The sequence below is a fragment of the Papaver somniferum genome, chromosome 7 (genome assembly GCF_003573695.1).
Source record: "Papaver somniferum cultivar HN1 chromosome 7, ASM357369v1, whole genome shotgun sequence".
Classification (NCBI taxonomy): Eukaryota; Viridiplantae; Streptophyta; class Magnoliopsida; order Ranunculales; family Papaveraceae; genus Papaver; species Papaver somniferum.
In genome coordinates, this window is record NC_039364.1 from 81,110,816 (window position 1) to 81,182,904 (window position 72,089).

The 72,089-nt window shown below is 38.4% G+C and overlaps 1 protein-coding gene across 1 annotated transcript; it reads right to left on the reverse strand.

Annotated features, from left to right (window-relative positions):
• Nucleotides 1-3,601: 3,601 nt before the first annotated feature.
• On the reverse strand, nucleotides 3,602-37,945 carry LOC113294825 (amino acid permease 2-like). The gene is made up of 6 exons (XM_026543201.1): nucleotides 37,642-37,945; nucleotides 37,058-37,385; nucleotides 36,747-36,961; nucleotides 36,511-36,650; nucleotides 36,358-36,399; nucleotides 3,602-3,976 (listed from the first exon to the last, which is right to left on the reverse strand). Exons 1-6 carry the CDS (start codon nucleotides 37,778-37,780, stop codon nucleotides 3,602-3,604), a joined length of 1,239 nt encoding a protein of 412 aa, XP_026398986.1. The 5' UTR covers nucleotides 37,781-37,945.
• Between the last annotated feature and the right edge of the window lie 34,144 nt (nucleotides 37,946-72,089).

Genomic DNA, 72,089 nt, shown 5'->3' on the forward strand with positions numbered 1-72,089 from the left:
GACATGATAATAGACGCTACCAGCGGACATGGCATGTTCTCCTTCATGGATGGGTACATCGGCTACAACCAGATAAAGATGTATGAGCATGACGCAAGTAAGACAGCTTTTTGAACCCCTCTCAGAAACTTTTATTATACTATGATGTCTTTTGGTTTGAAAAATGTTGGTGCCTACCTACCAACGCGCCATGACTGCGATTTTCCATGACATGATGCACAAACAAGTTGAAGATTATGCAGATGACATAGTAGTCAAATCAAAGACTCGAGCGGCCCACTCATACGTTTTGCGACAAGTGTTCGAAAGATGTCGTGAATACAAACTAAAGAACCCTTTGAAATGTTCTTTTGGGGTCTCTTCTGGCAAATTTCTGGGATTTCAAGTAACTGTTGAAGGAATCAAGGTAGATCCGGCCAAGACTCAAGCTATCCTCACGATGCCTCCTCCGCGAACTGTGAAAGAACTCCAGAGCTTCATGGGCAAGGCAAACTACATTCGGCATTTTATACCTGGTTTGGATCAGCTTGTCGCTTCATTCACCCCTTGCTGAAAAAGGGAGCAAGATTCATTTGGACTACGAAGCAACAAGAAGCGTTTCAGAAGATCCAACAAATATTGTTATCACCATCTGTTATGAAATATCCAATACAAGGAAGACCGGTATGCCTCTACACTGCTTCTAACGATGTTGTAGTTGGGGCCCTCCTTGCTCAAGAATATGATGAAGGGATTGAACACCCTATATACTACTTCAGTCGTACTTTGAGGGATGCTGAACTCAGGTATCCTAAGGCAGAAAATGCATGTCTAGCCCTAGTTCACGCTATTCAGAAATTCAGACATTATATGATGTTGAACAAAGTGGTGTTAATAGCTAGAGATGATCCTGTCAAATTCTTACTCTCAAAGTCGGCCTTGATAGGCAGGCCGACCAAATGGATACTCCAAATGTCAGAGCTCGACATAACGTGCACTCCTCCGAGAGCTATTAAAGGACAAGCAGTAGCAGATCCACTAGCAGCATTCCCAGGGGAAGGTACCACCACGCTACATGAAGACCTTCCTGGGGAATTTCCAGAAATATCTTTTGTCGAATAAGAAACGTGGCTATTGTATTGCTACCCCTAGCAGTAATACTAGAGGGGAAGGCGTAGTTCTAGTGTCTCCAACTGGTGAAGTCTTTTCGCATTCTTTCAAGCTGGACTTTCAGTGCACCAACAATTCAGCAGAATACGAAGCTTTCCTCATAAGGTTGTCATTAGCCAAGCAAGTAGAAGCCACACACCTAGAAGTAAGGGGAGACTCTAAGCTATTGGTCAATCATATGAATGGAGTATACTGACTCAAAGAGGTAACACTAGCCCCTTATAGATCTGAGGAGCAAAAGCTATTGAACTACTTTGCTGATGCGACCATAATCCATATTGACTGCAATAACAACAAACACGCTGATTGCCTAGCTACGTTATCCTCGAAGCTGCAATTCGAAGGTTTGGAAGAGACCTTGATCGTGAGGAGGCGGACTGTGGCGTCAACATTGCTTTCGCAGTCCAAAGATACTGAAGCCAACGGTTGGAGAACTCCGATTATTCAAGAGCTTAACAGTTCGCTTTCCCAAGGGAAGGTTAGTCTCGAAACCCTGCAATACTTCATCATGCTTTATGGAGTATTATACCATCGGAATCCAGATGGGTCTCTGTCAAGATGTCTCGGAGACGAAGAAGCACAACTTCAACTTAACCGCATTCATGGTGAGGTATGTGGACAAATGTTAGTGGTGACTCTTTACCGATGTCTTCAACGCCTTGGATACTACTGGCCGGATATGGAGACCCAATCCAGAGCGCTCCAAGGGTCCTGCTCAAATTGTCAAGCGCCACCACATCAATTGGAAGTTCTTAACGCTGGATATGCTGGGGACTGGCGAGAGACATACTTCTACTATCTCCGCGACGATGTTTGATGACGGAATCCTATACCGCAAAAGCTTTGGAGGTTATCTTCTACGATGTTTGGCGAAGTCTGAAATCCCGACTATGCTGAAAGAAACACATGAAGGTGAACATCAAGGGAAGAATAAGTTATTCCTTGAAGTGCAAGAAAAGTATTATTGGCCAACTATGGAGGATGATGCAGCGACATTTGTTCAGAAATGCCATGAATGTCAGATTCACGGGAATCTCATCCACACGCCTTGTACTCCCCTTCATTCGGTAAGTAGCATGTGGCCTTTCTACAACTGGGGACTTGATATTATTGGGAAAATCAATCCTCCATCATCGAAACAGCACGAGTACATCATAACTGCGACAAAATACTTTACCAAATTAATTGAAGATATTCCTTTTCGAGGAACTATTGGAGCAAGAATCGCAACATTCATTAAGCAATACATCATTTGCCGGTTTGGTGTACCTAAGCACATCATTACTGATAACGGTAATCCTTTCGCTAACAAACAAGTACAAGAATTGCTTGAAGAATATGGAGTTAAGCAGGTCTTCTCCACTCCTTACTACCCTCATGGGAATGGGCAAGCCGAAAGCACCAACAAGACTCTGATTCGAATTCTCAGTCGAACAGTGCATGACAATCCCATGACGTGGCACGAACAACTGCCTATGGAACTATGGGCATCTCGGACGACACCTAGGAGCTCTACTGGCGTTTCTCCCTATTCACTTGTTTATGGCGCAAATGCAATTATCCCAGCAGAGATTAAAATCCCGTCGGCTAGGATTGCAGCATCAAGTGGAGTTCAATGGAATGAGGCCGATGCATCGAGTTCCAGAATAGCAGAGTTAGATACTCTGGACTCCAGGAGAATTAAAGCGAAAGAGCATGCTCAAGCATACATAAAAAGGATCTCCAAAGCATATGATAAAGCCGTAAAAACTCGAGTTATTCAAATAGACGATCTGGTATTAAAGAATGCTAAGAACATTCAGCAAAACATGTCCGAGCCAAAGTTTTCTCCAAAATGGGAAGGTCCTTACGTGATCACCAAAGCATATAGCAGTTGTTACTACAAGATTGTCAAAGAGGATGGAGGCAAATTGGAAGCAGTCATCAATGGAAAATGGCTCAAGGCATACTACGCCTGACCATTATTCCATCCCTCGCCATCTCATGACACGATCAATCAGGCACTCTTCATTCCTCTCATATCTGAATTATCGAAGTTTTCATTAGTTAAAGCATGTTAATGTAAACTCTATTTTCCAAAATAGTGTTCAAAACCCAAGACAAAATAAGAACGATCAAATATTCTCACACCCACTTATTCAAAATAATAAAAAACAAGTACGGCTCAGAAAAGGCCGTCCAACAAGTTGTAGTCCCTTGAAAGCACCATTTTCAGCCTATCTTGATACCTTTCAGTCCTACTCTTCATGTCTTGGATCGCCTGCTCCATTTTCTCGGATTCCACGGCCAAAGCCTTCTCCTCCTCCAAGATACCTTTCGTAGCTGGAACGACATTGGCGATGATGCTAGCTCGATCAACTTTGATGATGTCGAGGCGCTGCCGTAACCAGCTCACGTTGAACTCCATGGATTTGCAGGTAGATAACATGTTTTCCCACTTTTCAACAGTGGATTAAGCAACATCACGAATGGATGTATCTTCCACATCTACAACCATGGGCAGAAGGCAGTTCACCGTAATGACCAAAGCAGACGAACAATGTCGCACCACATTCCTGGTTGCAGTGTGGCCGTATCTTCTCCATATTTTTGTGTATAAAGGCACAAACTCCTTCCTTACTAATAACTTACCAACAGGTCGGCAACTAGAAGATAAACACTTCATGTGAATATCAAATGGCAAGCCTGCATTGGGGTATTCATACGAGGAGATACCCAAATCAGCGTCTTCCAGGTCTGCAGCAGTAGGTGTGTCTGAGCTTGAAGGAAGAGGAGTGGCCAAATCATCATCATCAACCACCGTTACACATGTTCCATCAGGGTACCTCTACAACAACAAGGATTTTTTTCACCTACAATCATGACAAATAAAAGCTTATTCACCAATGAAAGGCATGTCGATATGATCTTCTTGACTTGGAGGATCCGGACAGGGGACTCGTCACGGGACCCAGGGATTCGTCCACTCTGAAAAATGATGTTAGACGTCAAAAAAAAAAAAGAAAAGGAAGAATTACCACTTCAAAATCAGGAGATAATAAAAGTCATACTCTGGATACAAGCCACCTGCGTTTGGTAGAAGAGTCTGGATGAGTCGAAGAGGATCCACTCCTATCTGATATGATGATAAAATATGGATTCAGCAGGGGAGTCTCTATTCCGAAACAAGAAGAACGTTTTAGCTTCACCTGTATATGTATATACGCTGCAGAAACCCTAAGAGGAAGCATATGCTGAACGGCTACAACAACATTTATCCGATATACGAGAATTCAACGCCGACGAAATCGTATTGAAACCCTAATTAAAGCCGGGAGAAGACTGTTTGATAGTCAAAGGAGAATGCTTTCATCCCGGCAAAGATTACTGGCAGAGCATGCTCACTGGTGTGACCAGACTGAAATTAGCGTACTCGAAAGATACAATCGTGATCTGGCTGTCAGACAACTGTCACTTTCCTGGTAATGTTTATTCACCTTAACTTTATCATTTTATCTCTTGACTGTCGCCATCTAGTGCTTACCCCGCAACAATGTCACTGTTACGTACTAAGCAGGGGACTTAATGTTGATGGTGGTTTTTAGTTCAAGGGTAAAATTATAAAACCCTGTATTTGATAAGCTGTCATCCTGCAAAGGAACAAAAGCCATCTGAAAGTGATGAGTGCATAAACCTCTTCGCTCACAGATGCATTGAGCAATTCAATATATTTGTACATATATATATATATATAAAGTTCACTCAGAATGGTGCATATAACAACAACCCCAAATATTCTATGAATTTTATTTTCCACCAGCATTATTCACTAATGCATTGCCTGCCTAGTATTTTCCTATGCTATATTCCCCAGCTGAACTCTCATTATTGGAATGACACGATGACTAATGTTCACTCGCAGCGGAGTAGCACGAATCTTCCGAAGTGTCAGTATTGAGATCTGTATGAAAACACTCACACATGATGCACCACTCTCTGATAAAGAGATTTTCGTGTCAACACGCTTTTAATTAAAAGTTAGCATGATCGACGCGCTTAAATTCCTTAAGGAAAACCTAGACTGTCCATGACAGTCTTAAGGAGCAATCACGGCCACACGATTTGGCCAGACAATTCAACAAGCTTAGGCTCTTCCCAGCAGAACGAATAAACCTCCATAATGTCCACCGACGGGCCCACTAGCATCCATCCCGATCGGAATCCCTTTAATTCACCCGCAATACCCCTGATCGTTAGCGAGAACCAGGGTGATCGCGTTGTTGAAAGAAATCTCTAAATGAGCTAAGACCGACCATAACAGTCTCAAATTCATCACATCCTCCCAACTTAGCTAGCCTAGTTGGATAGTCTATGTTAGAGCATAGCTCGGTTGAACCCACCAAGCTTTGATATGTCAAGTTTGGTTGTCATATTTTAGTGAATCAAAACTCATTTTAAGAGTCGCTTGATTATGTACTAGAGTCAACTTCGTATAGGTTAGCTTGAAAGTATTAGGATATGAGACATTACAAGTATTGCGAAGACTTGAAGAAGTGAAGAAGTAAGAAGCTACAACGACAACATCATCCTTCCACTTGAGGTTAGTGATATTTGACTTGAACTGTTTTATTCCCTAACGTATCTTTTAAGTCGTGCATATTGAAAACGAAACTTCGAAGCATGAACACTCTAGATAGACATCTTATCAAGGAATACAATATGAAGTTTATTGCTTAACCATTAAAATTTGTAGATAAGACATCGACATAATCGTTTAAATGCTATTGTGATTATGTATGGGTATGAGGTGAGGATTTCATCCTAGGAAACAATGTTCTACATGTGTTTTAAGGAAGTAAGTTCATAAACTTGTTTATGAATCGAAAAGGAAATTGCCAGGCATTATTGGGATTGTTATTCATTGCATATCTTGTGAACATCCAATATGTGTGATTTAGTATAACCGCTCACGACTTGTTTGTGTTCTTGGTAAAACTTTTCACAAAGGCCTGACTTATGTATTGGTATGACTTTTATTAGTGAAACCGATCTTCACCTGAGATGGTATGATCGACTTTGTGGTTTGTTGGAATGAATCTGGGTAAAGGGGAATCGATCCTATGAAGAGGTGCAACACATCACAAAGGGGAATCGATCCTTGTATGAGGTGCATCAAGTTTGTAGCAGAAAGGGGAACAGATCCTATGGACATGTGCAACACGTTTTTAGGCAAAGGGGAACCGATCCTATGGACATGTGCAACACATATAAGTTATATACCATATATATGTGGGGAACCGATCCTAGTACATAGTCAACCTAATTTTGGAAAGCTAGTGTGACTATGCATAGTACTCACATGGAGGTAGAATCGAAACTTATTTTGGTAGAACCGTTAAACCCATGTTTTGTGATTGAGTATTCTTGATCAATCACATAGTTCTTGAAAGTCAGATGAACCAATTCTAAACTTGTTTGGAATTGTGGCAAATCGGTTCCAAGGTTTTAAGTATGAAAGAGGACTTACAAAGTAAGGATGTCGACATACTTTGAACACGTACAATAATGTTTATCTTTTATTGTTCAAAGTTATTCCTTAATAGCTACAGGAAGAAAATCCCAGGATCGAAATATAAATAAGTTAAGAATCTTTTAATTAAGGTTGTTAATTTTATTTTAGGAAAATGAGAATTAGTATTGTGCATTTACTAGTTGAGATTTTCCAAAGAGATTTTTGGTCATTATTTTGGACAGAGCATTTCCAGGAATTATGGAAATCGAATTTGGAATATATTGAATATCTTTGAGAATATTTTCGGTTTTGGAAATTCCTTGGTGTCCAAACTTCCTTGTCTCTAAATACTTGAAGTTTGCATTTCTAACAAACTAATCCTTCGTGACAGCAAACTTCCTCAGTTGTGTTGTTACTGGTGAAGCCGCCTATTCGGAGAGGAGAGTAACCTAATTAGGCTAAATCTCTTACGGCCGCTCAGTTTAAAGTCTTCTTTGGGATTGAGAAGCTCTACGAGTATCGTTGGTGGGAAACTAGATAATTGCGGTTTATCTTGTGTTTTCGATTGATTTGATTGACTAATAATGTTGAACTTTGATTGCACCTAGTTTTTTATGCTTGAGAATCTTCTCTTCCGATATAAGATTCACTCAAACTATATCGAAGTTTCGACATGGATCTTTAGACTGTTGTTAGTTCTAAAGACGATCTTGTGATAATCCATTGTGAACAGACTCCGTTCTGTACGTGATTGATCACAAGAGATTCAAGTTGTTGTGTGCAGGTTTTTATTGAAGATCTAAGAAGATTTGAAGACAAAAAAGATATTCAATATTTCTGATTTGGGGTTCATAATCTTTGGTGTGCATTACTTGTTTCGGTATAAGAGGATCCAACTATAATCGATTTATCCTTGTGGTAGATTGGATTGATTAGTTATGTAGATCAGCATCAATACAATTCTTTGTGATTAAAAGTATTGATTGAAAATTTTTAACAATTACTTCGGTAGTTGAACATAAGATAGATCTAAGAACCCGACGAAGGAGTTTATGTTAAGATAAACAGAAGAGCCTTTGTCGAAGTCACATCACTTGGTTGAAGAGAGTTAATACCAAACAGATTTGTTGTTCCTTTACTATTTGGAATACGAACCAAAGGAATTGTTCCAAGTACGTGACTTACTCATAAGTTATAGGCGTGGGAATACAGACGGAACTAGGTGAACTATAGGTTTAGTTTCTTGGTCTCAACCATACGAAGTTGGTTTAATTTTGTGTAACGACTTAATCCTGAGAGTATTCAATTCTGGACAAGGTCCCGGGGTTCTTCTACATTTGAGGTTTCCTCGTTAACAAAATCTTGCTGTGTCATTTACTTTATATTTCCGAATTATAATTGTTTTATTATAATTAAAGTAAATTACACAAACGTCAATTCCTATTTACTTGATAAGCAACCCTATTGTGTCTGGTTAAGCCCGAACCTTTTTATCAAGTAAACATGCTTCGTTGTTGTATTGTCTCGATCTCGTATCCATAGACGATCACACGAAGTGTGAACCGATTAGTTGCATTGTCTCGACTCAGTCCATAGACAATCACTTTCGAAGAATGGACTTATAGGTAGGAAAAGTTTTAGCTTTTGAGGTATATTTGGGTACCCATGCCTTTTCATTATAAATCTTCCTTCAAATGATCAAAGAGGAGCTGGCGTGTTCACCGGCGACCCAACTCCATCCCTGGTCGATCGACCTGCCCACGACAAGCCAAGAGTGCATCAAATCATTTGCTCAAACTAGGGTGAATGCGCTGTTTCGGGAACCCTAAAGTTGTGTTGCGGCAGCGTTCTACAGTTGTAAATCGATCACATCCGTCCATCTTCGCCAGCCAAATTGAATGGCTTAGATCAAATTTTAGGAGGACCAATAGATGCCAACATGCTCACCGGCAGCTCGCCTTTGTGTTTGGCCAATCGGCCCGCTCAAACTAGCGCGCATTACTTTCAATCGATTAGACAAAATAGGGTTGGCCACACGGCTTCTAAACCCTAATTTGAATCAACGGCAGTAGACAACTGCCGAAAATCATCTCGTCCATCCAACTTCGCTAACCTAGTCGGATGGTCTAGATTTATTTTCAGGAGACCGACAGGGTGATGCCGCGATCACCGGACATCCCTCCTTCACAGGGAACGATCGGCCAAGTCATGGCTCGTTCATAGGGTTCTTAAACGATCACTCAAAAGTTTCCATTCGCGCTACTTGTATGATTCAACAACAGTCATTAACTGCCGCAAATCGTCTCATCCACTCAACTTGGCTAGCCGATTTAAGCTGTCCAGATCTAACCTAGATCGACCGATAGGATTTTAGAATGGTACCAGTCGCCACTCTCCTATATGGCCTGACCGGCCGCTCCTTGGGATGCGTGCGTAGTTCCTACCGACTCCTTAAAAGAGGGTGGTCACGCTCCTATTAAGACACTAAGCTCCGCAACTAACTTAGACGAGCTCAGAAACAATGGTGCTTCATGAACATCGATCATTTTCAGCTGCTTGTTTAAAATCGATGCTTTATATACATCGTTTATAAACGATGTTTTATAAATATTGGTTCCACAAATAATTTTGTTATTTTACCTAAAAGCACTATGTGCTTCTTTTAGCGGCAAGTCTGACGACTTGACCCATTTACTCGAGACATCAAACATGTCACAAACTGGGGGATGCTCACTGGGGTATTGTCTGGCGGTTTACAGTGTGCGACGTTCAACATGCCCATTACGATAAAGTGTCAGGAAAGGACGGATGGTTAATAACAATGAGAGTAGTGGGTGAAAGGGTGACCAGTCTTCCCTCATAATGAAAACGTGATGATCACCACCTTTTGCATAACCCCACTTCTCCACTACCTAACTGCCTCCGTTTCCTACGAGATCAGGGTGCGTTCGAACATGACTTGTATAAATAGGATTTCAACCTATTTCAACACAACATAAGTGATCGAAACAGGTATCCAGAAAACACCGAAAACTGGTAGCTTACATTCTGCAAGCCAGTTTCACATTCTGATACAAGTCATAAAAGAACCATGCCTTCATAATTCAACATTCTGATCTCAAACACCTTGTTCGCTTCCCTCCCTAAGATCAACCCCTTCTCCTTCACTTTGTGACCGAATTGAATCTGGAACGACCATTTCTTGGTTTAGGCCAGAGTCTTATAGATTGATCTTTCGAATCTAAAAGTACTCCTGTGCAGTACATTTGTTTAGGGTTTGAATTCTTTTTTCATGAACATACCCAAATTTACCAAAAACAGACGAATGAGTTTTTACCCCAAAACACAAGTATACGAATTTTATACGAGCAATTTATCTTTTTCGTTTTTTGATAACTTTTTGTTATATTTAAAAAAAAATCGATGACATCCGTTAGAGCATAGCTCGGTTGAACTCACCAAGCCTTGGTATGTCAAGTTTGGTTGTCATATTTTAGTGAATCAAAACTCATCTAAGAGTCGCTTGATTATGTACTAGAGACAACTTCGTAGAGGTTAGACTAGAAAGTCTAGGATTATGAGACATACAAGTATTATTCGAAGACCCGAAGAAGAAGTAACAAGCTACAACGACGACATCATCCTTCCTCTTGAGGTTAGTAATATTGACTTGAACTGTTTCATTCCTAACGTATCTTTCAAGTCGTGCTATATTGAAAACATAACTGCGAAGCTGTATATACTGCACATATTGTATAATACTCTAGTGATGTGACATGGTCATAATTATATGATCATAGTATTAGGGAATTAGACTACGAAGTATAATGCTTATCTTTTGAACTTCATAGATATGACATCGACATAATGTTGTATATATTGTTATGATTATGTAAATGGGTTATGGTGAAGATTTCATCTTAGAAAAAAATGTTTTACATTTGTTTAAAGGAAGTACATTCATGAACTTGTTTCGTGAATCGAAAGGGAAATCATTAGGCTTATTGGTCCGGCTATTCATTACAAATCTTTGGATGACCAATATATGTGAGATAGTAGAACCGATCTTAACCTTGGTTATGTATCTTGGTATAACTAATCACCAATGCCTGACTTATGATTTGGTATGACTGGTTTTTATTAATTAGTGTAACCGATCCTAAGTAATCACCATGTGTTGGTTCGGTTGATTCTTGTAACTGGTGTGACCGATCCTAGTAGTTGACGTGAACGATCACAAGAGCTTGTGTAATCAATCCTTGTAATTGATGTAACCGATCCTAGTGAATGGTGTGACCGATCACAAGTAGATACCATATATAGATGTAACTGATCCCACCTAATTATTTTTATAAGGTAGTACTGGTTCCTACCTGATTACTTTTATAAGGTTATTGGAGTTGTTATAGCATAGCTCGGCCGACCTCGCATGCGTTGTTATATCAAGCATGTTTGTCAATGTTAGTGATCAAAACTATGAGTCTTGATTTCTAGTCTATTATAGCTAAGTCTCAGATTAGGATAGAAAACTGTAGTTGAGCTCAAGAACTTCATGGCGATTCATCATACAACGACGAAGATCTAATCAAAGAACCGTGGAACTTCATCAACAAAAAGGTATGTGGAGACTTGAACTTATCTATCACTCAAAAGTCTATCTCTTCCATCTCCTACTTCTTATGAGACAAAAAGTTGTGTGCTATATAGACTGGATCATACACATTTGACATTTTGAGCTGAGTATTCACTAATCTTTTTCTCGAAATCGTGTGTTAGTAAAGCGTTTCGCTTTGATCAAGTTTATCTTCATCTAGTGACGAAAGTCATGAAAAGTTTCAAGTACTTTGAGAATTGCTCTGACGTGAAACAGTCCGTGAATAACGGCTATATAATGTCCTCTGAGAATGTCCCAATGATTGGAATGAGAGTTTAGATTACATAACCATGCATTCCTTAATCCGAAGTTTTCAGACTTTGTTGATTGAGAGAAACCGGAGGAATTGGCTTTGCCAAATCCGCGAACTCAGTTTGCGAACTCAGTCCGCGAACTGACGGAAGTTCTCTTGCCGAGAATTTCAACTGGGATTTTCCAAAAACTCGTTTGCGTGTTTAGTCCGCAAACTGGCAGAAGTCTCTTTGCCGAGATTTTCTGCTGAGTTTGGAAAACCATGCCGGTTTCCTTAAGTCCGCGAACTTTTTTGTGAGCTTAAGTGGTTATGATATAAAGATGTGCTCAGAACATGAAACTTAAATTACTAAGGAATGCTTTATGCAAACCATGGCTATAAAGTTCATGAGCCGATTCAATCGAATCGAATCATCTTTGTTTCAATTGTGTCTTGTGTAGTTACATAAGATCTCATAGCAATTGAACAACTCTCTAACTAGTTCATTTGAGTCAATTGAACTAGCTATGGTGAAGAAGAACTAGGTTAATATGAAATGCTCATATGGTTAACCTTTTTGGGTTACTATGTTGAACCAACATACACGTTCACGTTTGGGCACGGTTTTCACAAACCCAGTAAACATCTACCCAAGTGTGTGTGACAAGCTAAGTTTTCGTCTAACGGTTCAGAAATATTAGCTTGAATCTAAATCAGGTTTTCAGCTAACGGTGAATATGGATTGCTTTGTAACTAAGGCAAAACCCTGATTTGAAGGCTATATAAAGGAGACATCAAGCATTGTGCAAAACTAATCCCCACACGTCTGTGTGATACTAGTGCGCTCGCTAGAGTCGATTCTCCTTTAACCTTTGGTTTTCTTCTCTAAAACCATGTTAACGACTTAAAGACTTCATTGGGATTGTGAAGCAAGACCGATACTACTTTTATCGTAGTTGTGTGATCTGATTTTGCATCTTCTATCGTACGAGTACAATCTATTGATTGGCTTGAGATCGTGAGAGTTCTCCGATAGGCAAGATAAAGAAGTCACAAACATCTTCGTCTCACTGTTTTTGATTCCTCGACAAACCGCTTGTGTAATCAAGAAAGATTGTTGAGAGGTGATTGATTAATCTAAGCTGTTCTTCGGGAATATAAAACCGGATTATCAATTGGTTCCTGTTCACCTTGATTTTATATCTTAAGACAGAAAAAAACCTAGGGTTTTTCTGTGGGAGACAAATTTACCCTTTGATAGACTTTTCTGTATGAGACAGATTTGTTTATTATCAAGTCTGCGATTTTGGGTTGTAGCAACTCTTAGTTGTGGGTGAGATCAGCTAAGGGAATTAAGTGCGCAGTATCCTGCTGGGATCAGAGGCGAAGGAGTACAACTGTACCTTGAATCGGTGGGAGACTGATTGGGGTTCAACTATAGTCCAGTCTGAAGTTAGCTTGTAGTAGGCTAGCGTCTGTAGCGGCTTAATACAATGTGGATTCAATCTGGACTAGGTCCCGGGGTTTTTCTGCATTTGTGATTTCCTCGTTAACAAAACTTCTGGTGTCTGTGTTATTTCTTTTCCGCATTATATTTTTTATATAATTGAAATAATACAGGTTGTGCGTTAAGATCATCAGTTGGAAATCCAACCTTTGGTTGTTGATTGATATTGATTGATCCTTGGATATTGGTCTTTGGTACCGTCCAAGTTATTCCTTGTGTTTGATTAAAGACTCGCTATTGTTTTAGCTTGAGTAAATCAAAACAAGTGAGAGATATTAACTCCTTGAGATACTTTAATCTAGATTGAGTCTGACTGTCTAGTTGATTCTCTAGCAAAGTATTTTGGAGTTAGTCCATACAGATTGCTAAGCGAAATATTGGGTGGTGTTGTTAGACCCCCGCTTTTTCAGGAGTAACTGGTCATAGTGACTGGTGTGACCGATCCTTGTAATTGGTATAATCGGTCCTACCCGATTATTTTTATTGGGTTATATGGAATCCTACCTGATTACTTTTTTATAAGGTAGAACCAATTCCCTTAAACTTCAAGATGTCAACATACTCTGAACACGTACATTAACTCTTATCATTTATTGTTCAAAGATATTCCTTAGTACTCAAGGAGATCACGTGCCGAAATAAATTGAGAATCTTTTAGTTCAGGTTTTTGGTTTTATATGCTTTAATTACCAGCAATTAAATGCATATCTCTAGAGAATAAAAATTAGTAATGTGCATTTACTAATTGGAGATTTTCTATTGAGAGATTTCTGAAATTTTGGACAAGCATTTATTGTAATTAGGAAAACGAATTTTGCTATTCATTGCATATCTTGAGAATATTTTCGGTTTTGGAAATTCCTTGTCCAGACATCCTTGGTCTATAAATACCTAACTTTGCATTTCTAGCAAACTATCCTAAGATCCAGGCAAACTTCATCTTTTTGTTGTTTCTGGTGGAGCCGTCTATCCAGAGAGGAAAGTACCATAATTAGGCGAAATCTCTTACGACCGCTCGTTTAAATACTTATGTGGGATCAAGAAGCTCTACGAGTACCGCTGATGGGAAACTAGATAATTACAGTTTATTAGTTTTCGATTGATTTGATTGACTAACGGTTGTTGAACTTTCATTGCACCTAGTTTGTTTATTCTTGAGAATCTTCTCTTCCGATATAAGATTCACTCAAACTAGATCGAAGTGTCGACGAGATCTTTAGAACTGTTTGTATATCTAAAGATATCTTGTTATAATCCATTGTTAAAAGACTCCGTTCTGTGTGTGATTGATTACAAGAGATTCAAGTGGTGTTGTGCAGGTTTAATTGAAGATTAAAGAAGATCTGAAGAATAACAATATTTTTTATTAGTTCTCATATCATTGTTGTGCAGGTTAAATTAAAAGATTCTTAATTTATTTCGGACCCGGATCTCCTTGAGTAATTAAGGAATATCTTTGAACAATAAAAGATAAGAGTTACTGTTCGTGTTCAAAGTATGTTGACATATTTTCTTTGTAAATCATCTTTCATATTTACAATCTTGGAATCGATTATACCACACTTCCAAACAAGTTTAGAATTATTTCATATGTATTCCAAGACAACTATGTGATTGATAAAATATCAAAACACATTCATGGGTTCAATCGGTTCTACCAATCACTAGGATCGGTTATACCTTAATATGGAATACTTGTGATCGGTCACACAAGTTACCAGGACCAGTTACATCAGTTACTAGGATCGATTACGTCAATTACCAGGATCGGTTACCATATACTCATGGTATTGCTTGTGATCGGTCACACCAGTCACTAGGATCGGTTACACCAATTACCAGGACCGGTTACAAGAATTCATATGTGACAAAACTCTTAATACATATAGATAAACAAATTACAAGAATTCATTATACATACGCTTGATTCCAAGTTTCAACAGCACAATAACCTGCATAAATTCAATCAATAAATGCCGTTGTTACCATCTGAATAACAAAGCTTGTACTCCCCCTAAAGGTAAGACATGTAGATATTCAATCCAATCATATTTGTTATTCCACTTTTGTAGTCAAGATAACTACATATCAGTATGATATGTTTCTCCCCGTTAGTCAATGCTTTACTCTTTCGTTAGATATAACGTTTAAGCACAATTGTGTTTTCCTTAGTGATTGCAAATCACTTGTTTATTCCATATATTTCTCCCCCTTTTTGTCACAAAATGACAAAGGTTCGAGCAAATAAGGGTCAAACCGAAAGGATATTACAAATCTAAAAGACTTGTATACAACCTATAAGAGTTACGCACAAATTGTTTCCAATTTAACTCGTTAAGAATATGATGAACGTAGCTAAAGAAAAAAGCTTCCAACACGTATTTCGAGAAATAGATAAGCGAGATAAACTCGGCTCGAAATATCAAATGTGTATATTATAAAAGTCTATATATCTGTACGACTTAGTCTCATTAGGAGATAAAATTGAATAGACTTCTGAGTGATAGATAAGTTTTAGTCTCCACATACCTTTTGTTGATGAAGTTCCTCCAAGCTCTCTTCAGTAGATCTTTGTCTTTAACCGATGAACGCCGTGAAGTCTAAATCTCAACTACACATTCTATTTTAATCCGAGACATAGCTATAAGTAGACTAGAAATCAAGACTTACAGTTTTCATCAAATAAACTTGACAAACAAGCTTGAGATAGCAACACTTGCGAGTTTGACCGAGCAATACTCTAACAATCCCCCCCCTTTGTCAATTTGATACATGTGCATTATTATTCTGAATTAAGCTTTTATAATAATAGTCACCAAGGTACGTAGATCAACACGTATCAAGTTGGTATCAGAGAAAGGTTCGTTTCTTTTAGGGAAGATTCCTGTGGTTTATAGTTCACTAGATACTTCTACAAAAAGCTCCGTGAGTTACTCGAGAAGCAAGAAAACATTAGAAGAACAAGATGACCATGGTATGGTTGAAGTTAGATAAGGAACGATCGTATGGCGAAGGTAAGAAGTTGAAGCCATTGAGATGTGGATCGTTCCGCATTTTCGTGCAGATTGGTAACAATGACTTTATTCTTGATTTACCACCTTATCTAGGAATTTGGTCGGTTATTAATGCCGAACAATTGCAGTTGTTTGATCTGTTAGAGCATAGCTCGGTTGAACCCACCAAGAGTTGGTATGTCAAGTTTGGTTGTCATGTTTTAGTGAATCAAAACTCATTTTAAGAGTCGCTTGATTATGTACTAGAGTCAACTTCGTATTGGTTAGCTTGAAAGTATTAGGATATGAGACATTACAAGTATTGCGAAGACTTGAAGAAGTAAAGAAGTAAGAAGCTACAACGACAACATCATCCTTCCACTTGAGGTTAGTGATATTTGTCTTAAACTGTTTCATTCCCTAACGTATCTTTCAAGTCGTGCATATTGAAAACGAAACTGGGAAGCATGAACACTCTAGATAGACATAATATTAAGGAATACAATATGAAGTTTATTGCTTAACCATTAAACTCTGTAGATAAGACATCGACATAATCGTTTAAATGCTATTATAATTATGTATGGGTATGAGGTGAGGATTTCATCCTAGGAAACAATGTTCTACATGTGTTTTAAGGAAGTAAGTTCATAAACTTGTTTGTGAATCGAAAAGGAAATCGCCAGGCGTTATTGGGATTGTTATTCATTGCATATCTTGTGAACATCCAATATGTGTGATTTAGTATAACCGCTCACGACTTGTTTGTGTTCTTGGTAAAACTATTCATAAAGGCCTGACTTATGTATTGGTATGACTTTTATTAGTGAAACCGATCTTAAGTAATCACCTGAGATGGTATGATCGATTTTGTGATTTGTGTATGACCGAATCTGGGTAAAGGGGAACCGATCCTAGTAAGAGGTGCAACAAGTTTTTAGCAGAAAGGGGAACCGATCCTATGGACATGTGCAACACGTTTTTAGGCAAAGGGGAACCGATCCTATGGACATGTGCAACACATATAAGTTAGATACCATATATGTGGGGAACCGATCCTAGTACCTAGTCAACCAAATTTTGGAAAGATAGTGTGATTATGCACAGTACTCACATGAAGGTTGAAACGAAACTTGTTTTGGCAGAACCATTAAACCCATGATTTGTGATTGAGTGTTCTTGATCAATCACATAGTTCTTGAAAGTCAGATGAACCAGTTCTAAACTTGTTTGGAAGTGTGGAAAATCGGTTTCAAGGTTGTAAGTATGAAAGAGGACTTACAAAGTAAGGATGTCGACATACTTTGAACATGTGGTGTAATGTTTATCTTTTATTTTTCAAAGTTATTCCTTAATAGCTAAGGGAAGAAAATCCCAGGATCGAAAGATAAATAAGTGAAGAATCTTTTATTTAAGGTTGTTAATTTTATTTTAGGAAAATGAGAATTAGTAATGTGCATTTACTAGTTAAAGATTTTCCAAAGAGATTTTCGGTCAATATTTTGGACAGAGCATTTTCAGGGATTATGAAAACCGAATTTGGAATATATTGTATATCTTGAGAATATTTTCGGTTTTGGAAATTCCTTGGTGTTCAAACTTCCTTGTCTATAAATACTTGAAGTTTGCATTTTTAGCAAACTAATCCTTCGTGACAGCAAACTTCCTCGAATATGTTGTTACTGGTGTAGCTGCCTATTCGGAGAGGAGAGTAACCTAATTAGAAAAAATCTCTTACGGGCGCTCAGTTTAAAGTCTTTTTTTGGGATTGAGAAGCTCTATTAGTACCGTTGGTGGGAAACTAGATATTTGTGGTTTATCTTGTGTTTTCTATTGATTTGATTGACTAACGGTGGTTGAACTTTGATTGCACCTTGTTTGTTTATGCTTGAGAATCTTCTCTTCTGATATAAGATTCACTCAAACTAGATCGAAGTTTCGACAGGGATCTTTAGACTGTTTTTAGTTCTAAAGACGATCTTGTGATAATCCATTGTGAACAGACTCCGTTCTGTACGTGATTGATCACAAGAGATTCAAGTTGTTGTGTGCAGGTGTTTATTGAAGATCTAAGAAGATTTGAAGACAAAGAAGATATTGAAGATTTCTGATTTGGGGTTCATAATCTTTAGTGTGCACAATACTTGTTTCGGTATAAGAGGATCCAACTATAATCAGTTTATCCTTGTGGTAGATTGGATTGATTAGTTGTGTAGATCGACATCAATACAATTCTTTGTGTTTAAAAGTATTGATTGCAAAATCTTAAAAATTACCTTTGATAGTTGAGAATAAGATAGATCTAAGAGCCCGACGAAGGAGTTTATTGAAATAAACAGAAGATCCTTTGTCGAACTCACATCACTTGGTTGAAGAGAGTTGCTACCAAACAGATTTGTTGTTCCTTTACTGTTTGGAATACAAACCAAAGGAATTGTTCCAAGTACGTGCCTAATTCATAAGTTGGAGGCGTGGGAATACCGACGGAACTAGGTGAACTATAGGTTTAGTTGCTTGGTCTCAACTATACGAAGTTGGTTTAATTTTGTGTAGCGGCTTAATCCTGGGAGTATTCAATTCTGGACAAGGTCCCAGGGTTTTTCTGCATATGCGGTTTCCTCGTTAACAAAATCCTGCTGTGTCATTTACTTTTATTTTCCGCATTATAATTATTTTATTATAATTAAAGAAAATTACACAAACGTTAATTCCTATTTACTTATTAAGCAATCCTATTGTGTTTGGTTAAGTACGAACCTTTTTATCAAGTAAACATACTTCGTTGTTGTATTGTCTCGATCTCGTATCCATAGACGATCACACGAAGTGTGAACCAATTAGTTGCATTGTCTCGACTCAGTCCATAGACAATCACTTTCGGAGAAAGGACTTATAGGTAGGAAAATTTTTAGCTTGAGGTATATTTGGGTACCCTCGTTTTTTCATGATCCATCGTTACAAGATGATGATGGAGATGACAAGATGATCTTGCAACATGTGGAAGAGTTTTGGTTTGATAGAGAAGAACCACTTGAAGAGGACTGCTTTACGGGGCGAAGAGTGACTAAGACAACACAAGAAGATAAGGACGCTTTTCTAATTGGAAGTCAAAGTCAAGTTCTCAACAAGGAGAGATGGCTCAGCAGGGTGAAAGGAACTCTCGGGTTCCCTAACCTCCAAATCCAACTTTCACAGGAGTTCAAGTTCTTGGGGGGGGGGGGGGCATCTCTCCTCGGGAACTAGTGATCCTCAAGACAGATTGAGGATATAATTGTAATTTAGGAGGGATTACTGATTTAAGGCAGTATTCCTATAGAAGGAAAATAGATTCCTAAGAGGTTTGGGAAAAAAAACCAAAGTAAGGAAGTATACATAGATAAGGAAATACTTCCTAGACAAGGTAATACACCTAGATAAGCAAATATACCTAGAAAAAGTATTATTCCTAGATAAGGAAATAGATTCCTAGAAGGTTTGAAAAACCAAACCAAAACTATAAATAAATATGTTTATCTCATAGATAAGACAATCTAGATAGTGTGTTTTGTGATACAAACACACCTAGACTAGAGAGAGAAGTTTGTGAGGCAATTAATTATTGCAAAGCAAGCTTAGCAAATAGTTTAAAGTTTATCCACTGTTTAAAGAGATTGTGGGCGTAACAAAGAGAGAATTGTAATAGTTTTTCTTGTTCATAATCTAGAGAAGATATATTTATTCGAATCGGGTTTCTAGTGTGTTCTGTTTTCTAGTTTTCTCCTATTATTATTTTGAATTCTGCCTCTATAATAATAGTCACCAAGGTACATAGATCAATACGTATCACAATTTTAGTGACAAAACTATGAATACATATGGATTATAAAATAAATAATATTTGTAGCTTCTCATCCATCATGCTTGATTTCCTTGGTTCTTCAACATTCCTTGAATCGCCACTCCAAGTATTTCAGTGATTCTGAACGTGTTCAACTCAGCATCATTGTTGCTGAAGATCCGTAGCCATAACAATAAGAAAACATATGAAAAACATTTGTTCTCAATCATTGTTATACAATGTCATAGTATTATTACACATCATCAAAGTCCAATTGTATCACAACTTTGACAATAATACTACGGTGATATGTATCACTCAACCTTAGTCAATACTTCCATCTCACAATGAAAACCACTTCCCTTTACATAATGATTCGTCAACCATATGTATGTAGTGTGAACTACCAAATAATTCTCCCCCTTTTTGTCAATATAAATTGGCAAAGGTACGAAAACTACGGGATCATAATGAAATTCTCAAAGAGATAATTCATGACTAAAAGAGAACATATCAACTTTGTGTCGATGATTTCACATAATCGAAACTTAGTGTATTCATCAAGGAGTTTATAAATATACAAGATAACTCCTACAATATTCCACACCGCACTTCCCACAAAGATTTGGCAATTAAGCACAAGTTCAATTAAGAACTCTCCCCCATAAAATGTCATTCCCGAAAGAACAACGAGAGCGACCTTACTTTTACAAGAAAAGAAGGATTTCTTTGTACATTAATAAATTACATGAAACACGAATTTGTATCCAGTAAACTAGAATAAATGAACCACAAGAAAACCTTATTGATTAATTCAATCGGAAATGCTCAACATAAGAAAACTTATGGAGCCATACAATACTTTCACATAAAAGTGGATCATGGAAAGATCAATTCTGTGGAATATTCAAAAGTTCATTATATCTTTATAAATATTTGCATAAAGACATGATAGACTTAACTTTTGAGCATATATGAGATACTCATAATTCACGGACGTAAACACACAGATCCCATAAAATATTTTTACAATATATAAAATCAATAAATATTAATACTGCAAAATCATCTTCCAAATAACTTGGAATTTAAGTAAATAAATCTAAAAACATTGCAAGATGACAATCGTTGGCAATAGCTATGTGTAATCACAATTTTTTCTATTCCAAACCCTAGTTATCCTTCTTAAACACAAGAACAGATTCTCATAAGAAGTTTCCTAGACATCATTTTAGCAAGAAAAAAAAATGGCATTTCACTTACTTTTAAGACTCTTCTCATATTCCCCATATTCATCAAGCTCTTCTTCGATTAGATCAATCCTGGATTCGAGATTATGCATCTTGTCCTCAAGTCTTTTGGCTGAGGATTCAAGTTCAATCTTCAAGGCACGTACTTGTTCCAAGACAAGGTTCATAGTTAGTGAGAGCTTATCAAAATGAGAGACAGAGGGATTCACATCAGAGGAGGAATCACGTTTGTCTTGACACATCTCATTCTCAGAAGAATCAAAACGAACTTTCTTAGAGGGAAAGAGAACAGTCCAGACATCATCTTCTTTACTAGAAAGACTTGATGAGGATATCATAAAAAAGATAAATGAAATGCTTGCTTCAAGGAGAGAAATCTTCAATCATAAAAAGAAGAAGATATGGAGTAAATTCCTAAAAAGACCTTTGACCAAAACCCTAACATAATTTTGAATATCCCAAAAGGGCTTTATTAGGAAGACCGTACACATATCCAAGATGTATGCAAGCTATTTTCATGAACAGAAACACAATGAACAGTTCTTAACTCAATAAATGAATTTAAATCACAAGAAGGAGACACAGAAACAAGTTAATCATAAGAGAAGCTTCTCGTCAAACTCAAGAATTATGATGCATCAGGAACCTTTTCATACCCCTCTTGAGATTATGGTTCTTGTCCAGGGGAGAAACAAGAACAGTATTAGAAACTATTACAACCTGTTATTTCTCCCATCCAATAAAGGATTGGGTGGTTTCTCAAGAGGGAAGGATGATTTCCTTATTACTTGTTTCTGGAATCTCGTTATGGAAGGAAGATTATCAGGTGACATATTTCTTTTCCATAATATTCTGAATGCGTTGGTTATTGATTTTTGCAAACTATATACGGTTCTGAATATCTCTTTAGAAAGTGACATAGATTTCTTATGAGATTTTCTTCTCTGATTAACAGAGGAAGACTTAATATTGGTAGTGCCCTTGTGTTTTACCACATCTTTCTCGTTACAAGAAGAGCCTGATAGTGATAAGTTTTCAGGAGTAATATGCTGATTTAGTGTCCAAGAGTTTTCCGAAGAAAGACGACTCTTCTTATTGTAATCACGATTGCGAGATATCGCATTTTCTTGTCTTAATTTTTTCAGTTGACACTCCAGATTTTCAGTCCTTTTAATCCAGGCTTCCTTCTCCAGTTGATACATACTCTTCATTGTATATAAATATTTGGTCAATAGATCAATTTTCTTTTATGGGGAAGTTAGATTGTTTATCATGGAATAATCAGAACTATTGGATAGACAAGTGTGATTATCAACAAAGTAAGTGAGAGAACTTTCACAGGCTTCTTCCTCGGGACAATAGTCAAGAGTTGCCATCCATTGTTTGTTTAACTCACTAACCTCCTTATTAGGACAACCAGAGATATCTTGAACACTTTCTAGCACTTGGAACAAGTTCCATTATCACAGTCTTTGTGTACTTTTCTATCCTTATCATTGATTGAAGAAGAATATTTTTTTCGAGACTTTCTTTTTCTCTGTCTAAGAATTTTCTTTAACTGTTGCACAAACAATGAAAGAGTCGAATTAAAGAAATTCGCATCCTTTGTATCAATCAATTCAGGACATAGAGACTTTACATCAGATGCAACAACATGGTTGCAAGACATGTGAGGTTTTTCTCGTTTACTCAGTTCAAGATAAAAAAATCTTTAGCTTTCCAACAAGAGTATTTCTGAAAAGTCTATCAAGGTAATTTTCCTCAAAGATGGCATGTTTCTAAGAAGCGTATCTAGCTGGCAACGATCTAATAATTTTCATCACAATATCCTTTTCAGGAATAGTCTTACCCAATGCAAAAGATGAATTAACAATTTCAGACACTTTGTGATTAAACTTATCAAATGAATCTTTATCAGACATACGAAGTTTTTCGCAATCAGAATTTAAGTTTTGAAGCCAAGCTTCTTTCTCAGAGATATTTCTTTCAAATACAGTTTCTAATATATCCCAAGCATCTTTACACCGAGTGCACGTAGTCACATGGTACTGAAGATCTAGGGTGAAAAAGCGGGGGTCTAAAAACACCACCCAATAATTCGATTAGCAATCTGTATGGACTAACTCCGAAATACTTTGCTAGAGAATCAACTAGACAGTCAGACTCAATCTAGATAAAAGTATCTCAAGGATTTAATATCACTCTCTTGATTTGATTTTTACTCAAGCTAAAAACAATATCGAGTCTTTATCAAATACAAGGAATAACTTGGACGGTACCAAAGACCAATGTCCAAGGATCAATCAATATCAATCAACAACCAAAGGTTGGATTTCCAATTGATGATCACGAATGCACAACCTGTATTATTTCAATTATATAAAATATAATGCGGAAAATAAATAACACAAACACTAGAAATTTTGTTAACGAGGAACCGCAAATGCAGAAAAACCCCGGGACCTAGTCCAGATTGAATACACATTGTATTAAGCCGCTACAGACACTAGCCTACTCCAAGATAACTTCGGAATGGACTATAGTTGAACCCCAATTAGTCTCCCACCGATCCAAGGTACATTTATACTCCTACGCCTCTGATCCCAGCCGGATACTACGCACTTGATTCCCTTAGCTGATCTCACCCACAACCAAGAGTTGCTGCAACCCAAAATCACAAACTTGATAATAAACAGATCTGTCTCACAAAGAAAAGTTTATCAAAGGATGAATCTGTCTCCCACAGATAAACCCTAGGTTTTTTTCCGTCTTAAGATATAAAATCAAGGTGAACAGGAACCAATTGATAATCCGGTCTTATATTCTCGAAGAACAGCCTAGATTAATCAATCACCTCTCTACAATCCTTCCTGACTACACATGCGGTTTTTCCAGGAATCACAAACAATGAGATGAAGAAGTTTGTGACTTCTTTATCTTGCCTATCGGAGAACTCTCACAATCTCAAGCCAACCAATCGATTGTACTCGTACGATAGAAGATGCAAGATCAGATCACACAACTACGATAAAAGTAGTATCGATCTGGCTTCACAATCCCAATGAAGTCTTTAAGTCGTTAACCTGATTTTAGAGAAAAAAATCAAAGGTTAATGGAGATCGACTCTAGCAGGCGCACTAGTAGCACACAGACGTGTGGGGATTAGTTTTGCACAATGCTAGATGTCTCCTTTATATAGTCTTCAAATCAGGGTTTTGCCTTAGGTACAAAGCAATCCTTATTCACCGTTAGATGAAAACCTGATTTAGATTCAAGCTAATATTTCTCAACTGTTAGATCGAAAACTTAGCTTGTCACACACACTTGAGATATACGTTTACTTGGTTTGTGAAAACCGTGCCCAAACGTGTACGTGTATGTTGGTTCAACATAGTAACCTAAAAGGTTAACCATATGAGCATTTCATATTAACCTTGTTCTTCTTTGCCATAACTAGTTCAATTGACTCAAATGAACTAGTTAAAGAGTTGTTCAATTGCTATCAGATCTTATGTAACTACACAAGACACAATTGAAACAAAGATGATTTGATTCGATTGAATCGGCTCATGAACATTATAGCCAAGGTTTGCATAAAGCATTCCTTAGTAATTTAATGTTTCATGTTCAGATCACATCTTTAGATCATAACCTCTTAAGTTCACAAACAAGTTCGCGGACTTAAGTTAATCGGTTGAGTTTTCCAAACTTAGCAGAAATTCTCGGAAAGAGAACTTCCGCCAGTTCGAAGACTGGGTTCGCAGACTGAGTTCGCGGACTTAGCACACAAACGAGTTTTGGAAAGTCCAGCAGAAATTCTCGGTCGAGAACTTCCGACAGTTCACGAACTGAGTCTGCAGACTGGGTTCGCGGACTTGGCAAGCCAAAATTCCACAATCCTCCTGATTTCTCTTGATCAACAAAGTTCGAAAACTTCGGTTCAAGGAATACATGGTTATGTAATCTAAACTCTCATTTCAATCATTGACACATTCTCAGAGGACGCTATGTAGCCGTTATTCACAGACCGATTCACGTCAGAGCAATTCTCAAAGTGATTGAAACTTTTCATGACTTTCGTCACTAGGTGAAGATAAACTTGATCAAAGCGAAACGCTTTACCAACACACGATTTCGAGATAAAAGATAAGAAATGAATGCTCAGCTCGAAATGTCAAATGTGTATGATCTAGACTATATAGCATACGACTTCTGTCTCATAAGAAGTAGGAGATAAAATAAATAGACTTTTGAGTGATAGATAAGTTCAAGTCTCCACATACCTTTTTGTTGATGAAGTTCCACGGTTCCTTGTATAGATCTTCGTCATTGTATGATGAATCGCCATGAAGTCCTTGATCTCAACTACACTTTTCTATCCTAGTCCGAGACTTAGCTTTGTAGGCTAGAAATCAAGACTCATAGGTTTGATCACTAACATTGACAAACATGCTTGAGATAGCAACGCATGCGAGGTCGACCGAGCTATGCTCTAACAATCTCCCCCTTTGTCAATTTTAATGACAAAACTATTAATACATATGGAATACAAAAAAGATAAACTTTAGTGGCTCCTATTCCATAGTCTAATCTTCAACGTTCCCTGAAATCTTCGCCCTTCCAAGTACTCCAATGATCCCAAAGGTTGTAAATTTAGCATCACCGTTGTTGAAGATCCGTAGCTATAACAATGAGAGAAATCGAGATTCTCGGTCATTATTATACAGTGTCATAGTATTATTATGTAACATCAAAGTCCAATTGTATCACGACTTTAACAATAATACTACGGTGATATGTATCATTCCCCGTTAGTCAATACTCCATCTCGATCATGGAAATCACTCCCCCTTACACAATGATCCTAAAACCATATGTATTTGTAGTGTGAACTACATTATTTCTCCCCCTTTTTGTCAATAAAATTGGCAAAGGTACAAGTACGGGATCATAATGAAATTTCCACAAGAGACATTTCATAGACTAAAAGAAAAATACATACCAACTTAATTTAGATGCAATCATAAAGCCGAAGCTAAATGCATTCATCAAGGAGTTTTAAGATACAAGATAACCCCTATAAGATTCCACAGCCTTACACCCCGCAAGATATTACAATTAAGCACAAGTTCAAAAGAACTCTCCCCCATTTGATGTCATTCCCGAAAGACCAACAAGAGCGACCTTAATTTCGAAAGAAAAGAAGGATTTTTAAATTGGACACCAAAAAAACCATAGAAATGATTTTCTATATCCAAAACTCAACCAAATTAATCATAAGTAAACCCATGATTAATTCAATTGAAAATGCAACTAAATCAAACCACAAAAGTGATCAATTTAATTGAAAATGCTCAACATAAGTAAACTTACAGAGCTACGACTAAGGTAATCATATGGAGATGACTAACTTAATCGTTCACATACTCAACATAAGGAAAACCTTACGGAATATACGACTACATTAACCAATAGAACATGATTAGTATAGTCGTTCATATACTCAACACAAGAATTTGTGGAATATATGAAAACTCAACTAGATTAATTACAAGAGAACCTATAATTAATCTAATTGGAATACAAACAACCAAACTAATCACCGAAGTAATCAATTTAATTATTTTGGGCTCAACATAAGAAAACTTATGGAACCCTGACTAAGTTCATCATAGAATATGACAACCTTAACCGTACATGTACTCGACATAAGAAAGAAAACTTATGGAGTACAAACTAAATAACCAAACTGGTTGATTAATTTAGTTCCTAATGCTCGACATATAGCATCTTATGGAACAACCAACAAGCCAATAAGAATAATTGACTTAGTTGTATCGTGCTCAACATAAGACACTCAATGGAGAATTCACGGTAAAACATAACAACATGGATCAATAAAGATCAATACCGTGGATAACGTACAAGGATCTATTCTATTTTCCATCATAACGATATAATAGGCTTTATCCTAGTCAAACAAAAGATATCATCCTATTTTCCATCAAATACATGAATGCATAGGCATAACTTTTGTATATGTCAAAAGTCCATTCGTCCTTTCATCAATACGAATACCGATTCATAAACGACTTTACTTTTGACTGCAATATGGGATCTTCAAGTTCACGGACGCAAACAATACATATCCCATAAAAAAATTGCAATATCACAAACCATTAAAATACTGCAATAAACATCATTCTCCAAATATTTTTAGAATTTAATTCCAATAAACCTAAAAATAACATAAGAAGATGAAAAAAAAATAGCTATGTGTAGTCACAATCATCGCTATTCAAAGCACTAGTTATTCTTCCAATAAATCCAAAAAGAATACATACTAGGCATTTAAACCTCTTATAAATCATTTCATTTAACTTGAGTGTTCTTCTCGTATTCCCTATATTCTTCAAGCTCTTCTTCGATTAGGTCAATCCTTGACTCAAGACTATCCATTTTCTCCTCAAGTCTTTTGGAAAAGACTTCAAGTTCATTTTTCAGAGCACGAACTTGTTCCAAGACGAGATTCATGGTTAAAGAGAGCTTATCAAACTGAGAGACAGTAGGGTTCTCATCAGACGAAGGAACATGTTTGTCATAGCACATCTCATTGTCAGAAGAATCGAAACGAATCTTCTTCGAAGGAAATAGAACCGTCCATACATCACTTTCTTTACTCGAAATACTAGAGGAGGACATGATAGAGAAGATGAAATGAGAGTGCTGAAGAGGAAGAGCTTTTAAAGGAATACAGTTATAGAATTTCCAGAAACACCCTTTTACCAAACCCTAACAAAAGATAGTTATCCAAAAAGCTGAAGCCGTTCACGAACAACACCTGGTAAAAGCACAAACAGAAAATAATAAGATTATATTACATTCCCATTGTGTATCATGATTCTTGTATAAGAGAAAGAAGATACAAGAATCATTTTTCAACAAGATTACTGAGCATAAGGCCTCCAATCCAAGGTTGGACTGGGATAATCTTTGCAAAGAGAGAAACCACCCATTCCACTAGGTTTCTTCTTATCCATTTGAAAAGGATAGTTATGAAGAACTTTCCTATCCATTGTAATCACAGTTTTAAAAAACTTGACTGCAGATCTTTGCAAATCCTGCACCGTTTTTGAAAACCCCTTTTGATGAAGGGTAGACTTCCTTTTCTTTTTCAGCATACAACGGTTAGCCAGGCAGAACTGTTTTTGATTTATCGTGTTAAGATGATCCTGAGATGAACTCAATTGAATAGAGATATTTGGTAGAGCCTTTTTCGAGTAACTCCTGGAATTCAATACAAAAGCAGGAGGGGTTTGCTGATCCAACTTATGATATACAGACGAACATGTCATGAAAGAATCATGAGAATGATTTTCAGCAAAGAGACTGAGAGAGCAATCATAGATTTCCTCGGGACAATAATCAAGAGTATTCATCCATGATTTAGTTATCTCCCTTACCTCCGTTTCAGGATTTTTTGAAGGGACTTGAACAAACATAAGCCCAGTTTCATTAGTACGGCTCTTCTTGGTAATCTTATCCTTTATATTGACCAACGGAGTTTCCTTTTGATACTTTCTTTTACTACGTCTGAGGATTTTCTTAAGTTTTTGTATAAACAAAGACAACGTAGAAATAAAGCAATTCTCACTTTTCTCTTTCGTCAATTTTTGATGACAAGATTTATGATCAGGAGAGGTGACACGGTTGCCAAACAAATGATGATCGTCTCTTGCCATATATTCGCGATCGAAAATTCTAATTTTTCCGACCAGTGTGTTTCGTGAAAGAGTATTAAGGTTATTTCCTTCAACGATGTCATGTCTTTTAGATTTGTATCTAGACGGCACCGATCGGAGGATTTTCATCACAATTTCCTTTTCAGGAATGATCCTTCCCAATGCATATGATGCATTAACAATTTCAGACAGTTTGTGATAAAAATCGTCGAACGAATCTTCTTCTGCCATAAAAAGGTCTTCCCATTCAGAATTAAGGTTTTGAATCCTAGCTTCCTTTTCACTGGGGTTACCTTCGAATACGCTTTCTAAAGTATCCCAAGATTCTTTATACGTAGTGCAAGAGGTCACATGATGTCTAAGGTTTGGGGTAATAGCATGCAGGATGGCGTTCAACCCGTCAGAGTTTTGCCTTGCAGCAACTAACTCGGAAGTATTGTACATACATAAATCTTTTGGTACAACAATATCTCTTTCCATAACAACGGGAGTCTCATAGCCATTCACAACACATATCCATGATTGGAAGTCACGCGACTGAAGAAACGTGCGCATAGCAACTTTCCACCATAGATAGTTTGAGCCATCGAGGACTGGTGGTACGTTCACAGAGATAGCACTTCTGTCCATAGAGTCGGATTGCTACAAACACATACTTGTTATGTCTTGAACGTGTTTGCCTGATTTGATACCAATTGAAAAAGCGGGGGTCTAAAAACACCACCCAATATTTCGATTAGCAATCTGTATGGACTAACTCCGAAATACTTTGCTAGAGAATCAACTAGGCAATTAGACTCAATCTAGATAAAAGTATCTCAAGGAGTTAATATCTCTCTCTTGATTTGATTTTTACTCAAGATAAAAACAATAGCGAGTCTTTATCAAATACAAGGAATAACTTGGACGGTACCAAAGACCAATGTCCAAGGACCAATCAATATCAATCAACAACCAAAGGTTGGATTTCCAATTGATGATCACGAACGCACAACCTGTATTATTTCAAATATATAAAATATAATGCGGAAAATAAATAACACAGACACCAGAAATTTTGTTAACGAGGAAACCGCAAATGCAAAAAAACCCCGGTACCTAGTCCAGATTGAATACACATTGTATTAAGCCGCTACAGACACTAGCCTACTCCAAGATAACTTCGGACTGGACTATAGTTGAACCCCAATTAGTCTCCCACCGATCCAAGGTACAGTTATACTCCTACGCCTCTGATCCCAGCCGGATACTACGCACTTGATTCCCTTAGCTGATCTCACCCACAACCAAGAGTTGCTGCAACCCAAAATCATAAACTTGATAATAAACAGATCTGTCTCACAAAGAAAAGTTTATCAAAGGATGAATCTGTCTCCCACAGATAAACCCTAGGTTTTTTTCCGTCTTAAGATATAAAATCAAGGTGAACAGGAACCAATTGATAATCCGGTCTTATATTCTCGAAGAACAGCCTAGATTAATCAATCACCTCTCTACAATCCTTCCTGACTACACATGCGGTTTTTCCAGGAATCACAAACAATGAGATGAAGAAGTTTGTGACTTCTTTATCTTGCCTATCGGAGAACTCTCACAATCTCAAGCCAACCAATCGATTGTACTCGTACGATAGAAGATGCAAGATCAGATCACACAACTACGATAAAAGTAGTATCGATCTGGCTTCACAATCCCAATGAAGTCTTTAAGTCGTTAACCTGATTTTAGAGAAAAAAATCAAAGGTTAATGGAGATCGACTCTAGCAGGCGAACTAGTAGCACACAGACGTGTGGGGATTAGTTTTGCACAATGCTAGATGTCTCCTTTATATAGTCTTCAAATCAGGATTTTGCCTTAGGTACAAAGCAATCCTTATTCACCGTTAGATGAAAACCTGATTTAGATTCAAGCTAATATTTCTCAACTGTTAGATCGAAAACTTAGCTTGTTACACACACTTGAGATATACGTTTACTGGGTTTGTGAAAACCGTGCCCAAACGTGTACGTGTATGTTGGTTCAACATAGTAACCCAAAAGGTTAACCATATGAGCATTTCATATTAACCTTGTTCTTCTTTGCCATAACTAGTTCAATTGACTCAAATGAACTAGTTAAAGAGTTGTTCAATTGCTATCAGATCTTATGTAATTACACAAGACACAATTGAAACAAAGATGATTTGATTCGATTGAATCGGCTCATGAACATTATAGCCAAGGTTTGCATAAAGAATTCCTTAGTAATTTAATGTTTCATGTTCAGATCACATCTTTAGATCATAACCTCTTAAGTTCACAAACAAGTTCGCGGACTTAAGTTAATCGGTTGAGTTTTCCAAACTTAGCAGAAATTCTCGGAAAGAGAACTTCCGCCAGTTCGCGGACTGGGTTCGCAGACTGAGTTCGTGGACTTAGCACACAAACGAGTTTTGGAAAGTCCAGCAGAAATTCTCGGTCGAGAACTTCCGACAGTTCGCGAACTGAGTCTGCAGACTGGGTTCGCGGACTTGGAAAGCCAAAATTCCACAATCCTCCCGATTTTTCTTGATCAAAAAAGTTAGAAAACTTCGGTTCAAGGAATACATGGTTATTTAATCTAAACTCTCATTTCAATCATTGACACATTCTCAGAGGACGCTATGTAGCCGTTATTCACAGACCTATTCACGTCAGAGCAATTCTCAAAGTGATTGAAACTTTTCATGACTTTCGTCACTAGGTGAAGATAAACTTGATCAAAGCGAAACGCTTTACCAACACAAGATTTCGAGATAAAAGATAAGAAATGAATGCTCAGCTCGAAATGTTAAATGTGTATGATCTAGACTATATAGCATACGAATTTTGTCTCATAAGAAGTAGGAGATAAAATAAATAGACTTTTGAGTGATAGATAAGTTCAAGTCTCCACATACCTTTTTGTTGATGAAGTTCCACGGTTCCTTGTATAGATCTTCGTCGTTGTATGATGAATCCCCATGAAGTCCTTGATCTCAACTACACTTTTCTATCCTAGTCCGAGACTTAGCTATGTAGGCTAGAAATCAAGACTCATAGGTTTGATCACTAACATTGAAAAACATGCCTGAGATAGCAACGCATGCGAGGTCGACTGAGCTATGCTCTAACATGGGGTAATGGCATGGATGATAGCATTTAATCCATCTGAATTTTACTTTGCAGCAAGAATCTCATGATCTTCATACTCACCAATATCCTTTGCAACAATTACACCGTCTACTGTAACCATTGGAGGATTATAGCCATTAACAACACGAACCTATGATTGAAAATCACGCGCTTGAAGAAAGGCGCGCATAGAAATTTTCCACCATAAGTAATTCTAGCCATCAAAGACTGGCGGTACGTTTACAGAGATAGCGTTTCTGTCCATAGAGTCAGATTGCTACAAACACAGACTTATGAGGTCTTAGAGCGAGCTCAACCAAGAAATATATCAAAGAGTTATATCTCAATTTCACAATACAATATGCAATGAAACAGATAGAAATATGTGAGATCGATTGATATGATAAATAACTTGGACGGTACCAAATACCAATGCCGAAACGCCAATCAATTACTATCCAAAAATCAAGGTCGTATTTACCAATTGATTGAACTACGCACAACCTGTGATATTTCAATTATATAAACAAATATAATGCAGAAAAGAAGTAACACAGACACCAAAAGTTTTGTTCACGAGGAAACCACAAATGCAAAAAAACCCCGGGACCTAGTCCTGATTTGAACACCACACTGTATTAAGACGCTACAGACACTAGCCTAATACAATTTAACTTCGGACTGAATGTAGTTGAGCCCTAACCAAGTCTAACACCGATTAAGGTACAGTCGTGTTCCTTACGCCTCTAGAACCACGTCGGATTCTACGCACATGATTCCCTTAGCTGATCTCACCGAAAACTAAGTGTTTCTACGACCCAAAGTCGGAGACTTATAAACAAATTTATCTCCCACGGATAAGTCTATTCTGATAGATAAATATGTCTCCCACAGAATACCTACAAAGTTTTTTGTTCCGTCTTTTGATAAATCAAGGTGAATAGGACCCAATTGATAATCCGATCTTATACTCCCGAAAAGCAGCCTCGAAATATCAATCACCTCACAATAACTTAACTATATGGTAGTAGAAGAACTTATTGTGGAATCACAAAGAATGAGATGAAGAGCTCTGTGATTACTTTTAATATCTTACCTATCGGAGATAAATCTCAAACAAATCTTAGAGAAGATACTACTCGATACGATAAAACAAGTAAGATCAGAACACACAACTACAGAGAAAATAGTTGGGTCTGGCTTCACGAATCCCAAATGAAGTGTTCAAGTCGTTAACCTATAATGGTCTTGGAAAAACCTAGGTTAAAGGAGAATCGACTTTAGTTGCAACTAGGACACAAGAAAGTGTCAGGATTAGGTTTTTTAGGTTCTATAGTTCTCTCTTATATAGTCTTTCAAATCAGGTTTTGCTTTCAATCCAAGCTAAGATAGCTTAGTAACAAAGCATTCAATATTCATCGTTAGATGAAAACCTGATTTAAGATTCAAGATAAGTCTGCTTAAAACCAAATCAATATCTCTTCACCGTTAGATGGTCTTAGCTTGTTACACACAAATGAAATATATCTAAACGTGTATATTGAGTTGGCTCAATAACAGTTAACCGAAGTTACCCATATGAACACTTTTGTCTTAATCACATTCATCTAACACTTCTAGATCAACTATGATGATCAATCAATCATGAAAGATAATCAAATGATCTAATTGTGTTTCACATAGAGTTGTTCAATTGTTCACTATCTCATAGAAATATATATGAACCAACTGAAACAAAATCGGATTGATTCGTAATCGTACAAAATACTTATATAAGAATCAATTCATGAACATTAGCCACGGTTTGCAAAGATTGCATTCCTTAATTCATAAATGTATTTGTTCATGAGTATGAAAATCATACATAACCAATTTTAGAACTTTAACAGCTAAGTTTGCAAACTGGTACGCAGACTTTAGTTTCCAGACTCTGGTCTTGTCAAGCAGTTTGCAAACGGGTATGCATACTTTGCAAACTGTTGTCCCGAACCTTAACTCAGGTAAAACCGTTCACATACTGGAATGCAAACAAGGTTCCCGGACTTTAGTAGTTAAAACCGTGCGCATACTAGGTATGCAAACAAGGTTCCCGGACCTGAATCATACCAAAACAGTTTGCATACTAAGTAGTACGCATACTGCATTGTATCCAGACAAAGGTTTTTGTTCTAAACTCCCATTTCAATAATTGAAAATCTTTATAAGATGACAATAACTGTCTCACACAAACTATTAGCTTATAAGTAATTTTCAAGTGATCGAATGATCAATACGAAACTTTTTGAGTCGACATTAAATGATTGTCTGACACAAATCATGTAAGATGTTTCAAGACAATTTTCACATGATCATCTTTTGACTTATTATTTAGTTTCCAACAAATAGATTGTTTCCAACTAAACTCGTCAAGAATATGATGAGCGTAGCTAAAGCAAAATGCTTCCATCACGTATTTCGAGAAATAGATAAGCGAGATAAACTTGGCTAGAAATATCAAATGTGTATAATATAAAATTCTATATATCTATATGAATTAGTCTCATTAGGAGATATAATAGAATAGTCTTCTGAGTGATATATAAGTTTTATTCTCCACATACCTTTTGTTGATGAAGTTCCTCCAAGCTCTCCTTAGTAGATCTTCGCCTTCAATCGATGAACGCCGTGAATTATAAAGCTCAACTACACATTTTATCCTAATCCGAGACGTAGATATAAGTAAACTAGAAATCAAGAACTAAACTTGACAAACAAACTTGAGATAGCAACGCTTGCGAGTTCGACCGAGCAATGCTCTAACAACCTCGTCCAACTTTGAACAACAAAATGTGTTAAGCCACTACAAACACTAGCCTACTCAGACTCCGGACTGGGATGCACTAGTTGAAAGCGAATTTACCCTCCAAGCAATTCAGCCACAGCCGTGCTCCATACGTCTGTTAAACCTCGTAAGGCACTATACAATTGTTTCTCTTAGCTGACGTCCTTTACATCCTAAGAGTTGGTTCAACCTAAGTTATTTAGTTCTACTAATAATGGGTGGAAGTAAAATCTCATGTAAGATCTTTTCTCAACTTAAATGGCTACAATTATCTCTTCTATTAGTATTCGTCCTAATTAGAGAGATGTTTTGGTTTGGAAGTTGGAGAAAGATTGCCAAATAAGAAGATTTATGAGGAAATATTTAGGGGGTCCATCCTTAGTCAAAGCATGCATAATCTTTGGAAGATTTTATGGTCCTTACCTGTGATTCCTAGAGTCAAACATTTCTTATGGAAATATCTGCTTAACACTACCTACAAGGGAAATGCTCTTCTCGACTACCAGCAATATGGATATCTCATGTCCCCTCTATAGTATGGAATCTGAAAGTTATTCTCGTATTACTCTGGATTGTAATTATTCTAGAGCAATTTGGTTTGGTGTTTAGGTATGCACATCGATAGTCAGGTGACTATTATGTATTTTATCACTAAATGACTACACCAGATTCAACGAGGTTATAACATTGCAGAAGACATTAGCGAAGGACAAACATTGCTTGGAAAATCTGGAAAGGAAAGATGCAACAAAGTTTTTCAGGTTATAAGTGTTGGAATTATTAGGCATAATTCCTAATAAGTTGAATAGAAATAAGGGAACTATGCCAAGCGTTGGCAACAAGTTATTACTTGGTTTCAAATATAACCGACAAACAGTTCCTAACTTCTTGTTATGCGTTCTTCGAGAGGATTAGTGTCTGTTTGAGGAGCAGATGTGGTGCCTCTTTGCAACAGACTCATGTCTCTTCCTTCAGTCACCATTTTCTCCTATAAAATCTGATCTGATTTCTTATTTCAAACGCATAAAAAATTCTTGCTTCCGCGTGTTAAGTTCAATTGTCAAAGAGATTACATATTTGCACAATTTAGTTTGCTAAGTTTTGATTATTTGAAGTACTGCATCAATCAAGAAGGAGATTATTGTGTCCTGGGAGACGAGCGCCAAATCAACCATACGACATCATTGTGGGGGAGTAATCGTTTAAAGGACATAGTGAAGTTCTCTAGCCTCAATCCAAGTTACACCTTGTTTGTTTACTCCTGACTCATCTGAGTCGTCTGGATCCGAGTCATCTAGATCTGAGTGAAATCATCTGACTTGAGTCAGATCTGACTCAATATGTTTGTTTTGAGTCAGATCTGACTCAATTGACTCAAAAATATGTGAGTCAGTGGTTTGGTCCCATGAGTCAAAGGTATTTTGTTATCTGACTCAAACGGGTCCGAGTCAGAGGTTAGGTCTGAGTCAGAGTCAGATCTGGCTCAAAGTAGAAAACAAACAATCTGACTGCTGACTCATCGCGAGTCAGGGAGTTGAGTCAGACCCAGATGTCGATTCAGTTACAAACAAACAAGATGTTAGCTTCTAAGGGCGGTGCTTTAATAGTGTCCTGTTTACGTCAAATAACACAGTTAGAGGCTGCTTTTGATTAATGGTACGTTTGTAAGTAAAAAAGCCGCAACTAGAAAAAGCTGTTGCCATAGTAAAAATAGAAATGTACCTGAATTTCAATTAGGATTATAGAATATGAGTAGGCAAAAGCGATGTTTCCAAGGGCTTGGAAGCTCCTCCACATCTTTTGGGTTTGAGTTACCGTATCAGTGCTTATTCCAGTCAGACTTCCTTTGAATTTCCCATTCTCTGAACAAAAGAATATAGTACATAGATTTCAGCAACCTTTAACATGAAAATAAAACAAGTACTCAAAATTATGAATCGCAAGAATCATAAACCAACCTGCCACTTTAGCGATTCCAAGGGCCATTCCGATACCGGAATAAGTAAATGACATGACTGCAGCAACCATTGATAGCCATGAAATTTGATCAAAGTCTGGAATTTGGGAGAATATGATTTCTGATACACCAAATGCGATCATGTATGGGGTACTCGATGCAAGGCACGGGCTATCGTCATGGCTAGCGTGGAAACAATTAGACCTCTTTACAGCCCTTTTGTATTCAAATTGCAAACCCAGAAAAAATTAGAATATATCTATTTATGGATAATCAAATTAAACCCAAAATGAAAAGTTTAGGTGAACTTACACCATACTGATGGATGCTGCAATTGTATATCCAATTGCAACACCAAAAAGATTAATGTACTGAATTATCCCACAAAGCTTGGTCTTAGAACCACCGAGATTAGTACTAACAGCGTCCATGTAAGTGTAGTTTCTTTTGCCGGTAACATTGTCGCCAGTTCTGTAGCAGTCAGCTAGTAAACAGCATGTGTAGTAAATCCCAAAGGCAAACAAGAACATCACAGCTGGACCAGCAATCCAACCAAGCTGAGCTATGGCCCATGCTAATGATAGCACTCCTGATCCTATAACAGCCGTAATAATATGTGCACTCGCTGTCCATACGGTCCCTGCGAATTTCATCATAACAAAATCAATAAATATTTTCCCCGTCAAAAAGTCAAAAAGTCAAAAAAAAAACTTTGATAATTGGGTCGTCCAGGCCCCAGGGTCCGAATTAAGTTAGTTAATCCAGGAGGCCCTGTAGATATAGCGGCTGCTCAAGGAACCCCAATCACGTATATAACCCACTTGCACCAACTAGCCCCTCAAAGTTAAACCTCAAAAGCGATAATTAGGATATTCAAAAGAGTGATTTGTATTTACCTGTTCTTTTAAGACGGCCATCATCGTCAAAACATTTGGATCCACCTTGCGGGTTTGACATTACATCAAGTGAATGATCATATTGAAACTGTTGGTTCTTAGTTCCAGCAGTAGCATTAGTCAAATTGATGTCTCCCATCTTCAAACCAATTAAATACCGACGATAAGCAGCAGAGAAAGAGAGAAAGCAAGTTTTAATGGTCTGGTTATCCTTGTAGCTAGTTGTACAGTTGATTATCTCTGTATATATGATATCAAAAAAATGCACAGATACAGAGTTTGTGTAGTTTCAGTTACTAGCTAGATATATAGATAGCTACTACTGCAATATATATCAAGATGAAGATATATATTATACTAAATAAACTAGTGTTCAACTTGAATTGTCTCTGTAGTAATATCCAGATACAGAGTTGTTATATAAAAGAGACACACTCCTCCAGACGCACAGTAACCAAAATCTGAACAGTATGGTTGATTGGTTGTTAGTTGAGAAAGACAGAGAGAAGTTGTTTCTCTACTTCTTGTTCTAAACAGTGAGCTAGATGTGAACACAAAGATCATTTTCATCTGAGTGTTCACAAATAATGCGCGCAGACTCAAGACAATATAGTAAATAGGCTGCATCTAAGGGGATGAATCCGTTATGTTGAATCCTTGACTTAGAGTCCTAAAACTCTTCCTCGTCTTATCAACTACAATCATTGTTCTTAGCTCGCATAATAAGATAAATAATGGATGAAGTATAAAACGTAGGCACATGATGTACCATAAATATCGAATCAAATATGTAAAGTATAAATGCATGAATATAGATGAAATGATTAACTTATATGATTTAGCACTCAGATCTCTGTCTGCGGGTTTGGGTTTTTCATTATATGTACGATGGTTATAGAAATAGTCGAATGACTTTGAGATCAACATAGGCCTGCGTAACAGGAGGAATTCCACTTACACTTTCTCTATATCTCTGTCTCTCTCCTATTCTCCTCTCAATATTCTCGGATCCCCCTCTTCACTTGGGAGAGATGGGTATTTATACGGTGGTTACGTGGGGTCCACTTCTGAAGCCAGTTATAACCTTATCCTCTTGTGTCTTGTGCCGCTTACGCAGAAGTCTTCGTGTTCTCGACTCTCTCTGCGTGTTCTGTTTGAATACGCAGTGCTATCTGCGCTTCCTCCACAGGCTGACTGACACATATGCTGTTTGAGGGTATTTAATGCGGGTAGATGAGATGTCTTTCCGCGATAGACAACTATCCTCTGCCCCTGTCTTGTCTGCGTCAGTCGGACTATCCCCAGCCGTACATCTTAGATCTTTCTGGGGATAGGATAAAGTGACTCTTGGCTGTCCACGTGTGATATCATATCTTGATGCTCTCAGCCGCATGTCCTCCACATATGTCTTTGTGGACACGTGGCGGAAGATGAAATGTGTACCTACAATTTTCCCCTTTTCCTCCTACTGGGAGGTTAGTCGAAGTGGGAAGAAAAAACGTGTTACTCTCTTCATCTTCTCTTTATTATTTTCCTAGATTTTAGGGCACATTCCCCACTATTTGCAATAACTTTTTCTTGGGTAGTGGGGAAAAACGTGTTACTCTCTTCATCTTCTCTTTATTATTTTCCTAGATTTTAGGGCACGTTCCCCACTATTTGCAATAACTTCTTCTTGGGTAGTGGGGCGGTTTTATTTTTCTTTGCATATATATATGAGAAGGAATGTGAAAATTCTCTAGTCATAAATTTCATTCCTTCTCTTTCCTCAGAGCTTTTATTTTTTGTTCTCTGCTTTTGTATCCTTGCTATTAATTGCTGTTGCTGCTACTGTTGTTCCTCAAAGCTTTCTGCTGCTGCTGCTGTTGTTGTTCCTCGAAGCTTTTTACTGCTGCTGTTGTTCGTCGAGGCTTTCTGCTGCTGCTATTGTTGTTCCTCGAAGCTTTTTACTGCTGCTGTTGTTCGTCGAGGCTTTCTGCTGCTGCTGTTGTTCGTCGAGGCTTTCTGCTGCTGTTGTTGTTCGTCGAGGCTTTCTTCCTGATTTTTCGTTTATAGGTAAGTGGTTTTACTGTGTTTGATTATCTTTTGATGAAAAATATATTCGTTTTCTGCTGTTGCTATATGTGTTTGTGATGAAGAACATATATATAGATGTGTGTATGATTGCCCCTGTTCGTTATTACAAACAATAATGATTTCTTCCTTCGTGTATGCTTGCCCCTATTTGTTATTTCCCCTTTTTATTTAGGGTTTGTTCTTATTTTCCATCTGGTTCATGATTATGAAGAACTGGATGAAATTGGGTTTTTTGATTTTCGTTTTGTCTCCGCGCAAATCTGAAACTTGTTTGTGTATTACGCAGACATGGCTGACCGTCCGCGGGTTTCTTATCAAACTCCACCGCCGAGTCCGCTTAGATCTCCTCCGCGTAGAGATCCCGATGTTTCTCCGCCTGGTGGAGGTTCGTCTAAGTCTTCCCAAGGTGATGTCGGGGTTCATAGGGTTTTTTCTTCTTCTGGTCAGAGGTACTCATCTTCTAAGAAGGGTGAGTCGCATAGAGGGAATACGCAGAAAAGGGACCAGCCAAAAGAGGCTCATGGTTCCCGATATGCTATTTCTCGTCCCTTTGTTAATCCGCGTGATGATCCCAAGAAAACGCGGGATGTCCCGTCTCTTCGGTTAGTGGCACCTTCTTCCGTGTCTCAGCAACATCCTCTACCTCCCCCTCCAGTGTCTCAACCCAAGGGGAGGTCTTCGAAAGAAGTGGTTTCGAAGACTGATGCATCTAAGGTTCCTCCTAAGAGAAAAGCTTCCGATAGAAATCCTTCGAAGGATTCTGCGCCTGATCCCGCGGAGGAGGAAGATACTTCTCAAGAAATACGCAGCGTCGTTGTTGGGGAGAAGAAAGTGACCTTCAAACATATTGATCTGGAGGTTTTTAAGGAAAAGCATGGTCTTCAGCTATTCGATGTTCGTTTTTACGCTGCTGATGATGATATTACTTATGAGATGATATCGACGTATAAGTTTGATGAATTTCATCTGCTGACCACGGTGGGGGCCTTTGAAGCGGGTCTTATGTTGCCTTTGTACAAGTCTGGGGATTCCTTTTATTATGATGTGCTGGCTGGTCGAGAGGGCTCTTCGAAGAACACTCACTGTCGCTCTATTTCCCAACTTCATGGGAATTATCTTCGTGCACTGAGGGAGTGTTATCTTCGGAGCAAAGGAGAGACAATGATGACCCTTTATGTTCCCAAACCTGAAGAAAGGGAGTGGTATACGCCTGAGAATTTTAACAAGTCTTTTGGTGACTATGTTAACAGTAGGAATCGTAAACCGTGGAGTGTGAGTCTTCGTAATATTGCCGCTCCGCGTGGTGAGATCCGTCTTCTGAGTGAAGTAAGTGGTGCTAAGGTGAAGTACGTCCCGGGTACAGAGAATTCTACTAACAAATTGGTGTTTCCTACTCGTGAGCGGATCAAGCGTGATCATGACTATGAGTGGCACGCGACTGTTATTGAGGTTGTTGGTCCCTGGGCTTGGGGGTGGGTTCCAGGTCCGCAAGGATGGCGTCCTACCGCAGATATCCAGATACGTGAGGCTCCTCTTTCTCGTTATAGGAATTTCGGTCCTTGGCATTTGAATTTTGAGGGCATGAATTTCCAATATGCCCTCGATGTTGTTGATGGAGATGACGAAGAGAGTTGCGATGCTGATCTTCAGACGAAGAATACTGCGGTTGTCAAGGTAAGATTTCCATATGCCTTGTCCTTCTTTAGTTGAGGCAATTTTAATTCTTTTCAAAGCCAGGGATTTTTATTCTTATATGCCTTGTCTTTTTAGGCGACGAAGAAGAGGAGGATAAATCCCAAGCAGTCCACTACCGCAACAATCGAGGAGGTGGAGGTTCATGAAGAAGTTAACAGTCCTGTGACTGAGCTTGGAGGGGATGAAGATATGTCTGATAGGGAGGAGCGTACTGATACATCCCCTCCAGCTCATGATGATGAAGAATTTGTTGAAGGTAATACTACCGCTGGTGGCAGCGGTATTGGTGGTGAAATTAATCCCGCAGGTGGCCGTGGTGCTGGTTCCGAAGATAATCCCGCGAGTTGCAGCGATGCTGGTGATGATAACATTGCTCTTGGTGATAAGGGTGTTGGTGGTGAAATTAATCCCGCTGCGTCCCAGGAGTTTTCCTTTGGCCGGATTTACTCTGCGGGGGATGGTTTTGATATAAACGCTGCCTTGGGCCATAAGAATCTTCGGGCCTTGGAGGCTGCTCTAGTGATCGACGCTCCCTCGACTGTTGCCGACATGATGGCCTTGGCTGATGGGTATCAGTATGGATATCCCCAGCAGCGGATGTTAGAAGTGAGTTCTCTTATCATTTCGCCTTGTATCGATATTTAGCAATTTTAGAGTCTGGGTGTTCTAATTTCTGATTCGCAGATGATGAGGAGTGAGCATTGCAACCACATGTTATACCAGTTTTTTAAGGCCAAATCCCTCAAGTTGGAAGATAAGCTTCGTCTTCGGGAAGAGGAGCTTACCGCGGCTGAGGTTGTTATCTCTGATAGGGATAGGGAGATAGGTGAGTTGAAGAGTCTCCTCAAGGCTAAGGAGAAACAAGGCAAGGAGGAAGAGAAGCTTCGCTTGGAACTTGCTATGGATTGTAGTGAGTTGGAAGAGGCTAAGAAGAATTCTTCGGATGTTACAGGTTCGATTATCTATTTTCTCTTCCTTGTTGTTGTCCTTTACTGTAATTAGTGTTCTGTCTGAGTCTCCCTCTCCCACCCTATCTTCAGTGGGTAGAGTTCCCGAGTTAGTATGGTCTCGGAATGAGCGGAAACGTCAAAAATCTCGCATCTCAGAGTTGGTAGAGAAGATAAAGAGCGAGGATGATAAGTGGAATGCTCGTGCCGATGAACATAATGCTATGGCAGAGGAGTGGCGGGGCAGACGAGTCCAAATGGTTGATATGCAGAACAAATATAACAATGATCGTCGTTTTTTTAATGGAACGTTGTTGTGGACGCGAGATAATCTTCGTGAATTCCGAGAACAGGTCTCATCTTTAGAAGCTAGAATCAATCTCTTGGAAGAAGAATTGCGTCAAGCTCGTTCTTCTCAGTCTTCTGATGTTAGAGATTACATTCAGCGTCTTGCTAGGGAGAGAGATGACGCTAGGGGTGAGGCTGGCGCTCTTAACAAAGCTTTAGCTGCGTCTAGGGCCGATGTGGTACGCCAATCTGAGTCTGAGAGGAATCTTGAAGTAAATATGTATCGGCTCAACAAGGGTATGGAGGAATTAAACAACGAAGTCAACCATCTTCGTCATTTGGATTCAATGAAACAGGTAGAATTATATGCGAGTCAGTGCGCTCTTTCAACCCTTCAAGCGGATTATAAGAAGTTGTCAGATGAGTATGACTTTCTTGATGAAGCCCGTGATGCTGTTGTTAACGAATATGAAATAGCTTAGGCGAGAGTCGAAGGTATATGCTTATATTATCGAGTGTGATTCTGTAATTTCCTGGACCTAACCATCTGCATTTTTCTTTTCCTTGCAGATCTCCAGGGACAGCTTCGCACTGCAAATGAAGAGCTTGCGAAGGCTCAATCTAAATTAGCGCACCAGGAAAACCAGATTAATCATCACAAAGGTTTAGCTACAGCAAGGTACGAGGCTGCCCAAGCCGCTTCGAAGGAAGTGAGTCGCCTTTCCTCGTTGTTGTCGAAGGCTGAGATGATGAATACTGTTATTACGTACAAGGCTCGATGTCAACTAGTGGAAGAGACTAACAAGATTCTAGACAGCATCGAGTATGATCTTAAGACCGAGCATGGACTTATCAAGGGCTATCCGCGTCGTGAGAAACCCCCGCCTCCTATGTCTGGTTCTTCAGGGCCTTCCTCGGGTGGGAGCGTACCTTCATCGCAGAAGGGGAAAACTGCTAAACCTGCTGGTGGGGTTGAACTATCCAAGTAGATTATTGTAGAAAGTTGATCTTTGTTGATTATAAGGTTTCGTGAGATTCCTTTTGTATTTTCTTGTTCCCGCGTATCATTGCCAAGCCTGTAATCAACTTTTAATTAATTGATCATCGTTTTAATTTTTATCTGTGTTGTCCGATTTCTTTTTAAGTATTATTACGGTTAATTTGGAATATAACTGAATGTAATCAAGGATAGCGAAGTGTTTGAGTGCGAACCCGAAGATATGTGTATCTTCGTGAACGTCTTGAGACCTGTCACCCCGCTGGCTAATCCTGGGCCAGAGGATTCCCAGACGGTGGGGGTCGGGGCAGCGTTCTAGGATATGAGTTGTTTGGAATGTACATTCATTCCCTAAACCCGCTGCCATAAGATTGGTTGGGCATATCTTTCTGCTGGATGCATTCCCCATGGTCCTACACTTATAGACGCTGATAGGGGAGTCCCGAGAGATTGTAGGTGACTACTTTCCCCAAGTAAAATAAGACAACAATTAACACAAGTATTTACGTGGTTCGACAGCAGAGTGTCTACGTCCACGGGTGAAAAAGTGTCTATTCAGTTTGTTGAGTTACATTTGGAAGAATTCCATTGATGGAACCTCTGAGGTAGTAAATAGCAAAAAATAGGAGAATGAAGTATTATCGCGGAGGTCAATTCTCTGTATTTACAGGTGTAGGGTTCTCGTGAGGTGTTGTATTTATACGCGGTCGTCTTGTTACTATGTTGCTCCATGTATTTTGAATATTTTTTGAAGAAAGGTTGCTTGATTGATAGGTTGAGGTTTGCTACTCCTCTCTCAGAGATAGAAACATGTCGATCGCAAGCGTCGTTTTCTTCTTCTGGTGCTCTTCACGAATATGCAGGTCTGCGTTGCTTTCTACGGGTAGTATGGCTTGAGATATTTTGCATTCCATAGGTGTCTGATGATCTCCCATTTTAGGTTGCGTAGATAATAAGATCCATTTCCTGCAACATCGTGTATGACGAAGGGTCCCCCCCATGTTGGTGCTAATTTTCCCCACTTTTTTTCTCGTTGGTATTGGGGAATGGTCCTCAGCACATACTGCCCTTCTACAAAATTTCTAAGCTTAACCCTCTTATTGTACTCCCTTGCTAGTTTCCTTTGATAGTTTTCCATTTTTTGTAGTGCTGCCTCCCTCCTCTCTTCCAGATCATCCAACTTTTCCAACATCATGTCTGCTGTGAGGTTCTTCTCCCATGCTTCAGTTTTCGTAGTTGACATGATTATTTCTGTTGGGATAATAGCTTCGGCTATAGGTGAGTAAGAATGGGGATTCTCCCGTGGCTGATCTTCGAGTTGTTCTATAAGCCCACAAAACGTTGTGTAGTTGCTCGCACCAACGCTTCTTGTATTCGTCTAACTGCTTTTTGAGGATGAGTGTGAGGGTTTTGTTTGTGGATTCTTCCTGACCATTGCTTTGAGGGTAAATTGGTGTTGACTTGTTCTTTTGAATTTTGAAAGTATCGAAGAGTAAGTCGATGTTTTTTCCCTGGAATTGCTTGCCATTGTCATATACAATATCAGCTGGTATGCCAAACCTGCAAATGATGTTTTGAAAGATGAATGTGAAGACATCTGCGTCTCGGATCCTTGCCAGGGCTTTAGCCTCTACCCATTTGCTGAAATAGTCTGTGGCCACTATCAAAAATTTTCTCTTCCCTGATCCTTCGATTAAGGGACCCACGATGTCTATGCCCCATTTTGAGAATGGCCAAGGGCTGTCTACTGGGTTCAACATTGTTGCGGGTGCGTGGATTTTTTTGGCGAAACGCTGGCATTCTTCGCATCTTCGTGACATTCTTGCAGCGTCTCGTATCATTGCTGGCCAGTAATATCCTTGAGTTTTCTCCTTATCTGCTAAGGATCTCATTCCGCTGTGATTGCCTGCGTCGCCGCGGTGTATATCTTTCAAAATCAAATGGCCTTCGGATCTGGATAGGCAGCGTAATAACGGTCCGAGAAAATATTTTTTGTACAAAATCTCTTCTCTCAGATCATATCTTCCTGCCTTTGACTGTATTTTTCTGGCTTGCTTTAGATCCGAGGGTAGTATTCCTTCTTTTAGGAAAAGATGAATCTCAGATTTCCAATCTTCTTCTTTGCTGAAGTCTTCATCTTGGTCTGCCTTATTCATGATTTCGTCTTCATGGAAATCATCCGCGATGAATTCTCCCACGTCATCATCTGCAATATCTTCTTCTGCGTTGTTCCCTTGTTGTGCAACGCAGAATTCTTGAATATCAATTGAAGGTTCGTAAATCCTGGTTACTTTGATTGCTTTGACGTCCTCGTTTCTGAGCATCGATGATATGTAGGCCAGGGCGTCCGCGTGCCTGAGCTCCTTCCTTGTCAGGTGTCGGAATTTGATGTTTGGAATTTGTGATGCCAGTGTTTGTACCAATTCCATGTATGCTGACAATGTTCTGTCATAAACATTATATTGCAACCCTATTTGTCGGATGACCAGCTGCGAATCGCTTGTCAGACGCACGTCAGTTATGCCCATTTCTATTATCAACTGAAGGACATGCACCACTTCTTCATATTCAACTATGTTGTTGGTATGCCCCTTGAATTCTAAACTGAAAGCATGTATGATCCTGTCTCCTGTTAGGGTGGTGATTACGATGCTTATCCCCGCCTCTTCTTTATTTTTCGATCCATATACGAAGACTTCCCATTGCCTAGGATTTTTTGGTTCCAAGATGTCTATAGGGTCTTTACCTTCGTCCATTTCTGGTAGTCCTGCTGCCTTCCGCCCTTCGATGATGACTTCTTCGTAGTTATCCAACGGTAAGTCTGCTAGGAAATCTGTTAATACTTGTGACTTCTGAGAGTGCTGTAGCTCATGGATGATATTGAATTGATCTAAGTGAGTATTCCATTTTGCAATTCTGCATACTTTCCATGCGTTTTTAAGGACTGCTTCTAGCAGAGCTTTGCATGGGACGCGGACGTAGTGAGTCAAAAAGTAAGTTTTGAGTTTCAGGGTTGCCCATACTAATGCTAAGATGAGCTGCTCGATCTTCGTGTAGTTCCTCTCTGCTGCGTTCAGAGTCTTGCTGATGTAATAGATGGGATGCTCTATCTTCGTGTTGGTTTTAACCAATACTGTGCTGACTTCATCTTCTGTTGCTGCTATGTATAGTGCCAACACTTCATCGGGGTCTGGTTTTTGTAGTATATGGATCTCAGCTAGGTATTCTTTGATATTTTGAAAGGCTTCCTCGCACTCTGCCGTCCATTCGAATTTGCTTCCTTTTTTGAGAATGTTAAAAAAGTGCTTACATCTATCCGAGGACCTGGATATGAACCTCCCCATCGCATCCAGTGAACCATTGAGTTTCTGAACCTCTTTTAAATTCTTTGGGGATGGCATTCTTACGATGGCTTCAATTTTAGAGGGATCGACCTCAATGCCCCTCTTCGTCACCAAATATCCGAGGAACTTTCCGGAAGTTACACCAAAAGTGCACTTCTCTGGGTTCACCTTCATGTTGTGCTCTCTCATTTCTTGGAAAATATCTTTTAGGTCTTGGTGATGATCTTTGCGCAACTTGCTTTTGACAAGCATATCATCCACATATACTTCCAGTGTACTTTCAATCCACAGTTTGAAAATTGCATCCACCATTCTTTGGTAGGTTTCCCCTGCGTTTCGAAGTCCAAAGGGCATTCTTACGTAGCAATAGAGGTCGTGCGGTGTATAGAATGATGTATGTTGCTGATCTTCTTCTGCTAGGAATAATTGGTTGTATCCAGAGTATCCATCCATGAATGACATTTCTTCGTATCCTTCGACTGCCTCGACAAGTTGGTCAATGCTTGGCAGTGGATAGCTATCTTTTGGGCAAGCTTTATTAAGGTTGGTGAAGTCGATGCATATCCTTACTCCGCCATTTTTCTTCGGTACGATGACCATGTTAGAGATCCATGTTGGGTACTTAACTTCTTTGATGAATCCTGCGTCCAGTAGTTTCCGGAGTTCCACTTCAACTGCTCGACGGTATTCTGGAGCTACTTTGCGCACCTTCTGCCTAAAAGGAGGGGGGGTACCTGGATTTATTCGAAGTTCGTGATGAACTAAATTTGGGTCAATTCCCGACATGTCCCCCAATTTCCAAGCAAAGATTTCCGCGTATTCCTTTAGAAGTTTGATCACCGCGGTTTCTCTTTCTTCATCCATCAAGGTGCCTATTTTGATCATCTTCGGGTTTCCCTCAGTCCCTATATTGACTTCTTTAGCTGCTTCGACGGGTGTAAACGTGGGTTTTGGTTCCCCCAAGAGAGGAACATTCTTTAATTGCTATTTAGTAGGCTCTCAGTCTTCTTTTGTCGCAGAGGTGCTTGCTTCTGCGCTTTCCGTGGTGCTTACGTTCAGAAGGCTTTTTCCGGAGATTTTTTCCAGATATGCATCTATGGTTATCTTCTTATTTTTGGCTCTTCGGGACTGGTGCTTCTCTTCCTGCTCATTATTGATCTGATTCTGAAAGGTCTGACATTCCCGCGCAATTATTTGGTCTCCTTTAATTTCCATGACTCCCAAAGGTGTTGGGAACCTGATATATTGATGGTAGGTTGCAGCTACTCCCTTGAGCTTGTGAACCCATCTTCTTCCGATGATGGCATTGTAGGGTGAAGGTGTATCTACGACGCTGAATCGAGTGTCCACTTTCATGGGCCCCGCGTCTACTTGCAAGACAATGTCCCCTAGGGGCTTTGTAGCTGCGTCGTTGAATCCGTAGATGGTGTAGTAAGATGACAGCAGTTGCTCGTTTTTGAGTTCCATACGCTTGAACGTGTCATAGAACAGGACATTGACCTAGCTTCCTCCGTCAATGAGAATTTTCTTGACATTGCACCCTGCTATTGGGAGTGTGAGGACTAGAGGATCATTATGGTCTCCCATCTCTTCTTCCACATCGTCTGCATCGAAAGTTATGGGAGCGTCCATCCATTGTTCGTGCTCGTTTACCTCATTCCCATCGATCTTATAAATCCCACAATAATCTTCGAATTGTTTTCTCAATCTCTTCCCAATCTGGGCGGTTAAGGATGGTCCTTGAATCTCTGAACATGAAATCGTGTTGAGGGTGTGGTTGCCTTCCGGTAATTGAACCTGCTTGCCTCTCTTGGTTCTATCTTCGTTATCAATCTTCTGTATGTATTGATTCAGGTCTCCTGCGTCGATTAGTTTTTGAATCATTATCTTGAGATTTTTGCACTTTTCTGTTTGATGACCGTTGAAACAGTGGTATTCACAGTATTCCTTGGATTTTTCTGATCTAGGAGGATGCTTTCTCTTGGACCATGGCCAATCGAGGTTCTCTGTCCCCTTGATCTCTCTCAGGATGCGCGAATAACTGGTATTCAACTTGGTATAAACTTGATCTTCAAATTTTCGATCATCTCTTCGTCTATCATCCCTTCGTTCTTTCCTTTCTTCGTTGGGACGCTCTTCTGTGATTCCTCTTTTGGACCCGCTGGCTTGATCCACGGAATTTGTGTGCGTGGGACGTTGAGTATGAGCTCTGGGATTTTAATGCTGAATTTCTTCTAACCTTGCATGCTTTTCTATGATTATCCGGAGATCTCCTTCGGTGGTTGGGATGGTTCCGTGGATCTCGACAAACAGAGGACTCATCATGTCCATCCCCCATTTGTAGCAGTTGATACTAACCACGGGATCTACGTTGCCAATAGCTTGGAAAATCTTATGCCATCTATCAGTATATTCTCTGATGGTCTCTTTGTATTTCATCTCCAGCGAGAATAGCTTGTCCATGCCGGTATTGACAACCTTGTTGTACATGTATGTTGCTAGAAATTTTTCTGTGAGTTGGTCGTAAGAGTCGATGGAGTTTGATGGCAACTTATCAAACCATGACAACGCGGACCCTTTTAAACTTGATGGGAAGTATCTGCACAGTATGGAGTCTTCGTTATCCCAACGGGCCATCATTCGATTATAATATCGAAGATGAGCCGCAGGATCAGTTGACCCGTCATAGCAATCGAAGGCGGGAACCGAACACTCCTGCGGTATGGAAGCCCTGGCCAAGTGTTGCGTCAGCGAGGTAATGTTTGCTTCCTTCATCACTTGTTATAGTCTTCCGCCTCCCTTCCTAGTCTTTAGCTCCTTGATTTCTGCCAGCATCTCAGCACGCAAATTTTCCATTGCGACCTGGTGCTCTTCATGAATGGTAGATTTCGCTCGTAGGAGGGTGGTACCTTCGTAGTAGTCCGAGTTCTCAGGATTGTAATCAGGGTATGATCTTTGGATGCTCCTTGCTCCTCTTCGATTCAATGGAAGTGGGTTGTTTGCGACCACCATTCTTCTGTCTTGATTAGGTTCTAGGGCCTTGGAGTTAGCTTCGTCGCGTTGGTTTTCTACCTCTGCGCTATGAATGATTCTTTTCTTGAGCGTTTGGTTCTCTTGTGCTAATATCGCCACAGCATCTGCGTATGCCTTCTGGTTCTTCCTTAATTCTGTCAGCTAGGCCATCATATGAGCGGAATGATTTGACCCTTGATTTGGTGTTCCTGCCCGCAATTGTTCATCAGCGGCTATGGTTTTTTCCTCATCCACGATCTGTATCACTGGTTCTGGTGGGTCTAACCGTGTACCTTGGGACCCCGACGATTGTTGTGCGGGTTGACCTGCTATTAGAAGCGGTTGTTTGGCTGGAAAGGGTATGTTTTGTTTGTTGGTTAAGGGCATCCCATAGAGGGGTTGTTGTATTCCTGACTCTGCTACGACTTCCTGATGTTCCTGTAGTTGAGCATTGGTTACTCTGGGAGCTCCAACTTTGGATCCGCCAGCTCTTGAAGCTCCATCTTTGGATGCCGCGGCATTTACTGCGTTTGCTGCGATGATATTGGCATTGATGGGGGTCGTGCTTTATGCACTATCCTGCACCCTATCCGCTGCCTTTAGCTTTTCACCTCTCTGCTTACTCATGGTTACAACTGGGGTTGTCCTTGGCGTCTCTTTTGACGAAACTTTTGCCTTCCCGACATCTTTGCTTTTCTCCATCTTTTAATGTTTTCCTGAAAGAGAGAGAAAAAATCACGAAGACAATGGGCCCCACGTGATATCCATTAGCGTTTTGAGTTCCCAAAGGTGTAAAATCTTGAAAATACATAAGGCGCCCATCTATCTAGATGACCGCAGATCTGTTCGAAGTTTTGATTTTCAAAGACGTGAAAACTTAGAAAATGCATGGAAAATCAGATCTACTTAGATAAACGTGGATCTGTTCATAGTTTTGATTTTCAAAGATGTGAAAACTTAGAAAATGCATGGAAAATCAGATCTACTTAGATAAACGTGGATCAGTTCATAGTTTTGATTTTCAAAGACGTGAAAACTTAGAAAATGCATGGAAAATCAGATCTACTTAGATAAACGTGGATCTGTTCATAGTTTTGATTTTTGAAATTATGCACGGAAAAAACCGTAGTGTTCCATGCATCGTTATTTTCAGAAAACGAAGCCTGAAACAAGTCACAGGAGAAGATAAATCTTTTACCGGGATGAAGATCCCTGTTTCTAGCGCCAGATTGTGAACACAAAGATCATTGTCATCTGAGTGTTCACAAATAATGCGCGCAGACTCAAGACAATATAGTAAATAGGCTGCGCCTGAGGGGGATGAATCGGTTATGTTGAATCCTTGACTCAGAGTCCTAAAACTCTTCCTCGTCTCATCAACTACAATCATTTTTCTTAGCTCGCATAATAAGATAAATAATGGATGAAGTATAAAACGTACGCACATGATGTACCATAAATATCGAATCAAATATGTAAAGTATAAATCCATGAATACAGATGAAACAATTAACTTATATGATTCAGCACTCAGATCTCTGTCTGCGGGTTTGGGTTTTTCATTATATGTACGATGGTTACTGAAATAGTCGAATGACTTTGAGATCAACATAGGCCTGCGTAACAGGAGGAATTTCACTTACACTTTCTCTATCTCTCTCTTATTCTCCTCTCAATATTCTCGGATCCCCCTCTTCACTTGGGAGAGAGGGGTATTTATAGGGTGGTTACGTGGGGTCCACTTCTGAAGCCCGTTATAACCTTATCCTCTTGTGTATTGTGCCGCTTACGCAGAAGTCTTCGTGTTCTCGGCTCTCTCTGCGTGTTCTGTTTGAATACGCAGTGCTATCTGCGCTTCCTCCACAGGCTGACTGACACGTATGATGTTTGAGGGTATTTAATGCGGGTAGTTGAGATGTCTGTCCGCGGTAGACAGCTCTCCTCTTCCCCTGTCTTGTCTGCGTCAGTCGGACTATCCCCAGCCGTAGATCTCAGATCTTTCTGGGGATAGAATAAAGTGACTCTTGGCTGTCCACGTGTGATATCATATCTTGATGCTCTCAACCGCATGTCCTCCACGTGTGTCTCTGTGGACACGTGAGGGAAGATGAAATGTGTACCTACACTAGACAAGACTGCAAAGAAAATGATCTTTGGGTAGGGAGGGGATTTAATGGGATATCAGTAATCTCAGTACTGAGTTTGTGTTGTTGAGATTTGAAGAGCTCTAGGGGTTTATATAAGTTTTTTTTCTCAAAGGATGGTGAAGAAATGAGGACAATCCACGTGGTTCAAAGACTTTGAGCTAATTCAATGGTAGTAGTAAAGGCTGTCAACGACCCCCCATTAGGGTCATCCCTTCTCTTTTTCGAACGAACTATCAAATATTAAAGGTGTGTATATTGTATAGGAAAACATGGGTCATGAAACAGCTCTAAAGCTCTCCCGTCTCTTTCTCTTAAAAAATAAAAATGTTTTATACTTAGCACTTTGGTAGGCTCTTAAAGATGTAGAAAATAAGAGTAAAAGAAAGCCTACTTGTTAAACCGCAAGTTCACTGTGTCGGTTGTAGTTTGTGCAAGAACGGGTCGAATCCACAGGGACTTGTGTGTGTAGTTGAAGTTTCCTAAGCTAAGCAGTGACAGTAAGTGACAGTGGCAGTGACAGTGGCAGTGACAGTTACAATGGCAATGAGCCAAAGGCAGTGAAGTATAGAATGAAGGTACTAGGGTCTTTGAATCTACTTCTTGATCCTAAACTAAGGCAGATCCTAATCAATCATGTTCTTGTTTCATCTCAGGGAAGATTGTGGATGATTTACTTAACTAATCTTACTAACTTACCCCTAGCATCAACTGTCTTCTCACAGTACAGCTGATCACAGGCTTGTTTGCTCAACCAGTCATCTAGCAATCCGCATTAGTGGAAGGTTAATCCCCTAAGTTCTCTAGTTCACCCCTAGCATTGAGTGTCTTCTTACAGCACACTCAATCACAAGTGCATTTGATCACTAAGTTTACTAACTTCCCTACTTCAATTAAGCATAGCCCTTCAAATGGACTGAATCCTTAGCTACTCTCACTCTTACACCCCTAGAATCAGCTGTCTTCTTACAGCACAGCTGATCACAGGTGCATTCACTCAACTAGCTAATTATCAATCCTACTTAGTTTCAGCACTACAAGAACAGTGACAGGATTACTAACTATCTTAACATACAATCAAGAGTTTCATCTAAACCCTAGCACATGAAATTAGAACATGATAAACATAATTAACATTTGAAATTGAAATTATATTGACTTCAAAACATGAACTGAAAACAACTTGGAAGCACTGGCTATTCCAGGCCCCTTGGGTGAAGCTCTGGCTAGCCCAGGCATGCCCCAATTTCACACCCAACACCTTCTATTTATACAAGCAAGCAAAAACCCGAAAATCCCCAAATTATCAGAAAATTAGGGTTTCACCAAAAAGTGAAATTGACTCACCTAACCTACTGATAACAGCCCTAATACGTCGACCCATGCCTCTAATTATACATTCAATCACTTTCCCCCCAAAATCCCCAATTTATGAAATTAGGGTTTGATAAAAAATGAAATTAATTCATACCTAATCTCTGAAAACTGCTACTGACTTCGACCCATGCCTCTTATTCTTCTCCCGCGTCTCTAGCTACTTCCAATTGCTCTTATAACTCGACCTAATTTATCAATTTTACACGTTAGGGTTTTGGAAGAGAAACGTGTAGAAATTGAGAAAATAGGTGGCTAGATAGATGGTAATGATGGTGGTGGAGATGGGTTATAGTGGTTGAGTGATTTGAGAGTTAGTAGAGGTGGTTGTGGTGGTGGTTGAGCGGGAACATGGAGTTGGTGTTGGCGGACATGGAGGAGGCAGTGAAGAAGAGAGGAAGAAGAAGGAAGAGCCCGATAGTTTTTTTTAGGGTTAGGTGGTGTTTGTTTTCGGTATAGGCTTTTTAGATTATGGTGTTGAGCGGGCTCATCAAATTTTGATGTTTAGCAAAGGGAAGATGTTGGATGAAAAGATGAAGGAATGATCCAACGGCGCGATGGAGATGGGTGTGGAACGACCGTTGGATCTGAGATACATCAAAACTGACGGTCCAAGATGGAGTTAGGTGTTATAGTGTTAGACAGGAACATCAAAACTCGATGGACTCTGATGGAGCGACCGTTGGATGATGGAATGGATTCAATCTGACGGTGAAGGAGAGAAACTGGTTTGGGTATTGATTTTAGGCTTAGAAAATGGGTTTGGGCTTAAACAATCTTGAGCCCACTTCTTCTTTAAGAACAATTTCTTCCTTTGTGAGCCCATTTTCATCCTTGAGTCTTCCATACCGCATTCTGCACTTCTTTTCCTCTAGAGTTTCCGCCGGTTTTCTCCGTGTCTTTGCACTTTTCGCTCCGCAACTCATCTAGTCTTTATTTATTACCTAAAAATGCAAAATTAATTAATAAAAATATTTATTCTTGAAAACAATGAAAATACAGAATATGGGTTAAAATGTAGAATTAATGCACAAAAGATGAGTTAAACGCCAAGAAAAATATATAGAAATATGCACTTTTTAGCACTCATCAAATATCCCCAAACCTGAATTTTACTTGTCCTCAAGTAAAACAAAACTAAGGAAATCCTACCTATACCACTGTCGCTGGTCTCTCGAATGCATTTAGCGTATGCACTAAGCCTTTTAAACCACTAAGTGTCCCTAGTGGACGAGTGAAGTCTCGTGAAGGTTTGCTTAGAACGTACCTACAAAGTTCTAGGTCAAAATATAAGCTCAGATTTCATCAAATGTGACATGTGCAAGTCAGTTTAAGCTCACAGCAAAATGGAGATGTCAATCTAGATATCAAAGGCACAATCCTAGCACTGATAACAAATAAAGACATGTGATAAGAGTGTAAAGTGTATCTACACATGTTTCTAGAATGACCTGAAGTTATGACTACTAACCACCAAGAGATAGTTTTTAGGCTAAGAACCGAATTCTAAGCCAAGCTAGCTGTCCGGCTATACGAGAATTGTGAATGTTCACCCAATGAGTTGGTGATATTTCAGTTTACCCGCGTTATACATCGATGGCTGCACCCTCCTTGCTTATTACAAGACTATTTACAACAAAAAGATGACTCTTTACATGACTCTTATTTACATTGATTACTCTCTTTTATTTTTGGAACAAGAGAGAATATTGTCTTTAACATGACAAAACATGGAATAAATACTTGATTGAATATTTTTTATTTTTTTTTTTTTTGATTTTTTTTTTTTTTGTTGTAAGAAATAACTTTGATCTTTACAACATAGTGACACTTTTGATACATGAACAAAAAGAAAAACATAATTACATGACTCTTAGCAAGAGGTGGCCCTTATCGAATGCATCCGGTCAAATTCTATGGTTGCTTTTCTTAACGTATCCTCCAACTTCTATCCCAGCCAACCAAAGAACAAGCTAGTCAAGTCTCATTCAGTATTCTAAAGTGATTGGCAATCTAACTTCCTATCAAACACCTTGAAGATCGAGGCTATACATGTATTGGTAGATCGTGCGCGTGCAAGTTTCTTATCACTATGTGAATTGTGCTAGAATCAGGGTGCCTAAATATCTAGACTAAGACTCCTAAAAATTACATATTTGCACAAGAGTCAACATTTCAAGGTAAATGAGCTCCATTTTTGTGATTTTTTAATTATTATTTTTTTTTTTGGAATTTTTAATTTTTTCAAAAAGAAGGAGTTCTTGTTTTCAATTATGGCATATTATCAAAGTATCTACTTTTCACCCCCAAACCTAAACTAAACATTGTCCTCAATGTTTCAAAATATGAACAAAATTATAATACAACATATGAAGAGGATCATGTTGAGTAGAGAAAAAGGAAAGAGAATACCCGATTTCGGCGAAAGCAATATTAGAACTCCGTTATTCAAGGCAAGAATCCAACATATGTCAGCCGAGATCATATTGGATTAGCAAAATATATACAAAAGGAACAAAAGGGTTTTAAGAAATTTTATCTACTGGATTATATACAAAAAATTCACCATACACTAACAATCTAAAGAGTTGAGGATCAACCCAAAAGACAAAGTGTAGAGGTTTCAACAGCTTAACACAAATATAACAGGAAAGAAACGCAAGTGAAACTGTGAAACAAAATGAGCTACCCCAAAACCTGGATTTTTCAACGGATAAAATTTTGGAAACAAAATCTCGCAGTTTTGGAGGTTCATCATGCACAAGGTCTAGCTCGAAATGAACTTTGGTAGGGACGGGCAAACATGCTAATTCCAACTGTGTCTCCTCAAAGATATTATACTTAGATGCAAAATAGTCCAAAAGGACTTGGGAAGCACACAGTTCCAAACCTAGATTAGGGACTCTCAGAAAAGTCGGTTTGACAATATGGGTACAAACCAAATCTAGGTTGGGTGGAAGGCCATCAGATTGTGACTTATGTAGGACGATAGGCACATCATTATTAATCACATCAACATATCCTAAGTCTTCTACAAGTGTCACAACATGTTCACAATCATCAAACAAATTGGCAAGATCACAATCAGAGTCATCAACATCATCAACAGATTCATTCTCATGCATCGGCAAATCAGGAGAAATATCACAATGTGACCTAGGTAGAGAATCAGACACATCACTTATATTTTCATGCATAATAACATTAGTGTCTACAGAAGATTCAACTATTCCTATGTCATGCTCATCTTCACAGAATAATTGTACGAATCCCATGTCAATATCAAAATCATATGAATTACAATGAGTATTAGAAAAAACAACATTCATGAAGGTCGAGGGCGAGAAGCCATATGTTATTGAACCAACAGGTTCCACAATATTTTCATGTTCTTCTAACATATCATCATAATCATCATAATCATCATCATGCTAGCATGCATATTGGTCCTCATTAACAGTGGTGGTGTCATTAGTCGATTCATGTTCCTCTAAATTAGGTTCATATTCAACATCATTTACATGAATGGGACTAGACACTTCATTAGGGACAACATACATTTCCTCATGAATTTCCTCCTTTTGTAGGTGAAGCAAAATCTGATCTAAATATGTCTGAATTCGTGATGTAGATCTATCGAAGTTTTGCTCACTAAGTCTTAAAGCTTCTGTGGTGGAGTCTAAATTCATGGGAGTACAAAATTCTTCATGTTCAAATTGTGGTGAATGGTACATGTATGCATGGTCATTAGGGTCTATAAATGATTGATCGCAACCCTCAAAGGATTGATTACGGTCCCAATGACTACCATTCTCACAATTTATGGGCATTTCATACCTTGGATTTTCTCTAGATTGCCTAAAATTATGCAAAATATGACAATTCTCAACAGGGTGGTCTAAACTACCACATGCAGGACATGCATAGATTTTAGGTTGCCTAAGAAAATTAGATGTGACAGATTCCTCATGTGATTGCATTTCTAAAGCTGCGATTCGAGCTTCTAATTGATCGATCAGTGATGATTGTGTGAGTGAGGCACTAGCAAAATGTTCATTTTCACGTTGTGGCGAATGATGCATGTATGAATAGTCATTAGGGTTCATGTATTGCGGCTCGGGACTTTGAAAATGTCCATAATAATTCCTATGACTATTGACATCATGGTCTATGGGAGGTGCATAACGTGAAGTTTGTCCACACGCAAGTTCTCTAAGGGATTTGTTGTATTCCCCAACTGTAGAAAAAGATCTATACATGATTGGGCTCAAAACTAACATGACAACAAATGCAACTAAGGGTGAAAATGCAACTAACAGTTGAAACTGAAATTTAACAGGACAATTAACAGTGCAAGAACAATTGAAATTAGGCTAACCCAAATTGGGTGGAAACTTGGCTAGTCCAAGAACAGTTTTTACATCTCACATCACTTCCCTTTTATAGCTTACAAAATATCCAAATTTTCAGAAACCCTAAATTGGAAACCCTAATTTTTAAATTGGAAATTAAACTCACTCTCTGATGCAAATAGCCTCGACCCATGCTTGTACTTCTCCTCCTCTGCTAATCCTTTACTCGAACGCTGCTCCAATTTCCTTCTTCTCTCCACTGTGAAACCCTAGCTATGTTTGTCTTCTTGGTAGCATCAAAAATTAATGCTAAGAACAAGACAGACACGACTAGGGAAGAGGTAGGTGATGGTGGTGGCGTCCTTGTGGTCGTGGTGGAGATGGAGACGGCGGAGCAGACATGGCAGGGTCTGCCATGGTCGGGGGAAGAGAAGAAATTTGGGGGAAATGAGTTTTGGGGAAGAAGAAGGTGGGTGTTTGTTTTGGGTCGATGGGTTTGATGCTTAGGGTGTTGAGCGGGTTCATCAAACTTTGATGTTTGGCGAGCTGAGATGTTGGATCATTGGATCTGAGTGGAATCGAACGGATAGATGGAAGGATGTGTGAATCGACCGTCGGATTCTGAGGTGCAACGAAGTTAACGGCACCAGATGGAGTTAGGTACTGTAGTGTAAGGCGGAATCATCGGGATTTGATGCACAGGCATAGGAACGACCGTTGGATTCAACTACCATCTAATCTGAAGGCTTGGAATTTCAGCGCTGTGGTGCTTGGCAGAGACTTCCGATTTTGATGATCTATGAAGGAGCGACCGTCGGATGCTCCTGAGAACTGATCTGATGGCTGAGAACGGAGGCGCTTTTGTGTGTAGAAAATGAGGTTGTGCGCACCATTCTTCGCGGCTTCCTTGCGTAATTTCTCCCGGCTTTTCACTACTTTTCTGCTCTTTTCGCTCCGCGACTCATCCGAACTTTATTTATTACCTAAAAATGCAAAATTAATTAAGAAAAATATTTATTCTTGAAAACAATGAAAATACAGAATATGGGATAAAATGTAGAATTAATGCACAAAAGATGAGTTAAATGCCAAGAAAAATATATAGAAATATGCACTTTTTAGCACTCATAAAATACCCCCAAACCTGAATTTTACTTGTCCTCAAGTAAAACAAAACTAAGGAAATCCTACCTATACCACTGTCGCTGGTCTCTCGAATGCATTTAGCGTATGCACTAAGCCTTTTAAACCACTAAGTGTCCCTAGTGGACGAGTGAAGTCTCGTGAAGGTTTGCTTAGAACGTACCTACAAAGTTCTAGGTCAAATATAAGCTCAGATTCCATCAAATGTGACATGTGCAAGTCAGTTTAAGCTCACAGCAAAATGGAGATGTCAATCTAGCTATCAAAGGTACAATCCTAGCACTGATAACAAATAAAGACATGTGATAAGAGTGTAAAGTGTATCTACACATGTGTAAAGAAAGATCTGAAGTTATGACTACTAATCACCAAGAGATAGTTTTTAGGCTAAGAACCGAATTCTAAGCCAAGCTAGCTGTCCGGCTTTACGAGAATTGTGAATGTTCACCCAATGAGTTGGTGATATTTCAGTTTACCCGCGTTATACATCGATGGCTGCACCCTCCTTGCTTATTACAAGACTATTTACAACAAAAAGATGACTCTTTACATGACTCTTATTTACATTGATTACTCTCTTTTATTTTTGGAACAAGAGAGAATATTGTCTTTAACATGACAAAACATGGAATAAATAAATACTTGATTGAATATTTTTTTTTTTTTTTGTAAGAAATAACTTTGATCTTTACAACATAGTGACACTTTTGATACATGAACAAAAAGAAAAACATAATTACATGACTCTTAGCAAGAGGTGGCCCTTATCGAATGCATCCGGTCAAATTCTATGGTTGCTTTTCTTAACGTATCCTCCAACTTCTATCCCAGCCAACCAAAGAACAAGCTAGTCAAGTCTCATTCAGTATTCTAAAGTGATTGGCAATCTAACTTCCTATCGTGCAAATTTCTTATCACTATGTGAATTGTGCTAGAATCAGGGTGCCTAAATATCTAGACTAAGACTCCTAAAAATTACATATTTACACAAGAGTCAACATTTCAAGGTAAATGAGCTCCATTTTTATGTTTTTTTTTATCATTTTTTAATTTTTTATTTTGATTTTTTCATTTTTTTCAAAAAGAAGGAGTTCTTGTTTTCAATTATGGCATATTATCAAAGTATCTACTTTTCACCCCCAAACCTAAACTAAACATTGTCCTCAATGTTTCAAAATATGAACAAAATTATAATACAACATATGAAGAGGATCATGTTGAGTAGAGAAAAAGGAAAGAGAATACCCGATTTCGGCGAAAGCAAGATTAGAATTCCGTTATTCAAGGAAAAAAATCCAACATATTTCAGCCGAGATCATATTGGATTAGCAAAATATATACAAAAGGAACAAAAGGGTTTTAAGAAATTTTATCTACTGGATTATATACAAAAAATTCACCATACACTAACAATCTAAAGAGTTGAGGATCAACCCAAAAGACAAAGTGTAGAGGTTTCAACAGCTTCACACAAATATAACAGGAAATAAACGCAAGTGAAACTGTGAAACAAAATGAGCTACCCCCAAACCTGGATTTTTCAACAGATAAAATTTTGGATACAAAATCTCGCAGTTTTTGGGGTTCATCATGCACAAGGTCTAATTCGAAATGAACTTTGCTAGGGACGGGTACACATGCTAATTCCAACTGTGGTTCCTCAAAGATATTATACTTAGATGCAAAATAGTCCAAAAGGACTTGGGAAGCACACAGTTCCAAACCTAGATTAGGGACTCTCAGAAAAATTGGTTTGACAATATGGGTACAAACCAACTCTAGGTTGGGTGGAAGGGTATCAGATTGTGACTTAGGCAAGAAAGTGACATCTAAGTGTCTCACATGCATGAGATCAAGAGTATCAGTATTATCAGTCACATCAGCATTATCTAAGTCACACTCAAGATGTGTAGCATGCTCATCATCACAAAAAATTTGCACAAGTTCTAATTCAGAATCGTGGTTATCCGATATATTCAAATTATCATCAACAGAAGCAATATATTGTGGCTTAAGTATGGAATCAGACACATCAACTATGTTTTCCTGCATAGGATCATTAGTGTCAACAGAAGATTTACCTAAGTCATGCTCTTCACAGGATAATTGCACAATATCAAAATCAGTATCAACATCACATGCATATGGAATATTAGAAGAAATATCATTCATGAAGGTCGGGGCAGAAAAGCCTATTGTATTTGAAACCAAAGGTTCCACAACATTTTCAGCATAGACATGTTCTTCTAACATAACATTATCATTATCATCATCATAGTAATATGCATACTTGTCCCTATTAGCAGTTGTGGTGTCATTAGTCAACTCATGTTCCTCTAGATTAGGTTCATATTCAATATCATACACATGAGAAGGACTAAACATGCTATTTTCAAAGTTCAATTCATTATCACCTATATCATGTGGCAGTGTCTCAGTTTCCCTAATGGATTCCCATTGACGGGTTTTCTCTGCAATTTCAGCTAAAAATTTCCATGCATCGTCCACAGTTTTATCAAGAAATTCACCATTACACATACACTCAACCATGACTCGAGATTTAAAGTCTAGTCCCTCATAGAGGATAGCGACAAGTCTCCACTTCTCAAATCCATGGTGTGGACATTCGCTCAACAAATCATTAAAACGTTCAAAATAGTCAAAAACAGTTTCCTCATCCAATTGGACAAAACAATTGATACTTTGACGAATAGCGATGGTCCTATGATGCGGAAAGAATTTTTTTAAAAAATAGATCTGTGAGTTGGTCCCAAGTGTTGATTGATTGTGGTCTCAAACCGTAAAACCATGTTTTGGCCCTTTCCTTTAGAGAAAATGTAAACAAACGCAATTTCAGAGAGTCTTCGGACATATGATCAGGTTGCATATTCCGACAAATTTGTTCAAACTCTCTTACATGAGTATAGGGGTTCTCAGAATCGAACCCTCGAAATAAAGGAAGTAGTTGTATCATGCTTGCATTTATTTTAAAAGGGTTATTGGTTTGAGGTAAGACAATACATGATAATGAAATTTTTATTGTGGGATACATGTATTCATGGAGAGCACGAGGTTAGCCCATATTGAAAAGACACAAAGCCCACTATTTGGTTTTTTATGGGTTTTCAAAACTTTGGTTTTTATGGGATTAAAAATTTGGTTCTTATTGGGATAAGCCCACTGTTTTGGTTGTGCTTTGGTGAGGCAATGGGGTTTGGGAACTGTTGTGAAACAGAGCCCAACTTTCGGCCTAGAGTTTGGGTACACGGCCCACTAACGACTTCAGCAAGCCCAGAAACTAATGAAGCCCAGCTGAGTTGGTAGGTTCAGTTAACCTTGTTTAGGTTGTTTGTTGGGTTTTTCAAACCCAAAATTTTGATAGGGACAATCCCACAGTTAAACTCAAATACAAACCCAAAAGTTAACTTAAATTACAAGCCCAACAAAAAAAATGGAAAAAATTATTACAAGCCCACGAATTAAAAACGGAAGCCCACAGGTTGGGTTCTCTTAATGGGTTTAGGCTTACCTTTGAAGCACAACCCATCTGTTCAGTTTGGTTGCAAAAGACCAGTTGGGCTTTGGATCATCCTAAGCTTTTGTCTTTGTTCAGGCCCAGTTGGGCTTGGCTCAACTTGTTAAGCTTGGCAGCAACTTCAGCAGGCCCAGTTGGGCTTGATGGCTCAATTTAGCACCAGATAGCAGGGGTTGCAGCAAACTTGGCCTGGCACCAGCAGGAGCACCAGCAGGAGCACAAGTTCTAGCAACAATAGTGCAGCACCAGCTCCACAGCAGCAGTTCAGGCTAGCAGCACAGCTCAACAACAGCAACAGGCAGTTTGCAGGCTTGTTTATCAGCAACACCACAAGCTCAGGCACCTGGCAGCTCAGATAAGAAGTTCAGATCTCTGAAACAAATGGGTAAAGCAACAACCCAAGCCAGGAATGGACAGGACAATGATGTAGGTGCAGCTACAAACGGAAAACTAACATGTAGTTATAGAAGTTACAGATGAAAATGGAATGCAGGGACAGTGAAAATCAAAATGCAATGATGCTAGGTTAACAACTACAAAATGGCAGGTAATCTACAGCAAGCTACACAGCTGATTATGAGAAGCAAGCAAAGAATGCAGCTGGTATGAGAATGCAGCTGAGAATGCAAGATGAGCTACAGCTGCCTATGCAGTGAACAAACTAAGATGCAGTAAAGAACTACAATTTACAGCTGAAACAAATAGGTACAGGAATGAAGTAAAAATCAACAAAGTGACAGGAATGATGCTGAACTACAATGGTGCAGAACTACAGGTGGTACTAAGTTACAGCTACAGATGCAATATGCAAGATGAGTACACTAAGATGCTTATCAGAACTACACAGCAGGTATGAGTATGCAAAGAACAGCAAGAAAAACTTCAAAAACACGGCAACCAAGTCCCCGGCAGCGGCGCCAAAAACTTGATAGGCTCTTAAAGATGTAGAAAATAAGAGTAAAAGAAAGCCTACTTGTTAAACCGCAAGTGCACGGTGTCGGTTGTAGTTTGTGCAAGAACGGGTCGAATCCACAGGGACTTGTGTGTGTAGTTGAAGTTTCCTAAGCTAAGCAGTGACAGTAAGTGACAGTGGCAGTGACAGTTACAATGGCAATGAGCCAAAGGCAGTGAAGTATAGAATGAAGGTACTAGGGTCTTTGAATCTACTTCTTGATCCTAAACTAAGGCAGATCCTAATCAATCATGTTCTTGTTTCATCTCAGGGAAGATTGTGGATGATTTACTTAACTAATCTTACTAACTTACCCCTAGCATCAACTGTCTTCTCACAGTACAGCTGATCACAGGCTTGTTTGCTCAACCAGTCATCTAGCAATCCGCATTAGTGGAAGGTTAATCCCCTAAGTTCTCTAGTTCACCCCTAGCATTGAGTGTCTTCTTACAGCACACTCAATCACAAGTGCATTTGATCACTAAGTTTACTAACTTCCCTACTTCAATTAAGCATAGCCCTTCAAATGGACTGAATCCTTAGCTACTCTCACTCTTACACCCCTAGAATCAGCTGTCTTCTTACAGCACAGCTGATCACAGGTGCATTCACTCAACTAGCTAATTATCAATCCTACTTAGTTTCAGCACTACAAGAACAGTGACAGGATTACTAACTATCTTAACATACAATCAAGAGTTTCATCTAAACCCTAGCACATGAAATTAGAACATGATAAACATAATTAACATTTGAAATTGAAATTATATTGACTTCAAAACATGAACTGAAAACAACTTGGAAGCACTGGCTATTCCAGGCCCCTTGGGTGAAGCTCTGGCTAGCCCAGGCATGCCCCAATTTCACACCCAACACCTTCTATTTATACAAGCAAGCAAAAACCCGAAAATCCCCAAATTATCAGAAAATTAGGGTTTCACCAAAAAGTGAAATTGACTCACCTAACCTACTGATAACAGCCCTAATACGTCGACCCATGCCTCTAATTATACATTCAATCACTTTCCCCCCAAAATCCCCAATTTATGAAATTAGGGTTTGATAAAAAATGAAATTAATTCATACCTAATCTCTGAAAACTGCTACTGACTTCGACCCATGCCTCTTATTCTTCTCCCGCGTCTCTAGCTACTTCCAATTGCTCTTATAACTCGACCTAATTTATCAATTTTACACGTTAGGGTTTTGGAAGAGAAACGTGTAGAAATTGAGAAAATAGGTGGCTAGATAGATGGTAATGATGGTGGTGGAGATGGGTTATAGTGGTTGAGTGATTTGAGAGTTAGTAGAGGTGGTTGTGGTGGTGGTTGAGCGGGAACATGGAGTTGGTGTTGGCGGACATGGAGGAGGCAGTGAAGAAGAGGGGAAGAAGAAGGAAGAGCCCGATAGTTTTTTTTAGGGTTAGGTGGTGTTTGTTTTCGGTATAGGCTTTTTAGATTATGGTGTTGAGCGGGCTCATCAAATTTTGATGTTTAGCAAAGGGAAGATGTTGGATGAAAAGATGAAGGAATGATCCAACGGCGCGATGGAGATGGGTGTGGAACGACCGTTGGATCTGAGATACATCAAAACTGACGGTCCAAGATGGAGTTAGGTGTTATAGTGTTAGACAGGAACATCAAAACTCGATGGACTCTGATGGAGCGACCGTTGGATGATGGAATGGATTCAATCTGACGGTGAAGGAGAGAAACGGGTTTGGGTATTGATTTTAGGCTTAGAAAATGGGTTTGGGCTTAAACAATCTTGAGCCCACTTCTTCTTTAAGAACAATTTCTTCCTTTGTGAGCCCATTTTCATCCTTGAGTCTTCCATACCGCATTCTGCACTTCTTTTCCTCTAGAGTTTCCGCCGGTTTTCTCCGTGTCTTTGCACTTTTCGCTCCGCAACTCATCTAGTCTTTATTTATTACCTAAAAATGCAAAATTAATTAATAAAAATATTTATTCTTGAAAACAATGAAAATACAGAATATGGGTTAAAATGTAGAATTAATGCACAAAAGATGAATTAAATGCCAAGAAAAATATATAGAAATATACACTTTTTAGCACTCATCACACTTTGGATGGCTCGTAATATGGATCTCATCTGAAATCCTTTTACTATAAAACTAATTATGTCCCTTCTTAGCCAACTAACTAATAAGTTACTTGTAAACCAAAATGACAAATTTCCCCTGTTTTCTTGTGGTTAGTAAGCAATAAGTGAAGACCTAAAGAAAATTTTAAAAAATAATAATAATCTAAAATGGAGACTTATATGCAAAACTGTGAGACCAATAATAGTCTCTCACACTGATCAGTTATAGCTAAGCTAACTTCACGCTGCATATGATCTTATTACCTTGTATTCATCAATCTCTTAATATAGACACACAAATGCATGTTCATGTTCAGAATGTGAGTCAAATTTGTTAATGAACTAAAACAAAGTTTGTATCTTATTTTCTGCACTTTCTTACGTGTAATTACTTCATCCATCCTTGCTTAAAAACAGAATTAGGTTCTCTCTTTTCTAGTGTCTGCTACTTTTCAGTTTAGTTTGTGGATCATTCAATTGTTCGCTATTTATTCTAGTTCATTTTTAATCGGTGGTACTTATTTGGTGAGACATAAAACCAGTTTAGATAGTTGATACTTGATGACGATAGGGAAGATACTGTTTCTAGGATCAGTACAGTCATAGTTTAGTGTGGTAGGAGAAAGAGGGGTTAATGTTGCATGGCTGCTAACCGGGAACCATGAGACTTACCAAAATTCCATTAAGCAATGCACTTTCCCGTTTGTTTTATATGAATTTTAGTACCTCTCACCGATAAAATGGTACCCGTTACCAATATTAATGTTATAGACTTATAGCTGATGGTGTGCGACTATCATTTGCCAATGTGAAGCTATATGCTGCCTTTGGTGATTTAACAAATATTTGCCAATAAAAATGCCAAAAATGTCTTTGTATTTGTTGTTGGATGTACTTTGCCATTAAACTAGAAGCATTGAGGCAAATCGAATGCGAACATTAGCTGTTTCTAGGATTGCTAGAATCTGCGTTTCAAAAAGTATGTCAAAATCTGCGGACAGAGAGACCAAAATCTACAATCTGAATATATTAAAACCCAATCTAAAAAATGAAAATGAAAGTGAAAATTTTGCATATACATTTCTTAGAAAGTTGACCGCCGCACTGGAGAGCACTTTATACATATTATTTTCTTTATCATATGGTATCCCGTTTTGATGATTACAAATGAGAGGTAAAAAGAGAAAGAGAGTTGCACTGATAAGGATAGATTCATAGGAGAGGTAGTAGCTAGAGGACTAAAGATGGAGAAACCATTAAAATCATTCATGATTAGTTGATGAAGAATTTTAAAATGATGATGGAAAAACATGATAAAATTGATGGATGCAGTGAGAGTAGGATCCGATCCTATTCCCCGACGACCGTGGAAGAAGAGTTTGAATTCACTTTCCTTTGTCTTTCTCTAAATCGAAATAATAATGTAGTTGAAGATGATCACAACCATGATTGATTGTTTTAATTAGTTTAGTTCAATTGTATTAGCGGGGAACAGTATCATTACCGTTTCCCGTTTAAGCAATTTACACGTGGTTACCGACAGTGTATTTACAGTTTGGTTTACGGCTTGGCTTTTTAACTTTTATTTATAGTAGGATTGTATTGGAAAATGATTTGTTTACATGAAGATCCTTTATCTTCCTATCTTTTCATTTTGTGTATGAATTTTTTTTTAAGGTTTTAAATGCTGGAGAGGATTTTAATCTCACTAATAATTTTAAGGTAATTAAAGATGTTCTTCTTATACCTCACTTGTTCTTTACCGATGACCGTCTAGTCTTCATTACAGCTGGAATAAGTGAAGCTAATCATCTAGCAGCTACTATAAGTTCAACAAACTTTCATGTCAAGCTGTAAATTTTAATAAGTCTGCAGTTGCGTTTAGTCTTAGATTCCGGGTAATATAAAAAACATTGTATCTGATAATTGCATATTAAAAGAGTGGCTCTACAGAAGAAATACCTGGGAGTGCCACTTCTTTTATAAAGAGATAAGTCGCAGTCCTCCTCTCACCTGATTGATGGTTATAAGATAAATTTAGCTACTTGGAAAGGTAAATCTGTTACACCTCTAGGTAGAATTGTTCTTATTCAATTTATTTTAGGGAACATGACTAATCATCATCTGGTTATTTTTCCCATGCCAAAAAAGACTACAGATAAAATGGTTAGTGTTCAAATGAATTTTCAATGTGGTAAAAATGAAACTGGAGGTGGTATATACCTAAAAAGATGACTAGATATTGCTCTTCCTAAAGCTCTAGGTGGCCTAAACATTAAAAGAACTAATATCTTAAGTTTATCTCTTCTTACTAAGTTAACTTGGAGACTGCTTAACAATCATGATGAATAACGGGTAAATATAATGAGGTGTAAATATTTTGTTAATACTAATCCTTTTATTGATGTTGTTAACTCTCAGTGTTCTTGGGTGTGAAAAGGGATATGTCTAAGGCATAGATGTTGTCAAAAGATATTATGTCTGGGAGGTTGGAGATGGAGAGAACATATCCATTTGGAAGGACAACTGGATACCAAACAAGAATAAGCCTCCAGACTCTGTCAATATTATTCTGCTAATATGAAATATGTTAGTCAGTTAATAGACAATGATAGTAAAACTTGGAAAGTCGACTCTCTTCAAACTCTATTTGGTGAAGAGACTGTGAAGGAGATAACTAGCATTAGGATTCCTTTAACTGGTTGTGATAAACTTAGATGGTCTCCAACTTATAATGGTTTTTCTCTGTTAAAACAGCTTACAGGTTTATTTTGGATGAGTCCTTAGCTCAAGAACCCACTAGAAATAATCTTACTGTAAATTGGAAATCTTTTTGGAGAATTAAGATACCACATAGAATTCAACATTTTATGCGGAAACGTCTTCATGCTTGCCTCCCCACTAAGGATAGACTAACAAGATTTGCTAGGAATAAAAATGTCTCTTGTCCTCTTTGTGACAATGGTATAGAAAATTCCCTTCATCTTTTTATAGACTGTCCTGTTATTATTAGTACTGGAATATAGTGAATTATTGGATTATATTTTTATTAGTATCTGGAATATAGTGAATCCTAATCTCTATTAGAATCTAAGAAACTATAATTTCATGATTGGTTATGTAATATATTCAAAACTAATAACACAGGTTTGCAGGTTGATCGAAGAAATTTTGAGTATGTCAGTTTCATATATTTGGAAAGGAATGTGCTTTAAAAGATTTGATAATATTCATATGGATATTAATCTCCTTCTGAAAATATAAGAAATCATCTTGAGGAGAGAAGCTCTCAGTCACAAACATTGACAGATTTATTAGTAACAATGTTCAGGATAGACATATCTAGATGCCCCCATTACCAGATGGGGAGAAAATTAATTTTGATGATTCATATATTGGTAAAACTGTATCATCTGGCATTGGAAAAATCTCTAGGAACTGTCCAGGAGAATGCAATGGAGTGTGATGCATTCCTACAAGGGCAGTAGATTCAGAACAAGTTGAAACTTTAGGAGCTCTGGAAGCAGTTTCATGGGCTAAGGAAAGATGTGCAAGGAATATCCATCTAGAGGGAGATTGCAGTAATATGGTGAAAGTTATTCAGGGACATCCAACGACTGTGAAATGGAGCAACAATAATATCATTATTGATATTCTATCTATTTTAGCAAGTTTTGATTTTTGGAAATGTAGCTATTTTTATAGAGATGCAAATGGTTTTGCGGATTCATTAGCCGAATTTGTAAGAACCTAAATAACTAAAGTAGAATGGTAAAATGAGTGGACTTCTTGGATCAACACTATGATCCTAAGTGACCAAAACAATGTTTAACTGATTTATTTTTAATAAAATTTTCTTTTCCTATTGAAAAAAACAGGGAGAAAATAAAGTGTGAGAAAGAATAGCACACTTTACCCATTTTTAATCCAAGTGTTAGAATCACTCATATCTTCCTTATTTCTTTCTGGAATTCTACACAATATGCATCTTATCATTATTATTTTTTGGTCTTGTTAACTAGAACGTGTCAAATAAAGGATTGCGACACATACTTCAAGTCAATAAAAAGTCTCAATATATAATATGAATAAAATCAATTTTGATGCTGCATTTATTAAAGAGACGGGGAATTATGAATATAGTCTAATTTGTAGAGATATTTCAGGAAATTGCAACAGATTGTGAGGAGATGCTGGTAAAGCTCTAGACCCAGAACAAGCAGAAGCTAAAGCTCTCAAAGTGAAGTTGTTTTGTGGGCAAAAGAACAAGGAAAGCTCTCAATACATTTGGAAGGAGACTGCAGTAACGTTTTCAATGGGAATTTTTCAGCAATAAAATGGACCTCAGCAAATTTAATGTTTGATGCATTAATAATTCTTAGAGCTTTTGATTTCTGAAACTGCTCTCATGTGAAAAGAGATGCAACTGATTTAGCAGACAAAACTGCAAAACAAGCAATGTCTGGAGATTTTTATGTCTCACTTAGCAATATGCCTGCCTTGATAACTACATTAATCCAGCAGGACAAGAATAAACTGTAGTAGCTTTATTATTAATATAATTCTTCTTTCCTATTAAAAAAAACACACACACTTCAAGTATATGGCGTTTTTGTAACCGTTGACGCTGCTTTTCCTACAAAAGAAGAACAAATAACAAAAGTAGTTCAGTCTTGAGATGAAGAGTTGAGGCAGGCCAAAAGAAAAGACCAGCTTGATCCTCATCGTAGATGGTGATTTTTTGACACACATAAGCTAAAAAAAAGCCATTCTGGGTGCAAGCTTGGCTCCAGCTTGACTCACTCACCTCATTAGGGTGCCCTTAGTATTCTACTAATTTCACTCTCATTCTCATGGGAACGTTCACCATTGGCTTCATAAATCTTCTTCTTATGAGAACAACTCATGACATCAGACACTCATAAGCACGGTTCACACCCTTCTATATAGACTAAGGTTAGGGTTGCAAGCGCGATCATGAAAATTTGGGTACGAGATTACACGAGTCTCACCCACATGAGCCTCATGATTACCTATGGATAACATCTTGTCATGGACCCACTAGTCACATCATACCATATGCTCTCAATCACATTCACAATCAGACACTTATCAAAAGAAATTACAAGCCCTATTCTCAGTCTCATGATCATATCCACGTCTAGCACCATGAATCTGAACCTACCAAGTTCATTCCTCCAAAGATATTTAAGCTCATTTATGAGACCTACAAAAGGAGAATTCGGCCTCTATAGGTCAATTGGATTATAACATGTGTTTTTACTTTTACTTGGCATGCATCCAAATACGAATAAATGTAAATTAATTGGTGTTAGGAAGGTTATGGATCTTATCAATGAGATTGTAATATTACATATGTTGTGAATGTTGTCAAATCACGTTAAATTCATGAATACTTTTCTTATAGATTTTTTTATGACTTGTATCTGTGTGGTTCTCTTTTTCTTTTTCTAATCCTAGATCGTAGTGAGGTTCATGGAGTAATTCGAAAATCTATGTTTTCGTGTTAGCTACCAATCAAAGTCATTTTCCGAGTCGGTAAAAGTACACAACTTTTTCATCTTTTTAGTATGAACAATTCTCGACGGAAGAAGATAAAGTAAAAAATATAGATCTCTCACAAGCATGAGGGACAACCTCACGTGTAAATATAAAGATATATTAATATAATAATATAATATTCTCTTTACAAGTAACTGGTTAGAATCCTAACAACCAGTCGGGCACCAACCCCTTTCTGAATAACTATCCCTAATCTGTGAAAAAAGAAATTACATTTCTTTGTGTTAACATCAAACCTAGACAAGTGATTGTACAGTCTCTTTAAAATATCAACTGTGTCCTAACCAAGATCCCCGAATGTCTTAAAGGCTAAGGTACCAAAACCAAAACCCTGAGCCAAGCATTTATCAAAGTATTTTTTATGTTTACACGAAATGGAATTGCTCAAAGCTAAAGCTGGTTGAAAAGTGCAGACTTCCTCACCAGTAAAAGACGTCACCCAAGTCACATCTAAACAGATGTCACGACCATTATCCCAATTGTAAACCAGAATATCCGCAGGTCTCAGAGCTCCACCATCATTAGACAAGAATCCCAATGCAACCTCCTTCCCAGCTGGCACACCAGTCCGATAACACATATCAAAAATAGTGTCACGGACAAAATCATACCGAAACTTGAGCCTCACCTCATGAGCACAATATAAAGCATGATCCCAAAAAAAAATCCATATCCCGATCACAAAAGGCATATTGGCTATCTGCAGTAAATAAACGGATACCCAGACGATAACAAAGAACTGCACTAAATTGGCGCGTCCCTGACCGCTTTGAGAAAATATAGAACATGATTAGACTTGTTACATTGTCAAAATCGTAATTACTGCCTAATTACGGCCCGGGTAGTGAAATATGCAATTGATGCATTTGGGTCGTTGACTGACCAATGATCGTCAAGTCAATA

Bases quoted from the DNA above. Each gene is read 5' to 3' on its own strand.
- LOC113294825 (XM_026543201.1), bottom strand. From the start codon at position 37,780: ATGGGAGACATCAATTTGACTAATGCTACTGCTGGAACTAAGAACCAA. The intron at 36,962-37,057 runs GTAAGTTCACCT...TGAATACAAAAG, and splicing joins GCAGCATCCATCAGTATGGT to GGCTGTAAAGAGGTCTAATT. The intron at 36,400-36,510 runs GTACATTTCTAT...TGACGTAAACAG, and splicing joins TAATCCTAATTGAAATTCAG to GACACTATTAAAGCACCGCC.